At 37.0% G+C, this 72,089-nt stretch overlaps 1 long non-coding RNA gene and 1 pseudogene across 1 annotated transcript; both read left to right on the top strand.

The window, feature by feature from the left end:
- The first annotated feature begins 27,374 nt into the window (after positions 1-27,374).
- On the top strand, positions 27,375-55,684 carry LOC140624699 (uncharacterized). The gene is made up of 5 exons (XR_012024156.1): positions 27,375-27,789; positions 40,752-40,871; positions 48,730-48,801; positions 50,521-54,321; positions 54,431-55,684. It is a non-coding gene; the product is annotated as an uncharacterized lncRNA (long non-coding RNA).
- A 145-nt stretch (positions 55,685-55,829) lies between these two features.
- On the top strand, positions 55,830-57,612 carry LOC140624774 (non-histone chromosomal protein HMG-14 pseudogene; annotated as a pseudogene).
- Positions 57,613-72,089: the final 14,477 nt, after the last annotated feature.

The raw sequence follows: 72,089 nt of genomic DNA, 5'->3' as shown, positions 1-72,089 counted from the left end.
TTCTTTCATGGTAACTTTCAACAAGCTAGCTGTATGGCTATGGGCAGGTCACTTTCTTAAAGCCATAGTGGTAATTAGGGGCCAGCTCCCTCATCTAAACACAAAGATTAAATTAGATGCTTCGAAGATTTGTGCATGCATGAAAAACCTGTAGTTCTAAATTCATAGGAAGTGGTACCCCAGAAAAATTATGAATAAGCACAATTAGATTTTTCCAAGTTTTCAATTAACTTGCTCAGCTGTGAGCATTGTGATAAGATTGCAATGTAATTGTGATTAATGTTGTCATCATTATGATAATTTTTATCATAACAAATCAGGAGGAGATATCCCATAGCCACAAAGGCAACAGTTCAGTACAGGTGGTTGCTAATACTAGCAATGCCTTTCATTGACATTGAGTTTTACAGCTTAAGAAAATATATACATTATCTCATTTGATCTCACACCTACTCTATGGAATGTGTTTTGATAACATATGCTCACAGAAATTTGAAGGTAGAACAATGGAAGCTCACAGAAAGAGGATTTCTAACATGGAGGGGGGGATTGGTATAATATATAATACAGATAAAATTGTGATTTCCAACATTTTAAGTGGATATGTAAGTCAAAGACCAAAAAATGTGCATGCCTACAACTATTGACACTTAAAGTCTATAAATTGAACTCCCATAAGGTCATGGATCTGTTGTGATTTACCTCTAATTCTAAATCTAGAATGCTGGCCATTTTGGGAAATCATCAAAAGGAATAGAAAAAAACTTCTCTGATGTCTATAAATGTAGGTAGAAGGAGGAAAGATATTTAAATGGATAATTCTTATCCCATTTAAGTCTAATAATAACTCTATATAATAAGAATAATCTTCAGTTTATAGTTAAAGTTCAGAGAGGTCCAGTAATTGTCACACAATTAGAAAGCAATAGGGCAATTTAAAGTTAAATGCCTTTGGTCTGAACCAAAGATGAATTAAAGCTTTAAAAGAATTTAACTTTAAAATAATTTAAGATTAAGTGTCTCTGGTCTGTAGGAAGGATTTATTCTTTCTACTACACCATACAAGCTAACATGTTGACATACTTTTCAAGAAAAGAAAGTGACTGCTTTTGTTTAACTGTTCTTGTAATTGTTGAACTTAAGAATTTAGGTGGCCATCTTTTAGAATTTAGATGAATTAGTTCTTTTAGAATTTAGATGGCATAACTACATTATTAAAGTTCTTAACAAAAGGGGAAGAGAGATGGTATATATAGTGTATGAAAGATGATAATGTTGTATTATGTGTGAGAAACTATTCATATTGCAAGGATACATTTGAGGTAGAGAAGACTAGAGACATGGCAAGATTGGTAAGCACATCTCAGGGCAGGCAGAAAAGACGCTTCAGTTGTGGCATCAGAAGCAAGAAGAGATGTAAGCATTCCTACCAGAGTCAAATGTAGGAAATGATAGGGTCATAGCCATCACCTGGTCTTTAGATATATAAGCACTGCTTCAGGCCTAGAGCTCTCCCCAACACATTTGGAAAGATCACTTCTTGGGTATCCTTGGAGATACACCCTTAACATGGTCACACCTTACCAAGGGTGTGATCGTTAGACCACGCTTACCGTGCCTTTATTGGACTGGTCCTGTAATTCCTACCCACCCTCCTTTAATGAACTTCACATTGTCCTTAGCACCTTTCAGGGTCATCAATAATAGTCCATGAGTAAAAACGAAGCTCTTTAGCTCTCTGTCTCTTGTTTCCCTTCAGCTCATCTGTTTGCCAATGGATGGAACCAGCACCCTATAGTAGCTTCTAACAGAACACTCCACCAACGCAATTCTTGTGGGAGCTTCTCCTGGGAATCGGATGCTGCCATTATTGGGCAAAGAGAGGATCATTTCTACAGGGACTAAGCCCCTAGAACCCTCAGTTCTCTGCTTCTTTTTGTTTGCCTGTGATAGGCTTCCTTCACAATCTCCACAACAATGCCACATAATTCTCCAACTTGGCCAAGTATCAAATCACCTGTTGATTTCAGGATTCTATGCCTAGGGCTTCTAATTTGACAAATTTGGGGGAGGGAGTCCAGAAATAAATCTATTCATTCATTCATTCATTCATTCATTTATTCATCTATTTATCTATCCATGCATGCATCCACCTTTTTTTTGTTAACTCCCTACATTACACTTGTAATCAGTTTGGAGTATCTCTGTGCTATAGAACACACAGGAGCAGGTACACAATTGAGATTTTTTTACTTGGAATATCACCCAGAAACAAATACTTCAAAAATAATTTGGAGTCTAGAATATGTTCTAATACATTTTAGGAGGCATGATAATTTTTATTAGGACAGCTCAGAATGAAGACTGCATGCATATTTACTAAGTATACAGTCACGTGTTTTTCATTAGGTTTGGTTCAAGTTGCATCTGCCAAAATGGTCCTGCTGCTTTCCCTTCTAGTGAACAGACCCACCTCCATGCTTGAGACCCACCTCAGACTGAATCTTCTCTCTTGGTGTCACAACATCCAGAGAGATCAAGGCACCCTTCTCCTTGAAACTCGGATTTATCATCTGAGCTTCACGTCCAAAACACCCTCCTCAAAGTCACTTGAGCTTCTACTCAACCAGATCTTCTCAGCTTTAATCTCAATCTTAATGAGCACACCTCACATTTACTTCTATTCTGAATCACCTTTTTCTGTTTATAGCCTTAATATTTGCATCCATTTATAGCCCCTGTTTGCCCAGGAGGTGCTACTGTAATAGGCTCTCATTCCAGCTATCTGCTTCAGGATGGTGATTTCTTCCAGCTTATGAGAGTTAAGTTACATTTTGTTTTTACTAAATGAACCCCGTGCAGTAGGGATACCCTAACTTGATCTGGAAGATGGAGTAGTTTCTATAAGCCTATAGAGTATAAAGAAATCGCTGGGCTTCTTAATTTAAAATCAGCTGTATGGCAAGCATCACCACAGTGTTTTCAAAACTCCAAATGAAAACTAAAGAATGAGGATTCTACAACTTGCTATTTTGAGTTCTCCTTGAAGATACAGGAGAGAAGGCAAAGAAACAAAGGAAGTAAAAAATAAATAAAACTGAGAAAGTAAAAAATTAAGGTCACTTAGAGGATAAAAAACTATAAACAAAAAGAACAAATAATGGAACGCTAAAGATCCAGGCAGTGATTCCAAATCTCAGTTAATTCAGTTTAGTTATCTCAGCAAGTGTTTATAAGGTTTAGCCCATCTGGCTTCATACGGATTACCACATGGAGCTTCTGCTGTTTTCCTCTGTGAGACCTCAAATCTGCTATTTCCTGATCTCACTAACACATTTTCTTTACATTTCTGCAATTCCCAGTGATTTCAACTTCAGTTTAGTGTAGGCAATAATTGACTTCTGGTTAATTCTGAGCTTCATTCACAGGAAAAAGATCGATATTGTGTACTGTAGTTTCTGAGAATCACTCTGATTGTGCTCAGAGGGAGCCAGATCTTGTGTCTTCAAGACAGAAGTCATGGGGTCTGGTGAACATAGGAAAGCAAGAGTCACAAAATACAAGTTGGAAGTAAGTGCAGTTCTTTAGAGTCTGAGGCAAAGTCCACAGGAACAGCATTTTTTTGACCCCTTCTGAAAATCTGTAATAGAATTTTATACATTTTTGTTTATTAAATAGTTATAATTCGTGCACGAGGGCACATTTTGACAGTGATTCAGGACAGTGTGTAGATTATTTTCTCAGATTTTGTGTAAAAAATAACATTTTATATTGAAGCATTAAAATAAACAACGTTCTAAAACATTTTAAATAATTATATATAATTCAATGTGTTTCCAAATATACTCCATTGTTTTATCTTCATGGCAGGAGCAACATAGATCTAATCCACTATATTTTAAAGTGGAGAAGGCAGTATTTAGAATAACAAAAGATCTTGCTACAAATCATTCAGCAAGGCCATGGTGAAGACAGGATCAGAAATTAAACCTCATCATTTTGAGTCCTTGGGTCATGTCATTATCTACTATTATCCCTACTTAATTTATAGCAGGATTTAAGATGTATTCTTAGATAAAAGCACCCCAGGACAAAATATACAGGCAATATAAACTATATAAAATAAGCAATATAAAATATATAAAACAAGTAAAATATATAAAATATGACCTATGACATATGAAAATTTATTAAATTTGAGAGACAATAGAGTCATGTTTAAGAACACAAATGGTAGGGATCCCTGGGTGGCGCAGCGGTTTAGCGCCTGCCTTTGGCCCAGGGCGTGATCCTGGAGACCCGGGATCGAATCCCACATCGGGCTCCCGGTGCATGGAGCCTGCTTCTCCCTCTGCCTATGTCTCTGCCTCTCTCTCTCTCTCTCTCTCTCTCTCTCTCTGTGTGACTGTCATAAATAAATAAAAATTAAAAAAAAAAAGACTCCACTTCTAAAAAAAAAAAAAAAGAACACAAATGGTAGCTCACAATCTGCAATCTTGCACTATGCTTCCATTTCTGTGTCAATAAAATGGATGTAACGATAGTATTTACTTAACAAAGTTACTGTGAGGATCAAGAGTTAATACACAAAAAGCAAAGAACAGCTTGTGCAATGGCATTTTGCTTATAAATGCTATTTGCATAAATGGTATTTGTGTAATTATAAAATATAACAATATGTTAATTAAAATTTAACCTTAAATTTTTAAATGAAACATTTTAAGCACAGAAAACAAGATAACAGATATCTATATGTCAAAAACTCAAATTTATCAAGTGTTAACACTTTGCTGTATTTTTTCCAGATCACTCTTTATTAAAAGTATGAAAATAAAACATTACAGATATAGCTATGACCCCACTCCCCATTCCTTCTTACTCTCATCTCAGAGGTAACAATTATTCTTTTTTTTTTAATTTTTATTTATTTATTTATGATAGTCACACAGAGAGAGAGAGAGAGGCAGAGACACAGGCAGAGGGAGAAGCAGGCTCCATGCACCTGGAGCCCGATGTGGGATTCGATCCCGGGTCTCCAGGATCGTGCCCTGAGCCAAAGGCAGGCGCCAAACCGCTGCGCCACCCAGGGATCCCGGTAACAATTATTCTGCTGTTGATGTCTATCAATTTCAACTATATATCTTTTTAAATTGTTACTATCATTTATAGATTTTTAATTTGCATACACATCATCACCCTGCAAAATGTCCTTTTGTCATTCAACCTGTGACATTTTTAGATAAACATATATTTTGCTGCATGAATCTCTGGTTCATTCACTTTACTTACCATGGAATATTCTATATTATTAATTAAAATTACCCACTGATTAATTTCCCTTTTAAGGGATGATTTAAGTAGGTTGTTTTATTTTCTTCTATTACAGAAACACTGTACATTTGGGAGAGTTTTTCTAGAGTGGATATCTGGATATTTGCTACTATAGATGTCAAGTAGAAGCCATGGACATCTTTGGCTTTGCTGAATACTGACAAGTCGCTTTCCAAAGTTTTGGTAGGAACTCACTCTCCTACCAGCCAGGTGATTTCCCCACACCATATTATCAGATTCTACATTTTACCAATTAAGAATGTGTGAAACGGTATCCTATTACTTTTCATTTGGATTGCTCTGATTACTAGAGGGGTCAAGTATCTTTGTATAGTTTCCTTATTTTTACATTTTCTATCTTTTTGTTAGTTTTTGAGGAGGTATGGGTGTGGGTAAAGGCACTATTCTAAAGTGATCCCTACCTAGTTAGAGCCTGGAGACTCGCAGTAATTGAATTGACCTCAACAACAGCATTTATAAACAGAAAAATAATCTGTAATCGCTAACATTGACTCTGCTGTGTTTGTATTACAGCATCCATCTTCACAATTCTCATGTGTTTCTGCCCTTCTTAAAATAATTGGCAACTACAGAGAAAAACAAAATCATAAAATAAGAATAATTGGAAATAATGTGATCTATTCCTCTCAAAATGGAGATGAATGGGTAAACTCCCACATGCCTAGATGGTATAAAATGACCCTTTGGATATCTAAGTGAGTTATGACTATCTGAAAAATTCGATCAACGAACAAGTGAAAAACAAAGGCCAACATGACCAAAGTCTCTCAGCTATTTCTGAGACAGAAAGACTAACATGACTATGAAATAGATTCTTCTTTTTAATTAAGGTTCTATCAATCATGTCAGATTTTCCTGTGGGGCATCTTTCTAGAACAAATCATCCATTGTATCTCATGGAAAGTTGGAAATGAAAAATCTTCGGTTTTCCATTCACTGGAAATGTATTTGCTATTAATTGTCGTAGATGTGGATACCTTGGGTGGGTTTCAGACAAGCACAATTACTACAACAGCTCTGCATTTTATGATATTTCGTATTTTTCTCTGATTTATATGCTTTTAGGTTGCCATTAACATGCTTTGTTACATTCCATATAAAATGAAATGAGATCAATGCACATCTTAAACTCATTATGCTGATATTACAAATGCAAATTGCCTGCTACCTACACGGTAGTTAAATATCATCTTGCAGTTTCCTGTTACTTATGAACAATTTAGAAATAACATCGGCAATTTTAAATATGTTTTCTTTGTCTCCTCAACCTTGCGTTGCTCCCAAATATATGCCCTATCTTGGAGAAAGACTTGCAAAGTCAAACTGACTATGATGACTTTCCTCCTAGATTAGTGGGTTAAAAATAAAATGCACTGTCACTTGTTTTCAAGGAAATTCTGAACTGCTTTATTGTACATCTGACATTTCCATACGTCTGTTGAAGTATCAACACAAACACCTCGCTGTCCACAGATGGGGCTACACTTTCAGGGAGGCGGTTTTCATTCATTAGAGCCTCTCATGATAACGTAGCAAGCACTGGGCACCCCAAAAGCAATGCATTGTGAAGCTTGTCCCATAAGCAGCATCACAGAATGGTACTAATCAGAAAATGAAGACCCAGTTTGGCCTCAGTGTGTAACAATGTTTTCCAGGACAATGTAGGCTTCAAAAGGACTAACTCTCATTTGAAAATGTCATGAGAGAAGTCTGCACAATTAGTATGAGGAATATATTCAATTTTTTAAAAAATATTTTATTTATTTGCTTGAGATAGAGAGAGAGCGAGAGCACGGGCAAGGGAGGGACAGAGGGAGAAGGAGAAGCAGACTCACCACTGAGCAGGGATCCTGAAGTGGGGCTCGATCCCAAGACTCTGGGATCATGACCTGAGCCGAAGGCAGATGCTTAACCAGCTGGCACTCTCATAGAGATTTAATGTTAAACACCTTGCTGAATTTGTAAAATGTATGCCAGCTGTATTGTCCTCATCCATTTAGAGTAGTAATTAGGAAATGCTATAAATAAACAAACAAACAAACAAACATTTAATTAATAGCTTGGTTTGATTTGTTCTCTGTGAAACCATGCTGATACCTAATAATCCTTCAATGAACTGTTTAGAACCTTTCCTGAACCCCTAAATCGCTTCTCTGTGCTCTTCTTCCCTTTATACCTTGGCCTATTCTATCTTTTCTTCTCGAAAGCCCTGTCTTTACCCCTCCCCAATTTGTTTGTCCTCCCTTCCCCCTACCTCACAAACACTCCTTCACATCTTGATCTCTTAGTGGACTTTCTGCTAAGAGATTAAAATCTTTCACTTCAGGCTCTTTTGAATTTTTTGTTGTTATTTGTATTAATTACATATTTACATTGTACATAATCTCCACTGAATTATAAACTCTTTCAAGTTATGGACAGTTTCCATTCATCTCTCTATCCTCAACACCGAATACCATGTCTGGCACATCAGGTTTCAATAAGTGACTGAGTGAAAGAATTTGTCCCTGTAGTACCCATTGGTGGTCATCAGTCACTAGCAGTCTCAAGTTTATGAAATCTTCCTACTTCCCCTTTGTGCATTCCACAGTAACATTGCTTTTTTGCAAACTTCTAGAATTTTTTCCAACCTCTGGAGAGCACTTCCAATTCCACGCCAAGGCAGTAGCCTTAAATTTATGTAAAGGGTCCTCAGGCTCCTCTATTTTTTTCTGGACTTAAGTTTCCTTTCACTAATATACTTAGTGAATATATTACTTCATATATTTTTATTCTCTATAAAACCCAATTTGGAATTCATATTTAATCAATCAAAATCATGAAAGTCATTGCTATAATTTAAACTCTTACAAAATGAATACTTGATTTAAAATTTTTTAGAGTGAAGTAATTTTTTAGAATTAATAAACACGAAGCCTTTGAGTATTAGCATCTTGCAAACCAAAAGAAATTTGGCAAAGAAATTTATCAACTGATTCCTGATAAATATTGACCAGAAATAATTAAATGATAATAGCAATAATCAGAATCACAAAAGTAACCAAGTCTGGCTTCTCTTCTCACATTTAAATGCTCTCAACTGTAAAATTCATTACAGACTGTGAAATTGCAATTGTTTCCTAGCAGAAGTGATCATTTGTGCTTGTGACCAATCTCTAATTTAAATAGAATTTTAAAGATCTGCCTCTGATTCATGGTATATGGTGAAAAACAGACATACAAAACTGGAATTTTATTACGTGCGTTTTCCTGGCTCACAAATACTAGATTTTTTCCTCAAATAATTTACTTAACATGTCAACGTTGTCTAATAAGTATCAACCATTTTATTGCCCAGAGGTTATAAAGGGGCTTGTCTGACATTAGCTCCATTTGCCCTCACGATTCCAAAGACTTTTTCAAAGGAGATAATCAGCGTAGAGAGATGTTAGAAAGGAGCATGCAATGCAGAGGTGAATATGAGGTCGTGCTAATGACTTTCTGAAAAAAATAGTAAAAGCAAAAGGAAAAAAGATGACAAAAATTTTTTAAATAGTCTTTTAATACAAAACCAAAAAAAAAAAAAAATATATATATATATATCGCTTCCTTTCCAAAGACATGCTGTTTAACACTGCCTCTTTGGGAAGATCAAATGCCTAAATTCTGATCCATAAATCATGGTACATATGTCTTTATAATTTAAATATATAGTCCAGTTAGTTCTGAAACACAAATATGTAAAATTCCCTCAGAAGGTACCTAAAGAGTAAATACTTTCTTTGACCATGAAAAGAGCCCTGAGGGGCTTTTGTGAGCTGTAGAACGATACATCTTACTTTTATTTCCACACTAGGCAAGTCAGTAGAGTCCATAACAAAGAAAAACATTCTCAAAGCAACCAAACAAATATGAGTTTAATAGGATTACAATGTGATCATTTGTTCACTCCTTTGAGGGATTTTGCATAAAAGAATAACCAGTTGGGGTTATGGGTAACTAAATGTCCTATTTTAAACTTTTCTCTATTCTAACTTCTCACAATTTTGATGTGTTATGCTTGCAAATGAAAAACAAGATTTTGGGCAGCCTGGGTGGCTCAGCGGTTTAGCGCTGCCTTCAGCCCAGGGCATGATCCTAGAGACCCCGGATCGAGTCCCATGTTGGGCTCCCTGCATGGAGCCTGCGTCTCCCTCTCTCTCTCTCTCTCTCTCTCTCTCTCTCATGAATAAATAAATAAAATCTTAAAAAAAGAAAGAAAGAAAAACAAGATTTTGCTATGAGTGCTGAGGGTGGGATGGCACAGCTAGGCTGAGGTATAAAAGGATTGGATTAAATTACAAAAACTGAGTCACAGGGAGATTGGAGAAAGAAATATCATCGGTCAGGAAAAAAAAAAAGTACCTGTTTTTTGTTTTTCCAAATGTGGCTTTTAAAAAGTCAATTACTGATAAGAATAATTGATCACTTCTAAGTGTGGCAAAGGTAAAGACTGGGCTTCTTCATGAATAATTCTGGGATCATTTTTATTTTAACATCTTATAAATGATCTCAAGCAGAAACGCAGAGTAAAATCTCACAGAGTACTGGTGGGTACATGAGTCTTTTTTCTTTCTTTCTTTTTTTCTTTTCTTTTTCTTTTTTCTTTTTTCTTTTTTTTTTAGGAACCTCTACAAACCAACATGGGTTTGAACCCAGGACCCTAAATTCAAGAGTCACATGCTCTACTAACTGAGCCAGACAGGAGCCCCAAGGAGCATACAAGTCTTACAGAGAGTGAATGACAAGTGAATGAAGATAAGCAGGACTAGGTTTTTCTGCATCTATGCAAGTGGAGAGAGAGCCCTTTGAAGGAGAGACTACAACCTGACTCATCTGTGTACCTCCAGCCCCAGTCATAAGGTATGAACCCTATATATTTGTGTAACAAGAAGAAAGGTTTGTAAGGTAGACAACTAAGAAGTTAAGAAGTCAAATAGAACAAATCTAACATGCATGTATAAACTGTAAAAGTCAGGTGCTATTCACGACCCCGCAAAGGGATGTGGGAACGGTTGGAAGAAGTTGGCTCAATATGCCCTGGCAACAAAATCAATTCAGTTCAATTCGGCAAACATGGGACACAGAAAACGAGCCAGGCACACACACAGACCTGAAGTAAAAGCAGGCAGAGAGGCCTGGATTAAATCATTCTACTCCCAATTGGAGCATAATTTAATTCGTTACAACTTTAATTTTAGCTAGCCATTGGCTCTTAGTACATAATCTGATAAATCCCTGTATTTGTAGCAAAGCAACTATACCCAAGACAATGACCTAGATATGTGTGGCGACAGAGACATTAGAACAAGAGATAGCGTTGAAAGAATAAAATTTCCAAGAAAGAAGCCCTGGAGGATTTGGGTGCTGCCTGCAGAAGTGACAGCAGGAGCAGACAGCTATTGTGTCTCGGCCAGGAAATGTTTGCTGGTATTTATGAAGTCTCCCTCATGTGCCTAGCTCTGAGGATATGGAGGTGGAAGTAATAAAGGATGACCAAAAAAATTCATCTTGTTCAAAATACACCAGAAGTTTACATACAAATATATTTAATCCAATCCAAATTAGTCCCCTGTGATGGGAATGGGAAGAGAAAAGGGAAAGAGAAGTCCGATGCAGGGGAGGGGCTGTGGCATATTCAGTGTTGCTGTTTCTAATGCAGAGGGTATTTTTACAATTCTCTTTGGAAAATGCCTTCTGAGGTGGTGGGCATTGTATTAAGTATTTTCAATTATGGCAGAAAAAAAGTTTTGGCATGCTCCCTTCATTTGAAGACATATTTATTATTCAAAATTTTCTTTTCTTTTTAAGATTTTTATTTGTTCATGAGAGAGAGAGAGAGGCAGACACATAGGCAGAGGGAGAAGCAGACTCCCTGTGGGGAGCCTGATGCAGGACTCGATTCCAGGACCCCGGGATCACGACCTGAACTGAAGGCAGACGCTCAACCGCTGAGCCACTGAGGCACCCCAACTATTTAAACTTTTCATTGAAAATTTCAAACATATACAAAAATGAGAGAATCACATAATGAACCACCATGTATCCATCAGTCAGCTGCAGCAATGATAAACCCATCGGCAGTCTTGGTAGGTTTGCCCTCGACTTGCGTCTTCAACTTCAGATTACTTTGAATCCAATCCCATGCATCATATCATTTCATTTTTATTTTTTTATTATTTTTTATTTTTTTAACTTTTATTTATTTATGATAGTCATACAGAGAGAGAGAGAGAGAGAGAGAGGCAGAAACATAGGCAGAGGGAGAAGCAGGCTCCATGCACCGGGACCCCAACGTGGGATTCGATCCCGGGTCTCCAGGATCGCGCCCTGGGCCAAAGGCAGGCGCTAAACCGCTGCGCCACCCAGGGATCCCATCATTTCATTTTTAATTTAAACTTTTTCGAATCACTAAGACATATTCTTTATAAAAATATAACCACAATACCATATTAACGGCTTAAACATAATAATCATTTCTTAATATCATTAACTAATCAGTGCTCAAATGCATCTATTATCTTTTTTTTTTTATAGCTTGCTTATTCGAATCAGGAATCCAAAAGGTCTATACTTTCGAAATACTTGGTATGTTTCCTAAGATTTTAAAAAGTTCTTTGATTTATAGGTTCTATCACCATCACCTTTTATTTTTCCCTTGCAAATTATTTTTTGAGGAGTTAAGTTTTTTTTCTTTTGTTGTGAGACTTTCAGGCTGGATTTGGGGGCTTGCATTCCCATGGCAACATTTAACACATTTCTCTATCCCCTTGATTTCCTGTAGGGTGAAAGAGGCTCCAGCAGATTCTGGTTCAATTTTTAGAAAAAATAGTATTTGAGGATATATTTATTTTTAATAAACACTCAAATGTCTTTCAGAGTCCAGTGTGATGAGAAAGATGGGGTATCTGTTTGAATAATATAATTTAAGGGGTTTATCTTAAAAGAAATGACACAAGAACAAAAAGATTTGTTTACTCAGAAACAGACCCATAAATACAAAGAATAAACTACTGATTGAAGAGGGGAGAAGATGGGGTCTGGGCAAAATGGGTAAAGGGGAATAGGAAGTATAAGCTCCCAGTATGGGATGAAGAAGTCATGGGGATGAAAGACACAGCATCGGGAATATAGTCAATAATACTGTAATAGTGCTGTTTAGCTCTATACTTGTGGTGAGCATAGTGTAACCTATAGAGTTGTCAGATCCCTATGTTGTACACCTGAAACTACTGTAATGCTGTGTGTCAACTATACTTCAGTTAAAAAATATTTCTTTATTCATTTTACTCAAAGTATTCTCTCCAAGCAATTCTGAGAATAGTTGCCAAGACTTTTATTTAAGCAATAGCAATATCATTGAAATAAATATAAAATGATCCCAAGATCTTGTTACCTTTTTTGTGAGGTATGAGTTCCGTGTATGTTTGAAAAATATTCTTATCATTGCTTTAATATACTTTATTACCCTGACTCTCAAGAACTTACAACCAAGTTCCCAACACATAGTAGATGTAACAAAATAATCCAGGGGTACAAACTAATGCCTGAGAATTATTATAATATGTCTTTGGAAGAGATATAAACATATTTTCTATCTTTGGGAAACATAAAATACTATAAAGAGCTTGATGGGCAGCCCGGGTGGCTCAGCGGTTTAGCGCCTGCCTTTGGCCCGGGGCATGATCTTGGGGACCCAGAATCAAGTCCCAAGTCGGGCTCCCAGCATGGAGCCTGCTTCTCCCTCTGCCTGTGTCTCTGACTCTCTCTCTCTCTCTTTCTGTCTCTCAAGAATAAATAAATAAAATTAAAAAAAAAAAAGAGCTTGATAAGCCCACTTAGAAGACCTATAGGCAGGGGCAGGAAGAGATAATCTAAGGATAGAGTCATCTGATGACTTTTGATAGAAACAGAATGACAGGGGGAAAAAACTGTTGAAATATTTTGGTTTCCCCAAATTCAAATGTTTAAACAAGTTACGCCTGTGCTTGACTTTAGTTTTCTATAGGACAGAGTTCAAACAGGTATAATCCTGTTCTGTTCTGTCGCATGTAGCAAAATTAACAGCAAATAAGGTTTGCTTATATAGGCTGTGGATACACAAGTTGGTTGTGATTTTAATAACTTAAGAAAATAGGTTAGGAAGTAATGGGTTAGGAAACATCATTGTATGTTCACAGAATGTTCAGAGTGTGTGAAAATGTGTTTATAGAAGTTATCAGTGGACTAAGCCGATCAAAAATAATCAACAGAACTTATCTTCTAAAGACATTTCTCTATTGAGATTTCTATTTAGGAATTCTCACATAACACATTCTGAAAATAACAAAATATGCCTAATCATATCATATCCTGATCAATGGAATTGTAAATGTATCATATGGTAAAGTGTCAGGTGATTCTGCAGTAAGACTCAGCTTGGTGAGTGGAGATATATTAATGAATACAATGTAATCTGAAAATTGCCTGATAAAGGTTTTGCGTGGATAAAACACAAACAATGTTTGTGTTACCTCATTTCCCTCTCCCATCATAGATACTAGGAAAAGCCCCTAGATTTTGTCCACAGGATATCACCTTATATTAGAGCAAAAAGAGTTGAGTATCAACCTATAAGTAATCATGACATAAGAAGAAAACATGTGGATATGTTTATGTGGGTATGTTTGTATACATAATTGAGATGTAACTGTGACTAATAAATCTTATGCCCTCTGGGAATTTACCTAAACTTTGCTTTCTGACATGTCATGTGGCAAAAAGATAGCAGGTGATTAATTTACCCTCCTGATATTTGCTCAAACATATTTTCCAGTGATCAAGGCAATGCATTTCAGCTAATACATCTTATTTGACCAGCAGATTTTGACACAGTTAATTTGAAACTCTATTTATTGAAATTCTTATATCCTGGCTTCCAGGACACGAAACTTCTCACCTCCCTTTTCATTCTCTTTTTCCTGGCTTCTCCTTATCCCTCTGACCTCAAAACATCAAAGTGCCCCAGAGACTGATCAACCCTGTTTTTTTCTTTATCTCCAGTCATGCCCTTGGTGATCTCAATCTAGCAACTTTTTTTTAATGATTTTTTTTTTTTTTTTAATTTTGAGAGAGAGAGAGAGTGAGCACACGGGGTGAGAGAGAGTGGGAGTGGGGGAGGGGCAGAGAATCTTAAGCAGACTCCAAGCCTGAGCTAGGGTTTGTCATGGGGGCTCCTCATCACAGGGGCTCATTGGGAGGGGACTCACCCAAGAGCTCAAGGGGGAGGGGCCTGGTGGTTCCACTTGGGACTCAAGCTCAGGGTCCTGAGCTTATGACCTGAGCTAAAACGAAGAATAGGAGGCTTAACCAACTAAGCCACCCAAGCGTCCTGTCGATCCAGCAACTTTCAATACTATTTATATGCAAAGACTCTCAAGTTTAGACAACCAATCCAGATGCTTCTCACATTGCCTCTTCAGTACCTTGTCTTGGTGCAACTTTATTCCTGGTTTCCAGCCCCCACCTGCTCCCCCTGGAGTCTTCTCCACCTATTAACTGTGGCACCACCTTTCCAATTGCTCAAAGGACCATTAGAGTCAGCCTTGGCTCTTCTGTTCCTCCCAAACCCTAAATCCAGTCTCTCAGTAAATCCTTTTGGTTCTAGTTTCAAAGTATGTCTAGATCTATTTATCTCCACTTCCTGGGCCCTAGTTTGGAAACACTCAGGTCCAAACCATTGTCATCTCTCACCTGAATTGATTCAGGAGCCCTCTAACTGGTATCCCTGGTATACATTTTGGCCACCTCTCCTCCCACCCCATCCCAGTCTGTCCTCAGTTCAGGGGCCAGAGAGACCCTTTTAAGCCTACATCCTGGCATGAAAATTGTTCACTTTTGATCTTACCCAGAGTACCATCATTCTGGAGGAGTGAGGAAAGAGATGAGTCAGTGAAAAATGGAGTTGGGAGCAGATCATGGGGGCTTTGAAGAGGACTCGGTAAGAGGTTGGGATTTTACTGCGGAAGGAGAAGGGAAGCTTCCCAGTGTTTGAATGGACAATACATTGTATGTCAGATGATGATAACAGCTTTAAGAAAATAGAAAGTAGGGAAGTGAGGAGGAGGTAGTGTTGACGAGAGAGACCAGTTGTGATATGATGCTGGCTGTGTCAGGAAAGTCTGAAAACTCATGAGGGAACATGTATGGATATCTGGGGAATTGTTCCAGACAGGAAAAAAATAAGTATAAAGAGCCTGATTTATGAACATGCCTTGCTTATTCAAAGGAATTTTAAGGACAATGTTTCTTCAACCAGAAATCCAATCTTATACCCCTGTGGAATGTAGGTTTTATTAGGTTACAGTTTTTTAAAAAAAATTTCCCATTTCTATATCCTTAGATTCTAGAAAAATACCTCACATGATTCACATTTAATAAAAAATTGTTGACTAAATGGGAAGATAGCTCTAAAGTAAGGTATAATTACATATACTAACTTAAACTTGAAAATCATATCCAGTGGTCTGATTCCATAATTAATGAAGTCCCAGTCCATAGCCCAGAATGCCCTGGCTTTCCAATGGCCATAGCTAAAGAGAACAGAGAACTATCTGAGGACACATAATAAAATCCTTTCCTGCACACTCCAGTCCTCCCAGTCTGGATAGAGTGCCCTTTCTGTGCTATTAGTCTACTCTCTATTACACTTAATCTCAGCACTCATTATCCTGAATGTACTTGTCTCTATTCCTGCTACTGAGATTTCAGGGTTTAATAAAGAAATTCTTCTTCTTTGTCCAAAAAAGATAGATAGACATAGGAATCAAACAGATGGAGATTTTAAAATGTCAAGGTTATTACTGACTTAAAAAAAAAACAACAACACTGGAATGAAGGATATGCCTAAGGTATTTGAGCAAATAGTCATGATATAATTCACCAAGTTAGATATATGGCACTCACTCTACTAGTTGTCACAGCTGGACAATTATTGGTTTCTACCTACATGGAAAATGTCCCTTTTACCACATGACAGAGAGCAAATCTGAGCATTTGCTTCCTGTAAGCCAGAAATACTATAATCTGGTGGTTCCAGAAGGGTAAATCAAGGCATGCCCAGTACCCGAGCCTAAGCTCTCCATCAGATAAATCTCTTACCCTCCTCTGGGGAAGATTGGTAAAAGGGTAGAGAAATTCAAGATCGGTCATTTTTCCTCTACTTGAAAATATGAAAACTAGGAGAAAATTGGCCCATCTAACCTCCAATACCCACTGACCTATAAATCATGGATTTAATCCTCAGTGCTTACGACAGAGTCTAGTATATAGAAAGTGAAAAATCAAATATTAGATAAACTAAATTGTTGAAAGATCATGTTTAAGAAGCTAATATTATATCCCCTTCAAAAATTTTTTTTAAAAATTTTAAAAGTAAAATAAAATAATATAAATAAACCAACCAAAAATCATCCAGAGGAGACCGGTAGCTAGAATATATGCTTAAACTTCTTGCTTGGTTTCTACTGGACTCAGAAAAAATTGCCAGAACTTACTTTTATGTCTAGTTCAAAATTAATCACTAGTATAGAATTTCTTATCAATACAGAATAACCACACACTGAAGACAATATCAGGACATATTCTCCTGGACGAGTAAGAACCAAAAACCGGCCAGAGGATGTGGAATGGGCCACCAGAGTGATCCAATACACCATAGACAAAAGGGATGTACCATCCAACTTAGGAGCCATTCTAAAGAAACCAGGCGGAGAGACAAATACAATTTTATTTTTTTATTTTTATTTTTTTTCTTCACAAATACAATTTTAAAACAACAATTTAAAAGCTAGGAATGCTAGAATACAGCACAAGAGAGGAGGCAAGAAGACTACGAGATGATGCCTGAAGGGGATCCCACTCAGATAATTCAGGAATTTGTCCCCTCAACCTTCTACACCCTTACTATCATAATTATCAAAGATTTAAATCCGTAGGTGCTTGCTCCTCCACAAGGAGAGAAAGATCCAAGAAAAATATCTTTCTTCTAAAGATCCTTCTTTTCTTTCTTCAAGAAAAAGATCCACAAAGAAGGACATGTTGTTTCAATTGAATGATTACCGACACACTGGGAATCATTTTACATGTCTATGCGTGACCTCCTTTCTACCATATGGGATCTTATTTATGACAGGATGGCATGGGTTGAACTCTTAGCTTTCTTGAGTTTTATTTTTAGTTTCCAGCATGTCTGCAACTAAGCGTGTTAAGAAGTAATTAGGTAATCATCTCCTGGCATTCTTATCATTGCTATCCTCTATGAAACATTCATTCTGCTTTCCTATCTCAGCAACTTTAAGTTTTTCTTTTCATATTTTCATGATTTTGACTATGATGCACTTTGGTGTGGTTTTCCTTGCATTTATTCTGCTTGAGGTCTCTAAGCTTGGTGGATAAGTCAGTTGATCTTTTCTGTCAAACATGGAAAAATTTTAGCTGAATGTTCCTTTAAGCTATGTTCACCCCATTGTATTACTCCTCTTCTGAAACTTGAATTACAGAAATGTTTTGAGTCTTAAAACTGTCTCACAAATCACTAAGGTTCTGTTTACTTTTTTCAGTCTTTTTCCCCCCATCTGTGTTTTAGTTTAAATGAATGCTACTTCCTGTTTTCAAACTTATTGATTTTTTTATCTGCTGTGTTCAATCTGCTTTTAATATCGTTCAGTATACTTTAAAAGTTTCAGATGGTGCATTTTTAGATCTTTGATTTCAGTTGATTATTTTTATGTTTTAAAAATATCTCCTGAAATGTCCCCTGAATTCACTCATCCTACAATTCTTCATTTCACATACTTCTGACAGCTGTTTCAAATTCCCTGATTGATCATTTCACCATCTGGGTTATCTCTCAGTCTCTTTCCATTGACATTTTTTGGATTTTTCTTTTTTCTTTTTTTTTAATTTTGGTCCTTAGTAGTGTATCCAGAAGAGCAATAAAGGTCTGGGCTATGGCACACAGGTTTCTAAGGTGACCCCTAATTATGTCAAATATCTGGCATCTTTGCCTTAGTATAATGATCTCCTGTTAAGTATGGGCTTGACTTACTGACTTGCTTCTAATCAATGGAATTTCTGAAGGTAATGGCATAGCAGTTCCATGGAAGGAGTTTGATTTCCATCTTAATAGCTGAATTTTTCTATTGACTTCTTGTCTTGCACACTTTGATGAAGTAAGCTATCATTTAGAAAAGGCTGTTTAAGAAAGGTGCATGTACATGGCAAAGATTATTTTGGTGTTTGGCAATATTCTAGACTCAAAATCAATATTCAGCACAAAGATTCATCAACAGTTTGGGTGGTTTCTTCTTTGAACAATGTCAGATAGTCCTTCTCCCATCTCCTCTGTTCACCCTCTTCCAACATGAAAAACTGGATCCAAACACAAAAGCATCCAATGTTGCTTACCTATTAAGGAAAGGTTTGTTCCTCTTGGAGTTTAACTACTTTAGATTTATTTGTGCACATAATTCTTCAGTGACATTTTTAAATGTTTTTTTTTTTGAGGGGGCTTCTCTTTTGATTTTTACTGTGTCAGCAAGAATGAAGGTCTTTCATGTCCTTCTCCATTATACCCAAAAGCAAAACACTTTGTATTCATTTCTGAAGTTATACGTTTATTAAAGTAAGTTGATTCTCTTTTATCTATGTTAACTACCTATACAATCACTAATTAAAGTAGATATCCAGAACACTATGTTAAAATCTTAAAATTAACATAGTCTCAGTTTACTGGAATATGTATTAGGTATAATGTTCTATTCGGGCTCAGATTTTGTACTATTTTAGGCTAAATAAGGATTGAATGCAATTTATTTTTCCATTCTCTTAAAAAGCTCTAGAGAACCCAGCAGAAGCTTGTGACTGGGCTTTAAACATGGAAAAGGGTCATAAAATATCTTTTGTCTGATTAATTAATCTCACCTTCTATTTGCATAACAGGACTGAATCAAACATAAAATAAATTGCACTACCATAATCTAGTTTCAGAGGTTTTTTTTTTTTTAAGATTTTATTTATTTATTCATGAGAGACACAGAGAGAGAAAAACAGAGACGCAGGCAGAGGGAGAAGCAGGCTCCATGCAGGGAACCCGATGTGGGACTTGATCCCAGGACTCCAGGATCAGGCCTTAGGCTGAAGGCAAGGTCTAAACCGCTGAGCCACCCAGGGATCCCCTAGTTTCAGAGTTTTTAAATATATTACATTCTCAAATCAAATTGAGAAAATCCATTTCTAAAATTTCTCTGTGGAATCCTGAAATTATTGTGAAACCAATTTAAGGTTATATTTTAAATTGTTTTCTCAGTTTCAGATATTTATATTTATAAAGATTTTATTTATTCATGAGATATACACAGAAGGGCTGACACACAGGCAGAGGGAGAAGCAGGCTCTCTGCAGTGAACCTGATGTGGGACTCAATCCCGGGACTCTGGGATGATGCCCTGAGCCAAAGGCAGATGCTCAACCACTGAGCCACCCAGGTGTCACCAGATATTTGTATTTATAAACAAGGAATACGTTTTACATTTATTTAGTGAGAGGCGAAGAAGATTATTATTTTGGATGAAATATATTTTCTTTTTTTAGTACAATATCTTAATACCCTTTAGTTTGATGTAATTATGGTGAACTTTCTTCTAAAATGTAGTTTCATTCCAGCTTTTTTTCTTCAAAGGACATAGTAAAAAGGTAGAGAAAGGTCATGATTATGTAACTTATTTTGGAAACTATTTAAATTTTAAATTAATTATAGTCTAACAGTGGTCAGTGTTCACAAGAAAAAAAATTCTGATAAAATATCACAACATGACATTGCTTTTTTTCCCCTTAGGAATAGTTATTCTGAAGGTCCTAAACAAGAAAGGAGTACACTCCTATGATTATCAGGTAATTTTACTACTTTTTAAATTGCAAATTAGAACTGAATTCCGTATTAAAAACCAGACACTCGGATTTGTCAATTTATAATAAAAAACAGTGATAGAGTTTATAATATATGTTTGCAAAACCTATACCAAAAAAATCCATTCAAAAGATCAGTTAAATGGTATCATAAAACATGACAGACATTTGAGAAATAGCAAAGAATAGAGAAGAAGGACTCTTTGAGAACATGTATTTCAATTTCTTGTGAATTCTGGGAGATTTACTCATAAAATTATTGAGGCCCATTTTATTATGATGTATGTTTGAACTAAGCTAACAGTAATAGGGAATCATGCACAGCATTTCAAAGGTTTTTGACTGCTAAGTAAGTGATCTATTTACTTCTTTTTCATTTTAATTTTTCACCAAGTGAAATAATTTATTAGGACTTTATCAGAAAGCTCATAAATAGAGAATACAAATATTGTTATCTTCTTATATGCGTCATTTCCATGATGAAACTTAAAATGAATGCACCACACTGTTCACTTAGTTATATAAGTATTATGGAGAGGGAAAATCGCTATGGTGGTCCTAAGTTGATTCTCTGAATTGAGCTCAGTTCAGAGTTGGCCCATGTGACAATTTCATAAAATGGTCTATAAGGGCTTTAAACTAGGCAAGAGTGGTTCATTATTTCTGGGCCTCAGGTTGAGAGCAAACTTTTCAGTCTTAGCCTTTTAACCTTCTCCTTATTCTAAAGGACGTAATCACGCTTCAGTTTCTCTATACTCTAAAAGCACTTCTAAACTTACATACCGGGATCCAATGCCTGGATAATTTTAGCCTCCGTCTACTATTATTTGTGGGTCAAAGAGCCTTTCACTCTCATTGTCTTCTTCTCCTTTAATCCTAAAACTTTCCCTCAATCCATTTCCAAATAAAGTCTAGCCCCAGATTGACTTTACAGAAGGCTTCCAATTTTTTTAAAAGGTGAATAAACATCACCTTTGATCACAAAAACATCTGGATCACAAAACATATGGGGAGTTTTAGATGGAGGATTTAATTTCTAATACATCTGAGACACAGGCCTTCCTTAAAAAGTTAATCAGGGAAAAGAAAATGAGAAACTAGAATACACATTTGCATGTCACAATAATAAAAGCAATAAAATGTTTTCAAGCATCTCAGCATACATACCTCCTGTATTTAAAATGAAGCCCTGTAACACAGACAGCAGGAAATGTAAATTTTGCCACTGTGTATTGACAGCCTTGATGTTGGAAGCTACAATTTTTCTTAATAGCCTCAGATTCTGATTTCATGTGTCCCCCACATCAACAGCAACAGAGTGTGCACTGGTGAACTCAGAGGGCGATTTTCTTTCTAAATCAGCGATGCCCTCGGATGCATTGTCTACTACCTACTTCCATCTGTAAAGGCTCTCGAAATCCCGAAAAAAAGAAAGCCTATATGCTTCATTTTCTACCAATAAGTTTTTAAAAGATAAAATCACATTCACTAAAAAGGACAGCCACTAAGGAATCCAAAATTTACAAACTGGTCATCTGAGGGGCTTTCGTACTGATAAGACTTATTTATACATAGCTTTATGCTATGGCATTGGTATGACATTAAGTTTAATGCCTCAATTAGCATGTTTGAAGCTTCCTCTGTCTTTTTCTAGCTGATAAATCCTTCCTCTATCCTACACATTTAAGTCGGTGTGGTGGAATTTCAGCTAAACCCAACAGAAAAATATTGAACATCCAATGTATGCTGCAGCTACAGAAAAGCATGATACTGTTCTTGTCTCAAAAATACATACTATTTAGGAAGACACGAAATATTATGTATAAGGGAGACTTCAAGGCAGATTCAAAAACTGTGGAGATTCATCAACCAAGAGAGAGCCTCGTCTTTGTATTGGTTGACAAAGATCCTACTGGATTAATTCCCTGCTGACAACTACCATAAAATTTGGACATAATGCAAAAAGCAGCTCCTGGAAGGTACTGGAGGCAAACAGAAACAGGTTGTCTTACAAGTGCATAATAACCCGAGGAAGAAGGATAGAAGCTATACTGGTAAGTAAGTCTACAAGGCTTTTAACCTTGAACTAAATTCAATCCACGCTGCCTACACAGTGGCAACCAGGAAACACATGTTAAAACTCACGGTTCTTCTAACCTGAGAAACCAGAATACTGAAGCCAGAAAACCATAAATGTTGAAGGGGTTTGTGGAGGATCCCAAAGGGAGAGGTGATGTGAATTCTTAGTATTCTAAAACTCTTCTCTTTGATACCTGTCACTTGACTTTTCAACATTCCATTTCTATGAACACCTTATGGGTGAAAGTAGGGGTGGAACTGTAAAGCTGGGTTGCTATATCACACTTTACAATTGGGGGCTGACCTCTGATATTCCAAGCAGTAATTTTCTTAAACATGAGGCTTCTGATACCAAGATTTAAGACTGTCTTGGGAAAGATATAATTTTGTTAAGTATTGGGATATAAAGCTCAAGATAAGCATGTTAGATGGGATGACTAAGAGTTTTACAGTGCTACATAAACAGTCACTGGCCATTTATATATATCATACATTTTCCTAATTCCTCCAGAATCTTGACAGAATACAATCTGAGACAAAAAGGAATCATTTTTCAGCTGGTTCCCTGGTGATATCTCGTGTGTCATGAGTTACTTTATTAAAATTAAACCACTCATTGTTACGAGGATTAAGATGACTTGAAATTAAAATTAACCTCCAAGAATCTGCTGTTAGTTATATTTATAGGCACTGGAAATCCTGGGAGCTTGCTAAAACCCACACAATAATACAGAATTTAAACCAACAAACATATCTCTGAAGTTACAACTCACATTTAAAGCTCCGTGGCTGACAGAAAATTTAATAGAATTGATTTTTTGTAATCCATTACAGGCAAGGAGCAAGGGCCCAGAGCCTGCTCTCTGCCCAAAACATACCTGGCTCTGTAGCTCACAAGAGCTATATATCCCCATTTGTACAAGAAAGGATCTGTACAAAAATGCCAGAACTAGAAGGTAGTTTTTTTCTTGTCCAGAGCATGTTGGAAGTTTCATGAGTCAAATATCTACGTTTTAAGATTAAAATTTGGCATCTAGGAACTTCCTAGGATGTGAATGATCTCCCTCAGGTAAGGGAAGGTACACGTATAGATGGGAGCAGACACCCTTGCAAACAGTGCTAAGTGGACACACAGCAGGTATTCAGTAAATTTTTGCTTATTGATGTATTCCATGCACAAAAAGCATTCAAATGAAGATGGAAAAGATACAATTCCATATCTTGAAAATACCTCACTTTACCGTAATATTTGCAAATAGCTATAAGGATGTGTATATAATATGGAAACATTTGCAAATTAGAAACTTTATTAAGTAATGCTTTTCTTAATTCTTTGTATAACTCCTCAGTGGCTTTCTAAAAAACTTGTATTTATAGTTGCTCATGAGGCCATTCCTTGTCACTACAGATTATAGAACATTTTAGAGACAGTTAAGGGGTTTAGTTTTAGAAGGAAAAGAAAAACCCACAGTACTTCAAATACTAATCAATTATATTTTAAAATAATTTGTTTTAAAGGTAAGCTATTGTTTCCCCTGGTGCCCCCAGCAAATGTTAGCAAAATAAATTATTTTTTTAAAAATAAGATACCCTGTCTTCCACTTGACACCATTGCTACCCCAACTATAGTGAAGAATATAATTTTCAGTGCGTTTTGAGTGAATCAATGCACTTAATCCTTCCATGCATAGTACTGAACACCTGCTCTGTGCCAGGCACCTTAATAGGGTGTATGACATTAATTATAAACCATTTTAAATTATGTATTAAAAGATATGCCCACGCGATTTTCTAGGCAACACTTTGTTAACTAATTATTAGAAAGGCAATACACTAATAATAAAGTGGAATTTATTTTGTAATAGTTTAAATTCTTCTAGGTCTTGCTCCTACCAGGGTGAAAACATGAAAGTATCTGACATCTTATGTCTTTCTCAGGGTCAGGGCTCCTTGGCCCACCTTCAATTCAATTCCAGTTTTCCAGGGCATCATCTTTGACAAAGTGTAGCATGATAACCTACTCTCAGCTCTAGCTGAATTTCTCACCTCTGTTCTTGGGCTTCTCTGACTCAGCAGCAAGCGCTCACACAAATGCAAGGGAGTTCATACCCCAAGGAGCAGTTAGGAATCAGAGGTCCCCTCCTCCATCCCTTGGGTGAGCATTTGGTGAGACAGCTCCTCTGACAGCTCCTCCTTCCAGCCTGACCCACCTCTGCTACCTTCTGAGGGACTGCTTGTACTGCACCCTGAATCGCCTTGTCCTTCTTTCCTATTCCCTGTCATCTCACCCCAGCTCTCCCAGTTCCTAGGGTGACTCCTCCACATCAACTACCTCCCTGGAAACCATTATCACAGCTTCTGTTTTCCTAGGGGAACTAGGCTAGGATAGACAGTGAGGGTTCTCTAAAATCACAAAGTGCAAATCCATGCACTGTGGCAACAGTTCACCTCTCCCCCAAAAGCTTTCATGAATACATTTTTCTATTCACAATTTACCCAATAAAAACCTAAACTTCCTGCCTAATGTTAAAGGTGCCTGATAATCTGCACCTTCACCCCAGCCTCCTCCACTCTCAATATCCAAGCTTATTTTCACCTTTTTGCTCAGCTTGAACCTCCTTCTAAATGTATTCCCACCACTAGTCAAGCATATCCTGCCTTCACCTCATCTCTATACTACCAAGTTTAAAACAATGGCATTGTCTCAAAATCTTATTAATTATTTGGAGGCTTTTTTTTTTTACTCTCTCCAATTATATTTTAGCAACTTGAGGGTAGAGACACTAGTTATATTCTGCTTTTACATTTCCCAGCACTGAGCAAAATGTCCTTAATAAATGTGTAGTGTTGATTGATTCACCTTCCAGCATACTTGACAGGATACTAAAAGCTATTCCAATATCAATTGGCCAAGAAAGATAGCCTAGGTTTTCCCCAAGGTAAGACTCATCACTCTGCTTTTGCAAAAGATCAAGGATATGACCAAATCTGATAGAAATTAGCATGCACACAGGCAAAAATAACTACTAAGCTTCTGCTTCAAGTTAAAATGTCCTTATTTTTTTCCACAAGAAGTTTTTAATCAGTATCAGTAACTCAAACTGTTAGGGAGATATAACTTTTTAACTTTCTGGGGGGTTTAGAGTACAAAGAAAACTGTATCTGTAAGGAATCACTACCCATGGGTCATGCCCAGACTCCAGTTATGGTGCTGTTACTGAACCCCCTTGGGCAGTAGCTGGAACTTGGTAGTATCATGTAGTTTGGGGGATGACAATTTCTAAAGTGCTGAAAGTTCCCGACAGGCTCAGGCAACAAGGTCAAGATAAGTTTGCTTGCTGTAGCCTATAGTCATTGCCCTCAGACCAAGCCCTTACTACTCATTTTCTGGATTAGTAATGTTAAACCACTTGGGGAATGTCCACTGAGTAAAATCCAGTCCCCTTATTATGACCTCCACGGTCCTTCCTGGTTTGTTCTCTGTATTCTCTTCTAATCTAATCCTTCATGTGCCTCCACCCATCCACAACCTAAATTCCAATTGTTCAAAATTAATTGCAACTTTCTCTTAACTCTGCCTTATACATTCCTTTCCTCATTCTGAAATGCACCACCTTTTTTCACTTGATTAACTCGTTTTTGGTGTTCAGTGTTCAACTAAGTCACTATTTCCTCCAGGGAGAGACTCCCTGATGATTCTACTCTACAATTTATCGATGTGTGTCTATTGTAATTTTCATATCACACTGAATTGGATTTAGCAGTTTTTCCATAGCTAAGTCCCATTAGCCTACAAGTTTCCTAAGGGTTTGGACTAGTTCATATTTATATTAGTTTCCTCAACATATAATAAGCCTTCAAAAAATTTTGAAAGAGTAAATAAATTTATATTAAAAGATATTGAAAAAAATAAAAAATCAAAGATATTGAAATAATAGTATGTCATTACTGTTTAAAAAGAAAATTATAAAGCAAAGTTCTTAATTATAAAGAGAAATTTGGCAGGGAGGGAAGAGACTAAAATGAAGTGAAAAAAATACAGAGCAACAATGTGGGACTAAGGTAATCACATGAATCCATGGCTGGTGATCCCCAAGATGGGCTGACCATGATGTCCCATGGAGGGACAAAAAGTCTCAGACAGAGATTAAGATAAAGGGCTCCATATATGTGGCTTGCTATATGATTTACAGAACTGAAATTCCTTACCCTGGGAAGCACCTCTTATATACTAGCTGACTCAATGATGACTGAACTTTAACTACATTGACCCGGGCATATTCTGGATCCAACATTCTGGGTATGGAGATCTTGCTGCATATGCCCAACATTTATGAATCTGTTTCTTCGTCTAGAATGTAGGATGACCTGAATGAGTGGGTAGTGAGGGTTAAGAATGATGCATACAAAGAATGTAATGCAGATCCTAACAGAATATTTATTTGATAAATGGCAGCTGTGTTGGTCAGGGTCCTCCAGAGAAGCAGAACCAATAGGAGATACATATATATGTATGTATGTACACACACACACACACACACACACACTACCAGCTGGAGACCCAGAGAAGCTAGTGGTGCAGTCTGAAGGCCTGACAACCAGGAGCACCAAAGGCAGGAGAAGATCAGTTTCCCAGCTCAAACAGTGGGTCAGAGACATCAACCTTTCTTTGCCTTTCTCTTCTCTTCAGGCCCTCTGTAGATTACATCATCTGGGGATGTAATCCATATAGACCTCCCACTGGGGAGTGCCAGTCCATAACTTCAGTTCTAATCTCTTCCAGAAACACTGTCTCTGACACACCCTAAAATAATGTTTAACCAGCTATCTGGGCATCCCCTGTCAAATTGACACATAAAATTAACTACCACTATTAGCAGTAGTCATAGCAGTGGTTATTGTTTTCATTTTAGTAGTAATAATAATACTAACTAAAGAGAAAAATCCTTAATTCTTTGGGTGTCTATAGCAGAACCAGCTGGAGACAAAGAGTGGACCCTTCTACTCTGCATTTTCATCACTGGATCTGGGTCATTTCCTCCTTTTCCAAATGTGCTGCTTTCAATCATCTGGGCTAGCTCAGGCATACCAAATTGTTGTATTACAGATGAAGACAAAGAGGCTCTGGCTTATGACTAAGCCATATGACTTATGACCATATGACTAATGAGATGCTTGAGTAATCCTCCTTCATTATGACCATTCCAGCAATTGAGCATCTTCTCACCCCTCCATTTTGTGACCACTTTAAGACTACTAGAAAAAGAAAGAGAAAGAAGTCACAGTAGACTGGATATACAACTACTTTTCATTTTTCTTCTACCATGTTTTACATTCTCCCTCAGCCAGTCTTCCTGCCAGCAGCTCCGGACACCTCTAAATCCCTGAGGCTGGGTGAGTGTATTTTCTAAATTGCCTGAAGAGCAAATTATTTTTAATAGCACTTCCCATCTCTCCTTCCAAGCAGAGCATCTGACTTAGAAACCACCTTCTCTCCTGCTGACAGCCATCCCTCCCTCATCTCAGGGTAAATAGGCCACTTTAGTGTTGATAACACTCCATTTATCTTGGGACTGCCAAATTAAAGGAGCACTCTTGATGTTTGTGGGGGTCCAATTAGCTATTACTAACAAACATGAGATTCTTTTTGAGTTTGATGTGCTATAAGAGTTTATACACAAGTAATATCATTGCTTTGCCAGGATCCTTCTTGTAACTCTCTTTTAATCCAAGTTTGAAGCAAAATATAATAATGAGACGCAAGGCTACTGAACAACATTCAAGTACCTATCTGATAGCAAAACTCATTAAAAGCCACAGGGCTCTTATGATGAACCAGTACTTTCCGCTTGACACCAAAACAGTATGTGCATGACCTTCTTAAAGAACTAGTTGGAAAGATACCTTATCAAAAACCAGGGTCAGATTATGAATTGGCCTACAAAGTACACACAAAAATCACTAGCATTCTGGGAGAGCCAAGAAACAACAAACCAACTGCCTGCAGTAGCATCCATTTAATGATTTATAATGATTAAAAAGAAAACACTGTGGTAATCCATCCTGACAGCTTTTCCAGCTCCCTAATCCTAAACTAACAGCTAGCGAATTCCAAAAATATAAAAGAAATAAATTTTATCTTTAAATTTATGCTGGATATCCTTTCCATTTTACTATGTTACTCTAGTAAACAGTAGCAATATTTAGAAATAAATATAACAGGGATATCTTCCCAATGATGCATTTGAATGTAGTATGTATATTCACAGAGAGAGGGCACTTTATAGAATTACACTCACTACTGTACAAATTAAAGCCCAAAATAGGACAACATATTATCAAAGACCTATACTTATTACTCTATATAATTCATAACATAGCAGCTTTCAGGAAAATTACATGTTTCTATAAAAAGTCAGCCCACAGTCTTTGCCTGAGAGTATTCCTTTGAAGCTGCCTGTTCTAAACTAAGGAATTTGGAGCTTTAGAATACTATACCTGTAAAATCAGATTCTGTTTTTCTTTTTTTTTTTTTTTTAAGATTTTACTTATTTATTTGACAGAGAGAGCACAAGCAGGTGAGGGACAGAGGGAACCTGACATGGGGCTCGATCCCAGAACCCTGGGATCACCCAAACTGAAGGCAGATGTCCAACTGACTGAGCTACCCATGCGCCCCTCAGATACTGTTTTTTGTTTTGTTTTGTTTTGTTTTTTGATACTGTCCTTGATGCTACTGGCCAACGAGGATCTTGAATAATCTTCTTACCTTAAATTCCATGTATATAGCAGCATATTTTTCCTTTCATTAAGTATAATCATGATTATAACACTGACAAAAAATGTGTATTTTTTTCTCATAAGGACATTGAAACATTTATAGATGCATGTATTGTCCCATTGACTTGGTAAAATAGGCTGAAGCAGATTATTCATACTTTTCACCTGGAGAAATGGAGGTAAAAGGATTTTCCTGAGATTAGCTTTAGTATGACTATGTCATGGGTTTTTATTTATCCACACGTTAAATTCTTATAGTTTCTCTATCTGTTCCTCTCTCTATAATGGTAAACGTCCAATCAGAAAAAAATTTTCATACATGTACCTATACTTCTAATATCTATGGTTCTTATCCATGGTTCCAAAACACCCTCAAATCACAATGAGTTTTTCTAACTTAATATCTACTAGTGTTTTTCCTAACCACTTAATAACACCCACTACTTTCGTCTATCACATTTTTTCAAGCCATAGCATTTCCACTTGAGAGTCTCTCTAAGATGTCTTCAGTATGGAAGAGACACCGAAAGAAGGATGCTTAGAACACCAGGAGGGGCACCTGGATGGCTCAGTGGCTGAGCATCTGCCTTTGGCTCAGATCATGATCCCGGGGTCGTGGGATTGAGTCCTGGCATCAGGCTCCCCACAGAGAGTCCGCTTCTCCCTCTGCCTATGTCTCTGCCTCTCTCTCTGTATCTCTCATGAATAAATAAATAAAACCTTAAAAAGAAGAAAAAAGAAAATAAGGAAATTCTCCTCCTAAATACTAAGTATAGAAATATAGAGTCACATGTTGGTGAAGGTAACACTGGCTATCACAATGAGCTATAGTCTTTGGATTGTATTGAAAGGAAAACATGTCTAATTACGGGGCTAGCTAACAGATGGCAGTTGGAAGTACTCGGTGTGGTTTACAGATAAAAAGTTCACCATGCCTTTACCTAATTTTTTCTCCCCATTCTCTGACAACCTTTTTTAATGGAATGTTGAGAATAACAGCCTTCAGAAGTGAGTGAGCACATAGCAGGCTTAACTTTTCCTAATGACCTTTCAGTGCAAAGCAAAAGGTCAACAGTTAGTGTTACTCACCGTGAGGCTAACAAAGGATGTGACTAAAACCCAAATGACAAAGCCTTACTGTTGGGGGTCACTTCTTAATTGACTTTCCTGACATTAATGCTTGTGATAACCCAGGCAACTAGTTTTAAAGTTGTGGTTCTCTCTTCAGAGCACTTCTTATTATAGGTTTTTGTTAAAGACACAGGTCACTGCTTACTCAGCTACATGGATAGTCTATAGACCTAAACCTCCAAATGTTGCTCATTCTTTCCTATTTTGGTACATTTTCTTTAAACTAAATGGGAGTGTCAAGGGACACTTCTGGAAACTTAGGTCATTGACCTCCCTCGGTGTGTCAGCTGTGTTAATGCCCTGGGTGTGTCCACAGGGCCTTCTGGATTCCCGGGCTTTTTCAGAGGGTACTGCGGTGCCATAGATATGTACTGGGCACTCAGCTGACCAGTGCCCACTCTAACAGTCACCATTTTTAAAATTGGCATTGAGAAGATGCTTTGAAACTTCTGGGCTGCCTAAAAGTTTATATGGGAGTCTAGTAGACATGGGCCCTGTCACTCATTCTGTTGGCATCTCAAATTTTCAAATTTATAAATGTGGGATTTGCATAAATAATCTGTAATTGCAGCTCCACTGGGATTGTCGTGCCAGCATGTTGGTCCTCTGTCTCCTTATAACATCTCAAATATTCAGTAGCTGCTGGATATTCATAGTAGATTGAACACTTTGCTCTCCACCACTCTTTCAAATATGGCACACATGTTTTTAAAGTATTGTGGACAATCCAGGGCATGCTCATCAGGCTTTTCCCATCAGGGTGTCTCTCTTTCCTATGCCCCACAGAAGAAAGAACTATCCCGTAAGTTCAAGTTGAAAGATTAAACAACCTTAGGCTAGAACACAGCGTCACATACCTCCGCTATGTTACTCACTAACCATTCAAACAGTTGTGTCCCTGCCGAGGGAGGGGTCTGCTAGACCTGCGCTGTCCCATAGGGAGTCACTAGCCACATGTGGAGGTTTACATTTAAATTAATGACACTAAAATAAAATAAGTGTCCATTTCTTCAGTTGTGTTAGCCATATTTCAAGTGCTCATAAGCTGCTCCATGTGGCTAGCGGCTCCCATATTGGACAGTAGAAGTATGGAGCATTTATGTCACCATGGAAAATTCTATTAAACAGTGCCAATGTAAACTAAGCTATAATGCTCTCATTACAGCAAACTCACTACCTCCTAAGAGTATCTGTGATAGTTTTGGAATACTAATTCATGAGGAATTTTTTTTCCATATGTGTAACCAAACTTCTACCCATTTCTCCTTGCTCCCCCTAATATGAGCCTACAAATCATATGCTCTTCTACATAGTATTCTTTCAAATATTTCAGGAAAGTTGTCCTGGACCTCCTCTTCCATTTTGTGTCCTCCCACATGGCTATCACCTGTATTTTAGGTGCATGATAAAATGTGATGACTTGGCCCTAAAATTTGATGACCAGAGCCACGAATTTGCAAACCCAGGTGACAAGTATATAAATGAATAAACACTTTACATGAAAAGAAACAATTATGTGTCCTCCAGGTCCTCCTTCTCCACCCTGACTGCCAGGCATAAAATGGGTAATCAACACATATCAGTTAAATTAATAAAAGAACAAATTTAACCAGTGCCTGTTGCTTAATGCTTGCTTTTCACATGTAATCTTCTCCATATAGAACATTAAAAACTCTTCTGCTTATAAAATAAAAATATGCATTAAAGATAACCTTGAATATATCCAAGAAAAAATAACAAAGATGCTACTATTTAGAGTTAACTACTGTTAATCTTTCTCTTGCTTAGGTTTTTTTAAACAAAGTTGGAATCTATATTCATATTTTGTATATTTTCACCTAAATATCATGTGCGTTGTCCCATGTCATTGAGGAAAATTCTAATGTCTATATCTTTATTAGCTGTATTATATTAGATAATCTTATATTATTTCATTATGGATTATTTAACATTTACTTTGTGGACTGAATTGTGTCCCCTCCAAATTCATATGTTGAATGACTAACCTCCAGTACCTTAGAATGTGACTGTATTTGGAGTTAGGGCTTTTAAAGCAGTAATTAAGTTAAAATGAGACCCCTGGTATAGACCCTAATACAATTTGACTTGTGTTCTTATCAGAAGTGGAAATTAGGATACAGAAGACCAGGCACTGGAGGGATAACCATTGAGGATGTAGTGAGAAGGCAACATCTGAAAATCTGCAAGTCATTGAGAAGGACCTCAGAAAAAAACTAAACCTACTGATATCTTGATTTTGAACTAGCTTCCAGAATTTTGAGACAATTTCTCTTTTTTAAGCTACCCAATCTGATAGTTTCTTATGGCAGCCCTGGTGAATATACTTTATTTCCAATTTTTCATTTTATAAATAAATTAGTTTCAAAAAAAGTTATGCAAAAAAGTACATATCTTTGATGAATTTCTCACATAAACTTTTTACAAAAAATTGTTTTTGAAAATCAATGAAAAAATCTTTAATATATATTTTTAAATTGTCTCATTAAAAGTCATAATTTGCGAACATGCAGAATTTTTCTCAATGCAATAAGTGAAGAAAAAATTTATATTGCTTTATGTGTTTAATCGTACATTTTTTAAAAATTCAAGTGAAGTAGAACTGTTTTTTAAGAAGTTATTGGCCATTGTCTTTTGTGGCAGTGTGATATGCAAACTTTATAGACTTTTTTTTGGTGGAGGAGGGGCAGAAGGAGAGGGAGAGAGACAATCTTAAGCAGGCTCCATGCCCAGCATGGGACTTGATCCCACAACTCTGAGATCATGACTTGAGCTGAAATCAAGTGTCGGACGCATACCTAACTGAGCCACCCATGTTTCTCTCAAACTTTATAGTCTTAATGCACATATAAATATATACTGATTAGTTTTGTATGTATTTGAACATATATGTTTTTACATGATGTATGTTCTCTGCCCTTTTATCATTCAACATTACTTTGATATTGATTCGAATGGTACAGTTAAACAGTTTTCACTATTTTATACTATGATTTTGAATGCTTATATCTCAATTATTCATCCATTCTCTTATCAATGGATTTTTGGGTTGTCTTAAATTTTTTTTTATTATCAACATAATTGCTGTAAACATACTCATCTCTTTAGATTATGGGCAAAATTACACTATGGGATATGTCAGTAAGTGAAATTACGGGATTCACTAGTTGGAAGGGTCAGCATGATACAACAGTTAAGATGAACTCTGAAGCTAGACTGCCTGAATTCAGTGTTGGTTGTACCAATTAGCTGTTTTTTATTTGTTTTTTTTTTTTTTTTTATTTTGGCCAAGGTACCCAACTTCTCTGCATCAGTTCCTTCATATATAAAATTAAAATGACAGTACATACCTTAACTTTTAAAGATAAAATGAATTAGTATTTGTATAGTTAGGAAAACAACTGGTACATAGTAAACACACTGCAATGTTTATTATATTTCCAACAGTATCAGATAATAATAAACTATTTTCTAAAATCGTCATATGAATTGATATGTCCACAGAGGTACGTATGAGTTCATACATGAAAAATGTTGGACATATGTCCAAGATAAATGCAAATGGTGATAGTTTTCACTGTCACTGTTGTGTAGTACTCAATTGTATCCATTTGTCTCAGTTTCATCATTCTCCTTTCAAAGGACTTTTAGATTGGTCTCAATCTAATGTTGTTATCATAAACATCACTGCTGTGAACATTCCTGTATGTGACTCCTGGTGTCCATTGACAAGAGTTTCCCCTTGGTATATGCAAAAATCTAAATATCTCAAAGAAAAGAAGGTACCTGAAATTTGAGAGCAAATCAATTACCAAGACCAAGGTGATGTAGCTATAAGGTTTAGACTCTAATACCCAATTCCCTAAGATTTCTAAAATTTCAGGTCCCGCCCCCCAAATCAGCTTTGATACATACAGTATTCCCAAGACAGAAAAAGTGATTCATTTTCTCTCCTTAGAAGGGATTTGATTGTGGCTGAATTGTGGAAAGGAGGAATAAAGGGTTTGAGAGAAGAACTTCAGAAATGGAGGAATAAGTGCCACAGCATATACCCATAAAATATATATGTCATTATAGATAAATATGTTCAATAGCCTCAGGTTTGCAGAGATGGAATTGCCCTCCACCAGCCATAGCCTCTGTTCATTGGACAGCAGCACAAAAGCACCACGGAATAAAGCAAATATTCTAAGCTTATTCCGGGTCAGGTACATGTAGCATTTGAGACTGAGAATAAAAAGATATTGTTGTCTGCCTTCCTTCCCTGCTGGGATGACACCAATCATCCTCAATTTCTTGCCCTTTTATTTAGTCACTTCTTTAGTATTCATCTCTAATAATATGTAACCACAACCTGTCATTATAATCAAAGGACAAAATCAAACATAAAAATGTGAATAGAGGCTACATAAAAAAAGAATCCATTTGCTCATCACAGAACCCCTGGCAGCTGCCTTAGTTCACAGTTGGCTCCATCATCCCATTGGCTCTTCCTCAGCCTGGGGCTCTCATTCTTTCTTCTGCAATGACCAGTCATTGGCTTCTTCCATCTTGTCACCTGCAAAGTGGGGAAAGAACATTCATGGGTACAAATGACCTTTCAATAATCACTAACTCTAACAAAACAAGATAGTAAGAATCTCCACTGGATTAGAGACTAAAGTCTGTCTTGCAAATTAATTCAGACCTAGGCAGAAATAAAGCCAGAATAAAAATGCCAATGTAACGTTCTTACACATATGATGAAAATGTAATGCAAAGTTAGTTCTCGTTTACAAAGTACTTGAACTCACTGCTTTCAAATTTCTCATGGTTATCATTCTGGCAGTTGTTTTAGAGATAAGCCCTCTCAGTTCATGTTAACATGGCTTAAAGCAATATGGAAAAGTGAACTGAGCACAAGAATGGAAATCAGGAGGCATGACTGATCTTTTCCAGGCTGTGTTACTTTGTCACTAAATTCTCTGATTTTATATTCCCACCTTGGTAATAATAAGCGTGCAACTCAATAATTATTTTCATTCAATAATTTGAACAGTTGCCTCCTTGATCCTTGTAGGAGGGCAAATGAGTAGAAGTCTGGAATGCTCCTCTCCGTGTTATCCAGAGCTAGTTTGATGTGTTCCATATATTGGATTAGATGATCTCTAAGGTGCTTTGCATGGTCTGTAAATCACCTTAGGAAACATAGCTATTGTTCTCAACCCTGGGTGCAAATTGGAATCTTCTTGGGAGCTAAGACAATCCCAGGGCCCAAAACACATCCTCAGAGATTGTGACTTAATTGGCCATGGCGGGGCCATGCCAGAAATATTTAAAAGCTCCCCAGGGGATTCTTTGCAACTAGGGTCAAGAACCCTGCTCCCAGCGTTTGTGATTACATGACTGGATTGGGACTCCTTCTGCTTTGTCCCTTTACATTAGTTCACATGCCAAGCACCCAAAATTATTCAGTCGGCAAGAAATGAGGCAGCAGACTTGAAAGAAATTGAATAAATATTTCCTCTATTTTTTAATCTCTCTGGCTAGACTTTTCACAGAGATAGATTGTTATAAAGTGAGTCTAAGCAGCAGAAGCTGGTGTATTCCTAGGCCACTGAGATGGTGAACAAGGGACTGACTGTCTGGGAAAAGCTTGAGTAGGATGAATAGATTCAATGAACTTCAGTGCACTTGCTGGAAATTTGGTAAGCCTTTCAGAAAACCTGCAGACTCCCTAAATCAATACCCCAGGGCAGGTTTCAGCAATAACCATGCCAATTTTTCCCACCATGTGTGGGTGAAACAGCAAGAATCCACGTATTAGTGGCATTTCCATTCTCATTCAATATACACCTAGTCTGCCCCAGTTCAACAGCTGTGGCCACTTAGCTGAGTCCTGTTGGCTCTTTTTAGCTCCAAACTTTGTGACCTGGAAAATCTATCTTCTGTAGATGCACAGCGGCCTGTACATTAGTTCTACTAACATTCTTTCCAAGACATGGGATCAAGCTACATTTCATATTTTACAGAGATACTCCTTGCAAAATTTGTATCAGAGAGCCGAGTTAATTCCATTTATATTGCCAACAATGCAAAAATTTATTAATCTATTTTAGACAAAAATGAGAAAAACTATGAAAATTTCTTTGTAATATTATTAATATTATTAAAACAAGCTTGATTAAATGAAAAGTTGGCTTTTTATTATAATATGACAGCATACTGATAAGTGATGAATGGGAATAATAATTTATTATTATTAATATATCTGGCAATATCTTAATTATCCATAACCTTATGTATATAATATGAAAAATAGCTTAATAAAAGTAGATCAATGATAGCTAGTGATTGATAGGTATTCATAAATGGGGTGAAATGGCAGATAATACTAAAATTGAATAGTTTGGCCATGGAAAAAACAAGAATTATATCAGACAACCAGTGCAAACATCCTTACTTTAAATCATAAGTGGCTTTAGGGTGGTGATTGGGCCTGATTCAGGCTGCTAAATACAGTGTCATTTTTTTTACTTAACACCTAAATGCTCAAATTTTAGGGTATATTGTGGAGGTTGGAAGAAAAAGTGGTTTCTCCTGTTTGAGAACAGAAGTAGGAGAAAGCATTAAAATGTAATAAGTAAATATAACAATAATAATGGCTGTTATTTAACATCACTGGGTGTCAGGCAATAATAGATGCTTCACATGCTTGATCTCATTGAATCATGGAAGATGCATGTTATTATCCTTGTGTTACAGGTGAAGAAACTGCCTCTTAGATGTGAAATAACTAGCCCAAGAGCATAGGACTCCTCTATGACAGAAATAAATTCAGACCCACTCTGTTTTTACTCTCCATAGGTGCCAATGCACACAGCTGTTGGAATGTATTGCAATTGATACACGAAGCTAGGAACTTCATGTATCAATTGGTGCCACGAATGGCACCAATACCCACTTACCTAGATACATGGAAGTCATCCTGGTCTCATACCTATGTCCAATTAGGTCATCAAGTCCAACCATTTGCCCTCCAAATAGCTCTCATATCTATCTCTTAATTTCTATCTCACCTACATGCATAAGTTTAAGTCTTCATCAATTCTCACTTAGATTATTCTCACCACTATTTCATCCATTCTTTTCATTACTATGAGAAAGATCTATCTAAAAGGCTAGTTTGATCAGTTACATTCTTGTGATTCTATGGAATTTCTATGCTACTATGTCTATAGTAATATAATCAATCGCCAGTTGATAATCTGGCAACTCAAGTTCTGTGAATATAACCAACAGAAATGCATTCATATGTTCACCAAATGACATATATTAGAATGCTTATAATAGTTCTGTGCAAAATAGCTAAAAATTAGAGATCACCTAAATGTCTACCTTTTGGATGGATGAAAACATTGTGGCATATTCACACAATGCAATATTATATAGCAATGGGAAAAAACAAACTAAACTTTATATAGCAATAAAATGTTTGTATGTATAAACATTCAAATGAAATTCAAAAACATGTAAAACTAAGCTATGCTCTTGGAAGTCAACTGTGGTTACTCATGGGAATTGGAGATAGTATGAGACAGAGGGTGATGGTAATGTCCCATTTTTCTATCTAGGTCCTGATTGAGTGTACATGTTCATGTGAATTTCTACAAAGAGAATTAACACTTAGAATAGTTTACTTTTTTTTAATGTGTATTATGTGTCAGTAAAAAATAAAAAGAACAAAAGAACAAAAATCCTTTAATCATACTCTCTTGCCTTTCATCTTTTGTTTCTCTCCTATGTGTATCTGTACCAGTCAATCTGTTTCTCCAGAGAAATAGAACCAATAGGATGTTTAGGGAAAAAGAGATTTATGTCAAAAAAACTGACTCATGCAATTATGGAGTCTTGACAAATCCAAAATCTTCAGGGTAGGCTGGCAGGATGGAAACCAGAAAGAGTTGCCATTCAGGTCTAAAGATGGTTTGTGGTAGGATTCCCTCTTCTTCAAGAGAGGTCAGTCTTTTTAAAAATTAGGGCCTTCAACTGATTGGACAAGGCCCACCCACATTGTGGAGAGTAATCTTCTTTGCTCAGAGTCTGCTGATTTAAATGTTGATCACATCTAAAAAGTACCTTCACAGAAGAATAATGTCTGACCAAAAATCTGAGTACTGCGGCCTAGGCAAGCTGACACATCAAATTAGTAGTGTCCCTACTATCTTCTAAGCCATATTGAATTCCTCAGAATTTGTCAAATGTACCCATCTCTGTAATAGCTTTTAATTAGCACATTTTTCCTCCCTAAGAATTTCTCCTAAAGCCTTTGCTTTATGAGTTTCTTATTCCCTTTTTCTGCTTCATTTATTTCCACTCATTCTTCAAGTCATAGTTCAGCCATTACTTCCCCTTTTGCCTTTCTAATGCTCCATCTTTTGTTTAGTCTTACCTCTGCCATAAAACTTACCACCACAGAGCAATATTTCATTGAATGGTCTAGTTCTTTCTTCCTCCCTCTAGATCATGGAGTTTTGTAGAGACTAAGGTAGCACATGCAACCTTAATTAAAATCAGAGTCACCTAGGAGAGAGTTACCTTAGGGTCCAGCATGCTTTGCAGACACTGAAGATGATTAGGTCTGGTTAAATGAAAGTGAAGAAATATATAAATAGAATTTGTATGCTGTAATACAGATTTTGTGCACTCTTATTGCTGTACAGAGTTTGGCTTCACCACCACCCCATGCTTGCCCATGCCATCTGACAATACAGCAAATGTCTAAGGCTACCCTCATATAGTACCAGAACCATCGCTGGATTCAGTCATCAGTAAAATCAAATGCAAACATCCGGATCACTTGTTTGTAAGATGATTGTATTAATTGTTACTTAAAATAACTGATTACTCCATTGAAGTTTTAACTTAAATTTCCAGTTACTCCAGCACATGTCCAGTTAAACTGGGAAGTAATTGGCATAAATTCATATCATTGGAGTTTTTATGTCCAAGATGGAATTACATCACACGTTAAGAATAGATGGAACAACCACTCTCTCCAGGATATTTTTTCCCCAAATAGGAGTAACTACTGGTTTGTACCCCATTCATTCCTCACAATTTCTGAACAAGTTAAGTTGCCTTAGGTCTTCCTGTCCCTCTACGAGCACCTCATTAATGATATCTTTGTTTTTGTGTTTAATATAAAATGTAGTCCATAGGCATTAATGAGGAATTTGTTCGAAAAGTCAAAAGGTCATATTTAATAGCGATATTGCTTTTGTAAATTGCTGCTTCATGCAAATTATGCTCTGCTCTGAAAATGCTCAAATTGAAGAAAATATTCATTTGCTTGCTGAATAAAATCTAATATTTCACTGCTTAAAAATACAGCTTGTTAACAGTTTTTAAATCCATTTACTTTTATAAATTAATTTAAACTTTTCAAAGTCCAAGAAAGTGCTTACCAAAAAGGAATTCTGTGCTCAAATACCCTTAATGAGTGCTACATGCCACAGCTATCAACTCGATGAGATACACAGCACATGTTTCTTCTTAAAATCTTTGAAAAGTCATGCTGTAAGGAAATCTGTTTAACCTAGTATTTTCTAAACCTAGCCTGACCACAGCATTCCCCAGTTTTAGCCCAAATTGGCCATGGTTTTCATTTATTCACTTTTAAAATTCTATCATATTAATTAGCATTACTTTTCACTAATTTTTATTAGCTATTATAATGGGGTTACTCTATGCAGAGCACTCACCTAAACACAGACAATACGAAGAGGGAGAAGGCATGAAGCCTAAACTCAGTTGCAATAAATAGTAGAAGGGAGAGAGAAGATGCATGATAACACTGCAAACTGCAGAGTCAGACTAGAGTTTAAACTTCAGCTCTGCCACTTAATTTTGCAACCTTGGACTCAATACTTAAATGATTTTTATATTAATGTCTTCATCTATAAAATAAGGGTAGTAATGTGTACTTCATATCGCTGTTGTAAGGATTATGTATTGTGTATCACATATTTTTTTGTATCACATATTTAATACAGTATATACTATATAGTAGTGTTCAATAAATGGCACTGATAATGACAATAAAATGGAGAAAGAGGACAAAAGAAAGAGGGCAATTGGATGGAGACAAAGGGATAACATAACAGATTTTGTTAAAGGCCAAATTAATTATGTAGTTATTCTGATCACCTGTGGGAAAGATCAACTAAGATGGATGAAATAAATTAACCAAAAAAACCAACTTAGAAGTTATGCAGAAATTTGTGGTTGTATTAACAGTCTGCCATCTATATCTTTTCCTGTTTGAATGCAAAGCTAATGCTAATAATATTCAATTGCTACAATGTTTACATTTATTATCATATAATTTGTGATATGATGTGACCCTTGAAATAATCAGGCACTGAAATTTAATTTCTATTACATAGATGAAGAAGCTCCAGAGAAGAAAATAGCCAGTCAAAAACACAGAATCTCCTAGTCCCTGACATGGATTTACCCATTAGACTTCACTAATTCCAGGATCTAGTACTAGCCCCAGAACACAGGTACAGTACTATACTTGATTCTCTTATCTATAGACAAAATGGCATGACTTTCAATCCATTAGGTAATAGAATTTGCTTTAAAGCATTACAACTAATTAGCTTTGTAAATAGTAAGAATATCTACAGGGGTCAGAAAATGTTTTCTATAAAGAGCTAGATAGTAAATATTTTAAGCTTTGCAGGCCATATGGTCTCTGTCACAAATACTGAACTCTGCCATTTTAGCAAAAGAGCACACACGCACATGCACATACACTCACACATACACACACCACAAGCTGTTGTTACCATCTTAAGCTTTTAAAAAATGATTTAACTGCCCAATGCCTTTATTTCTTTCAAGGAATATGTTGTTGATATATTGTTGCGTTTTTGAAGTTAATGAATATTCACTGCCCCTATGACTACATGAATGATCTTCCTTGTTTTAATTTCAGTTGTTTTATTATAATACATCTAAGAAGGCTTTATATATATATATATATATATATATATATATATATATATATATATATATTATTATATTATTATAATATATATATATATATATTAGTCCTTCCTGGATTTACTAAACTTCTTACACTGTGGATTGATGTCTTTCATTAGTTTTGGAAAATTCTTGGCTATTCTTTCCTCAAAAATTGCTTCTTTCCATTTTCTTTTTATCTCTTCTTCACCTAGGATTCTACTTACACATATGTTGGACCTTTTCACATATCCTATAGTCTCTTACCTTTTCTTTTGTGTTTTCTACCTTTCAATCCCTCTTTAAGTTTGATACTTTTTCTGGTCCTGTATTTCTGTTTTCTAAAACTCTCTTCTTTTATACCAAATGTACAGTTATATCACTTTTTAAATATCAGTGCCCAATAATAATAATAAACTGATAATCTATGGATCTATTTATGTTGTTTTTCTCTATTGGTTTTCAGTCTATTCATTCTTCCTTCCCAAACTGCATGACTATTTTGAATAAATAATAGAAGAAGAGAGAAAATGGAATAATGTAGGGACTTTGGGGTTTTTATCTTTTTTCAAAGGGAATTTAATCGTTTTAATTTAATCGTTTTCTGAAAGGCATATTATTTTTTTTTGAAAGGCATATTATGATCTAAAACTATGGACAATATAGATTAAGACTCAGAGATATGTTAGCCAAACAAAACACAAGCCAAGTTAATTATATACTAACTCCCTAGCCATCACTAGATGAGGTTGCTTTGGGAGATTTGAATATTCAGAGCTCACAGTTTCCCCACACATGAGACATATGCATTCCCTCAGGAAGACAAAGACTCTTAGGCAGAAAGCCATATATATATATATATATCTTCAACATGTAGAAGTGAGTGCACTGGATAATTGGTGTCACAACAAAGGTGTATGCTATGACTTCTTTCTAAGATCTTGGGTCCTCAAGTTCTTTTTGTTTAGAACCTACTTCCTTCCTGGACTTTCAAAAGTGTATTGTTTTCTTATGTCTTATGTTATCTATTCATGTATTTATTCCTACTTTAATAATTTTCTTGGTAGGAAAGAAAAAATGCAGCCATAATAACCAGAAGTAGAAGCCAGGTATTCCTTTTGTGCTTAATTTAAAATAGAAACAGTGAAACAGAAACTTTAGGACACCACGAGATGTGTCTATGATGCCTTCTATAAAGTAATCCTCAAAACACTATGTTTGAGGTTCAAAGAAATGAAAAATTGGAGAAAATTCCAAATACTTTGAAATCAGCTAGCACACTCCTAGGTAACACATGGGCTAGGGAAGGAATCAAGAAGGAAATTGGAAAGCAGTTTGAGTCAAATAAGAATGAAGATGAATTAAAATTTGTAGAATGCAGGGATGGCTGGGTGGCTCAGCAGTTGAGTGTCTGCCTTTAGCTCAGGTCATGAACCCAGGGTCCTAAGATCAAGTCCCACATTGGGCTTCCCACAAGGAGAAGCCTGCTTCTCCCTCTGCCCGTGTCTCTGCCTCATTCTCTGTGTCTCTCATGAATAAATAAATAAAATCTAAAAAAAAAAATTAGAATGCAGTTAAAGCATTGCTTAGAAGGAAAATTATAGCGCCTAATGATTATATAAGAGAAGAGGAAACATTTCAAATCAATCCTTAAGATTAGAAAATTAAAACTTAAAGCAAAAGAAACATCGGAGGATAAGTAAATGATTAGAAAGCAGAAAAACAATAGAGAGTACCAAAAATATAAACAAACAAAAAACTGCTTTTTTGGAAAGATCAGTAAAACTGATAAATACCAGACTGACTAAATAGAAAAAAATTTAAAAATATATATTACTAATATCAGGAATAAGAGAGGTAACATCATTACAGATTCTATATATGCTGAAAATAAAATCATGAGATTTCACATACAACTTTATGCTCATAAATTTAACTTACAAGAAATGGAAAAATTCTTTGAAATAAACATATAAAAAATTAAGCCAAATAGCTGCCTGTCTACTAAATAGATTTTTTTTACAGAAAAAAAAAAACTTGTCTACAAAGAAAACTGCACTCAGATGACCTTATTAATTAATTCTCTAAATAATTAAGAAGGAAACAATAGAAATTCTACAATAAGAACAGAATCCTCTGATATCCAACCAGACAAAGACAGTAAGGGGAAGGAAAATATAAGACCAATATTTTTCATGTGTATAAGTATTTAAATTATTTTTAAAATTTAGTAAATCAAACCCTGCAATATATAAATCATATGCAACTGGGGTTTATCCTGAGAATGCAAAATTGGTTTAACATTTAAAAATTAGTCAATAAAATTAATCAGATTTACAAGCTAATCAAAGAAAAAACATTTGATCCTTTAATGAAATGCAGAATAACTATTTGACAACCTCAAACATCCATTCCTAACAAAAACTCCCAGCACAAAAAGAATACAAGGAATCCTCCCTAATTTAGTATGGATATCTACGAAAAACATGTAACTAGGGATACCTGGGTGGCTCAGTTGGTTAAGTGTCTGCCTTTGGCTCAGGCCCAGCTCTCATGGTCCTCAGGTCTAGCTGGGTCAGGCTCCATGCTCAGCAGGGAGCTTTCTTCTCCCTCTCCCTCTTCCCATCTCCCCCCAGCCCCACTCATGTTCTTTCTCTCTCTCTCAAATAGCTAGAAAATAAATAAATAAATAAAATCTTTAAAAACAAAAACCATGGAGCTAATACCATACTTAATCTTGAAACACTGAATACTTTTCCCCTATGATGAGGAAAAATAGAAGAATGTTTTTTCTTACCAGTCCTATTCAACACTGTCCTAGCCAGTACAATAAGGCAGAAACAAAGGCAAACAGACAGATAGATAACACATATAGATAAATGGCATCCAGGTTGGAAAGCAGAATAAGATTGTCTTTATTCACAGACAACATGATTGTCTATGCAGAAAATTCTATGGAATGTACAAAAGCACTACGAGAAATAATAAGTGAGTTTATCAAGTTTGCAGAATAAAATGTTATAAAAAAATCAATTATTTTCCTACGTACTAGTAAAAAATTAGAAATTTCAATTTTAAAATACCATTTACAGTAGTATCAAAAATATATGAAATACTTAAGGATAGATCAAACAAAATATATTTAAGACCTGTTCATTGCAAACTATAATATACTGTTGAGAGAAATTAAAGAAATAAAGGGAACTATACCATGTTCCTGTGTCAAAAAACTGAATGTTTTTATTACCAATATTTGAAAAATTGAACTATAGATGCAACACAATCCCATCCTAAACCCCAACAGCATTTTCTAAGAAACTGACAAGCTAGTTTTAAAATTCATGTGGCAATGAAAAAAGGAGAGACTAATTAAAATAACTTTAAAAGGACTTTCTGGTATTAAGACTTCTTCAAGTTATATAATCAAGACAGTGCAGAATTGCCATGAAAATAGATCAGTGGAACAAAATAGAGTCCAGAAATAGTCACACTCCTATAAAGAAAACTGATTTTTGACAAACGCAAGATCAATTGAATGGAGAATGAATAGCCTTTCAACAAACAGTGCTTGGATAATTAGATATGCTTATGCCAAAATGAAAACAAACAAGCAAAATAGGACGAAACCAAAAGCAACAGAAAAAAACTTTATACCTATACGTAAAAAATAAACTAAAAAATAAACCTAAGTGCAAAACTTAAAATATAAAACTCCTGAAAGAAGACACAGAAGAAAATGTCTATGAATTTGGATTAGGCTCAGACTTTTTCAAAATGACATTGAAAGTATCATTGACAGAACACAATAATACATAAATTAGATTTTATCACAATAAAAACTTCTGTTTTCTGGAAGGTGCAGTTAACAGAATGAGAATGTAAGCCACAGACTGGGAGAAAGTATTTGCAAATCATACATTTGCTAAAGGACTTGTATCCAGAATATATTTATAAAAGCTCCAAACTTAATAATAAGAAAACAAATGGCTCAATAAAAAATGAACCAAAGATTTGAACAGACACTTCACCAAAGCAAAAAACACATGAAAAGATGCTCATTTTTTCTCACCTTAACTTGTCATTAAGGAAATACAAATTAAAACCAGAGTAATATACCACTGTTCACTTACTAGATTGGCTAAATTAAAACAGTGACCCTATCAAGTATTGGCAAGCATGTAGAGGAACTGGAGCTATTATATATTACAGTATAAAATTGTTTAATCACTTTGGAAAATAGTTTTGACATTTCTTAAAACGTTGGGCATACACTTAGCATATCATCGTGGCGTTCCAAGCCTAGATATGTAACCAAGAGAAATAAAGGACTTTCCATACAGACTTAAGAGTGAATGCTCATGCATTCATGTATCTGTAATTGTAGTTGTAATACTCACGTGTGTATAATTTACAAAAACTAGAAATCGCTCAAATATCTGTCACAGGTGAATAGATGAACAAGGTATTGTATATTGGTACTATGAAATACTAATCAGTGATAAAAAGAGTGAACTGTTTATATATGCAATAACATGGATGAATCTCAATATAATTATACTGAATGACAGAAACAATTCTAAAATAGGCAAATGGAAGATCAGTTGTTGCCTGAAGACTGAGAGATGGTAAGAACGGAAGTAATGACAAAAGGGCATGAGGGAACTTTTGCAGGTGATGGGTAGGTTGGCTATCCTGATCGTACTGGTGGTTTCATGGGCGTATTCATATGTCTAAACTTATAAAATTGAATGTTTTAAATGTGTGTAGTTCACTTTGTACCTATTATCCTTCAATAAAACTGCTTCATGAATGGAATAACAAATGTAATTAACAAATTGCATATCATACATATACATATATATATTATACATACACACACACACGCACCCTAGAATATTATTCAGCTTTGAAATAGATGGACGTTCTGACACATGCTACAATATGGATGAATCTTGAGGACTTTATGCAAAGAAAAAAAAAGCCAGTCACAAAAAGATAAATACTGTTTAAATGTACTTATATTAGGTATCTAGAGTAGTCAAATTCATAGAAATAGGAAGTAGAATGGCGGTTGCCATGGCTGAGGGGAGAGGGAAATGGGGAGTCATTGTTTAATGGGTAGAATTTCAGTTTTGTGAAATGAAGGAGTTCTAGAGACCAGTTGTACAACAATGTGAATATATTTAACACTACTGAGCCATATACACTTAGAAATGGTTAAGATAATAAATTTTGTTATGTGGTATTTTGTACCAAAATTTTTAAAAACTGCCTTAAGAAAAGTTGAGGGAGTTCAAGGCATCCATTCACGCATCCTTGGGGACAGATGTGAGGCTCTACCTGCCACACTCACCATGGGTCTGTAATGAATACCCATGGAGGCATAATGGGAAGTAATCTCATTTAAGGCAGTTGCAGTGGGCTAGACTTTTTCTAGACTTTAATATAAGCATTAACAAATGAAGGAAGAATAATTTCTGTGCAAAGAAAACCTTTACAAAAATGTTGCTTGGACGACTTACTATATTTTGTACACAGCCCCATGCAATCCATTTCATTGTCATATTTATTTGTTGTCTTTCCCAAGATAGAAAAAAAGTAGTTGCATAGTGAAAGTTAAGAGAGGGATCTTTAGACTCAAAATGGGGGCCTTTACTTTTTACCCAAGATCATACCAAGAACCAAGGTGTATTATGAACTGGACTTTAAATGCTAAAATTTGACAAGGGACAGGATATTGTAGGTGTAGGAAGCAATGGTCAAATAATGGCTTTAAAATAAGAATAGCAAAAAATACAATATTTTTTTCAAATATTTACATTATTAGTTTTCCAACTTTTCAGATCTCTGCTGAAATGTCATCTCGTCGGGCAGGACTCCTGATGTCACCCTGCATGATGTTTATCCCTAACCCTCTTGCTCTATCACCTTACCCAACTTTGCTTTTTCCTTGGAGCTTTGTCAGCACCTGACTTACATTATGCAATAATGGAGTGTTTGTTTGTTTACCATGTTGCCCGTAGTAAAACGATATCCATGAGTGCAGAGACATTGTCCAGATGTCTTATTCACACAATGTCTTCCTAGGCTAAAACAATGCTTGGCATATAGAACCGACTGAAAAAGTATATATTCGTTGAATGACTAGAGTAACAAAAAGACATTGGATTTGTACATCTCTCTTGTTACCACTGTGCTATGAGGGGGCTTAGGAGCCAATCAATGAGCTCAATCCTATCCTGCCATTTCTCACCCCAAACCCAGAGCATCTTATGGGTAACAGACACGATCTAACATGATCATTCGGAGTCAAGCCCATACTTCATTTTTGTTCTTTTTATGTGTTCTCTATCCCAGGCAGATGAAAATGTCCCTTAAAATTCACATCCTAGAAAGATTCCCCATTATAGGCACTCTGGATATTCTTGTAACTAAAAAAAGACATCAGTGGAAAATAATTAAATTTGCATCACTGGACCAATAGACTTGTTTTAACTTCTATCATAAAAGTAGCTCCTGGAAAAAAAAAATCCACTAGGACTTATGCAAGTCACTACAAGGAAACTTCACACTGAATAAAATTCTTAGATAAAATAAAGTCTTCATTAGGATGGCCAGGGAGCTGACAAAGCTCTATAATGCTTAGTGTATAGACAGAGATATGGTATCTGCTAGGTGGATTTCCTGAATTATGGCACAAACAGGCACCAAGCACCCTCCCCTTGCCTTTCCTCTGGCCCATTCCTGGGATCTCTCCTCCACTCTGGACAAGCAGGGTGATTGTTCCAGCCTCCAGACTTCCAGGTAGCTCGGAGTTGAAGAACTTATGCGGGCCCCATAAGCATGAGTCTGATAGTGATATCTTGGTCTCATAAAATTTTGATAAAATCTGTGATCACCTCTATAAACCATAGAAGAAGGTAGTCTTGGAGCCACTTCTCATAACTTAGTTGAGTATAAAGCAATTAGAAGGAACGTGTGCTTATACCACTTCACAGCCACACCTCAAAATGTTGCTAACCTGGAATTAACCACAGCTCACCATGCTCAGTCATCCCCTAATATTATAGGTGCCAGAGATTTAAAATTCCTTAAGAGACAACAACAAATAGGAGGACAGATAAGAATCAATTTGTCGGGGCAAAATGCACCTTCGAATGCAGATATCACAGTGCACAGGAGCCGAAAGGACTAAAATTAATGAGGTGCTTATATCCTGGTCCAACTGACAAGGAGAAAGGGAAGTTCTAGAGGTTACATGATTCTCCCATTTTCTGGAAGGAGACAGAGCTAGAATAAACTTGTGTCCCCAAACCCCTATTTCAGTGCTTTTTCTACAGCTACAAAGAACATTCTGGATTTGTGGTGTTTAAATGTTTTTATCTTTTGCAGAAGAACCCCTTCCTCAAGCAAATTCCAATTCAAGGCTTGATGTCAGCAACAGAGGGGAGAGCTGATGACCCAGTAAGAGAACTGAGGAGCTGTACTCCCAGGGCCCCAGCTCTGATTTTCCTATGCACAGTTGAAGATCGGAGGGAACATCTAGGAAAGAATTGTGAAGTTGTTGACATCTGTCTTTAGTGCCTACAGCTCTATTGTTCAATTTTTCCTTTTCTCTCCTCAGAGTCTAGCCTGTCCCTGTTGTAATGACCTGAGCCCCTCTGCATATTCATATTCTCTCTCTCATTTGCAGCTGAAAGCAGTCCTTGGTACATTGTTTTAAAACTTTTCACACCAATATTTACCCAATCACAGTTCAATTTGCTTTCTGTTGGCTTCATTTTCTCTGAAATTGAAGATAGAAGCTCCCCTCCCATTGAACATTTCCAACAATTGGGAACGGGTTGGGGTAATCATTTAGGCGATGAGGTCTGAGTTCCTGGGTGAAGGCGAGCTGTCTAACGAGCTTCTGTTATTGGAGGCTTCCTGGGTAGCAATCAAGACATACTCTATAATATTTTTTCAGCTCTCCCTGCCTGGGTTGTAAAGCTCACTCTACTACTTACTTACTATGCGATGTTAAGTAGATTGCTGAACTGCTCTTAATATCAATTTTCTAATCTGCCACTTAAGCTTAAGAGTTCTACCTCAGAGGTGCCCGGCAGGCTCAGTGGGTTGAGCGTGAGACTCTTGGTCTCAGGGTCACAAGTTTAAGTCTCCCATGTTGGGGCTAGAATTAACTAAAAATAAAGTAAAACTACATGCAAAAAAGAAAAAAAAGACTTCTACCTCGGACGCCTGTTAAGAAACATGAAAGGTGATAAAGATTACAGTATATCTTGCAATTGTTAGGGCAGCAAACATTGATTCCATTCTCCACTCCCTTCTCCCCTTTGGGAGAAGTTGATGGAGGTGAAATTGGCCGTGACTTCTGATGATTTATTCCTAGCAGCTGATGGAAGGGAAGGTGCTGCCAGCTTTTGGAAGTGAAAACTATTCTTCCCAAAGACTCTAGGCCCTTCCCAGGTCTTCCCAATATTTGCTCTGCTCCTGCTTTACCTTCTAGTGCAGAGTGGTTTATTCATTCAACAAATGCATAGTACTGGTTACACACACACACACACACACACACACACACACTGAATAATCTATAGTTCAGTTACGATTCTGAATAGAAAAAAGCTACACACTTTTCCCTTAACCACACCTATGTAAGGGTTTCACAAATACTTACAGGGTCAGGGGTCAGGGAGCTGTTGATTAGTAGAAGGTCACAGTATGACAGTAGAATTATATCAATAATCACAGATTTGTCTGTAAAAGAGGTAGGTGCATATCATGTTCATCTTAGTTTAATGAACAGCAGCATACAGTTCATCCTGTAAAAAGGACATTTATTCTTATCCTTTTTGTGTTCTAAAATAACTTTTCAGAAATTGAAAAGAAAAAACTATGATAGATGGAAGCCTGGGACCAATGCAGGGATTTCAGTGTCCAGAATAGACAAATAAAGCTACAAATTTTCCTATATCGGTCGTACATCACCTGAAAAGAGGGTGCCTATTAGTCTCCTACCTAATACCTTTTCCCCTTCCCTGACTCTGCTTTGTTCTGTGAGAAATATTTTCGAGGTTCTTCTGCCCCCAAGCTTCTGGGTAAACTCAGCCAATTGGAAGGCATTGGCCAAGGACTGAAGGACAGTACAAGCAGGTAAGCTGTCGTGTTTCTCTTCCTTCTCCATAGCATGTGGCGCCTTTGGCAGTGGCTACGTCTCCTCTGTGACAGCATCACCAACTGCATTCCAGTTGCTGTAGGACCACAGTCCACCTCCTTGTCTGGCTAGCAGGTGACGGGAGCTCCCTGCTGCCACTAAACCTCTCCGTTGTCTTGCCATCTGCCTTTTGGCTTCCTAGAGATTCTATCATCTGTGTAACCAATTCCTGATATTAAATTTCTTGTTTGAAATGTTTACAGTGATAGCTGTGTTCCTGTTTTGAGGAACATAATACAGAGGGCTTATACAGAGGGCTCGTCCTAATGTAAATAGGCCATACATTCAGATGTGCATTGTGTGTGTTTATATATTGTAGAAACAAAAATTAACTTATGTATGATACCCAACATTAACTGGTATACAGTAGCTATTAATGTGAATTGCTTGCAAATTAACTGGTCATGCTATTAGGGGAAATAACATAAAAGGTAATTCAAATATGGAAAATTCATAGTAACTATACATATTTTATGACTTAAAAACCATTTATGCCCTTCGCTGTTTTTGACAGTAATACACATTATACATGTGTCAGAAAAACAATGTTCAAAGTTTCGTTTGACAAAGTATATAAGCTAAACATAGATATTTCCCTTCATTCTTCATGAATGAAGATAGTAATCTTCTCACTACTTAAATATCTATATATCACTTGTCATGCAGGAGCTCCCTTCCCACAAAATCCTGGCCCTAACCCTAATCCTAGATCTAAGAAGTGGCTTCTGGAACACTCAATAAGAGAAGTTGAGAAGCAGCCTAATTATCCTGGAGAAGACCCCAAACATTTATGAATGGATAGTATTTCTGAAAATTAGTGTGAAGGTAGAGACAGACAAAGAAGGACCAATTGAAATAATAAATACATGAATAAGTAGATAGATAATAAAATGTTATTCATATTTTGTTTAGCAATAGTTAATATTTTCATGGCATTATATCAGCACTCCTAAGAGTTTATAAAGCAAGTGAGAAAAAAAATTTGTCAAAAAGACATCATGATATTTAATAAAATGCACAGTGACTAGAGGGAGTTCATAGCAGTAGAAGCTGGAGAGATCTGGGAAGCTTCAGGAAGGAAGTGATCCTTCAGCTGGGTCTTGGTGAATGGCTGGCAGGTTGACCTCTCCCACATGCTATTCTCCCCTTCCCACTGAACTACCGTGTTTCTGCTTTTATCGGCCTGATATGCTGAGCTTTTACCTAAGATTTATTATGTATCTAAGAGCAGGTGGATTCTTTGATATGCAACATCCCTGTGAAATACAAGCACTCTGATTCATGGAAACAATTAGAAAATAAAACTTTAAAATACCTTACAATGGAAGAGAGTAGGAAAAGAAGTTAGAGAAACAGTTTTAGCAAAGTGCTTAGAATAAAAAACCCATATTTTGGGGAGGATTAATCAGTGATACGGTAAGGTAAATGAAGAACATAAATTAGGAGGCTGTTACAAGAATTAACATGTGAGATAAAAACACACATGACAGTGGTCACCATGCAAAGAAGCAATGATGGGCACTTGACACCTAGTAAAGAACACATTTTTACAAAGCAATGGAGTCTTGATTAAGAACACGAATAATGCTGGGGCCCCTGGGTGGGGCAGTAGGTTAAATATCCAACTCTTTATTTTGGTTCAGGTCACGATTTCAGGGTTTGTGATATCGAGTCCCGCATCGAGTTCTGCATTCAGTGCAGAGTCAGCTTGTCCCTCTCCCTGCTCCTCCCGCCACTCACTCTCTCTCTCTAAAATAAATTAAAACAAATCTTTCAAGTTTCTCCCTCTGTCTCTGCTCCTCCCCATGCTCACTTTCTGTCTCTAATATATATAAATAAATCTTTAAAAAAAGAATATAAATAATACTAACATACATTAATGTTTTAAAAGAAAATAAGGCTACCACAATCACTCCAAAGTTTCCAGTCAGGACACCTAGAGAGATAGTCACAGCACTTACAGAAACAGTTAAGGTAGAACAAGGAAGGAAGTTAGAGAAACGATTGACTTGGTAGGTACATAGACTCTGAGATAACAGCAAATACCTCAATCAAATGCCCAGCAAGATGGGAAATTTCAAGCCTATAAAACCTTCAGACTGGATTGAGTATTTGCCAAAGGTACATTAAACCTAATTAGAGGTATATCACATTCTTGTCCAGCTAATTAGTTTGTCAAATAACTTAGATGGAAGAAAAAATAATTCACATAAAAATGTCCATTTAAAATTGTTTCTAATACACCAATGAGGAGGAAGCTCAAAATTTTGATTTATTCATATAATTGAAGGTAATGAAATGATTTTGTTCAGATAAGGTGAAGAAATTTAGGATTTCCAGAGCAGTAGCCAAGTAAGATTTGTTGGCTTCATCCATAATCTTCTACATGGGAGTCTCTTTTGGAGAAAACTTATGCTTCTTCCTCCTAATGCTTTTATAAAAGACTGGAGTTCATTTCACTACTTCCCCTTTGGCAGATTTAATTTTATTTTGTAGTTAACAATAACTAGTTTGGGAATTATACTGTGATGTCTCTTGGTTTTGAATTTTCATTGAGTCTTTTTATGAAAAATTACAAACTCCTCAGAGGGACCGCTGTGGTTTGTTGCCATGGATAATTGTCTCTAAATAAACTCAGGGTAGTTAAGTGGATATGAACAGATGGAAATAAATTGATGGAAGTTGACTATTGTGCCTCTTGGCTCCTGTTGATTTGTCACCAGCAGCACATCTTTTTGTCTTGTCATGCCTGACATTTTACGCATTTGAACTTTAACAAAGTCATCCAGATTCCTCCTCATAGCCTGCATAAAAGTGAGCTCAAGGGTAGAGCCCTCTACCAACCTGACCAGAGCCATGGTAGAGACCAGTGGCCTAATCACAGTTCTTGAAGCCCTACAGAAAGGAAGTTAACCCACATTGGTATAGCTGCCTATCCTTGGCTGTGTTCAACTAACTTCAGTTGGAAATGCAAGCAAACTCTGTTTAGCATCACCATTTCTCCACGTTGACTTTACACACGGGGAGCATAAAGCCAAGGCAAAGGAGATGATTCCGCTTAGTGTCTAGTCATTCACTGAACTAATTCCACAACTAGTTATTAAGTGCCAACCATAAGCTAACGAGTGTTCTGGACACTGGGAAGATCATAGTGACAAGGCACAGGCTCTGCCCCAGTGAATCTCACAACTTAGTAGGGGAGAGAGACAAGTCATCAGGAAATTAAAATGCAACATGATAAGCATAAGGTCAGAGTAATAATATGGGAGCTCATAGGAGGGGCACTTAAAGCAGTCTTGGTGAGTGGCAAAATAGTTTCCTAAAGAAGAAACATCTCCATTGTGATTTGAAAGATGAGTAGATGATTGGTCAGGAAAACAACTCTCTGTCAAACTTACTGGCTATCCAATCAAGCTTGGTCCTTGGGTAGTTTCAGTATAAACCAATAAATGTTTCTAACACCATGATAGAAGTTTCAGGAGGATACCAGAGAAATAAAAATACCAAGATGCCTGCCCTCAAAAGATGGCAGTTTTGTTGGAGAATATGGAATCAAAGCAATCAGAACCAATAAGGAAATAATTTAGAAGAATATTTGATTACAAACAAGACACCTGATATAATAATATTGTTATAGGAGAAATCCTCAGAGTTGTTCAACAGCCTTCGGTAAGAAGGTGGAATTAAGCTGAGGCTTGAAAGATGGACAGGCGATACAGCTGAGGCTTTGCATCTTCTCTTTCGGATATCACAAATCTCATCTCAAGTTACAGGTAGGTTCTACTGTAATGTTAATTCTGAATTTTTTTTTTTCAGATTGGTTCTTTGCGAAGCCATTTTTTTCCCTCCAATCAATGCTTCTGCATTTATTGTGTTTTTCAGAAAGATAAGCTGAAGCCCTAATCCTTGGTACTTGTGAATGTGACCTTATTTATAATAGGGTCCGTGCAGATCAGGTTAAAATGGGATCGCACTGAATTAGAGTGCATCCTAATTCAATATGACCAGTGTCCTCGTAAGAAGAGAAGGGACACAGAGACATGCACAGAGGGAAGGTGATGTGAAGACACACAGGGAGAATGTCATGTGCCAACAGAGGCAGATGTTAGAATGGTGTGTCTGCAAACCGAGGAACGCCAAGGAGTGCCTGCAGGACCAGAAGCTAAGAAAGAGGCTTAGAACAGACTCTCCTCTAGAGCTGTTGGAAAAAGCATGATCTTACTGACATCTTGATTTCAGACTTCCAGCTTCCAGAACTGTGAGAGAATACATTTCTGTTGTTTTAAGCCAGTTTGTGGTACTTGTTTATGGCAGCCTGCGGAAACTAATATAGACACTAAACAGGGCGCTTGAAAGGAATTTGGTATTTGTGAACCCTGTACATGAAAAATAGCTTTAAGATTGCTTGAAATATAGGGGCACCTGTGTGGCTCAGCGGTTGAGCTTCTGCCTTTGGCTCAGTTCATGATCCCGGGGTCCTGAGATCGAGTCCTGCAAGGGTGCCTGCTTCTCCCTCTGCCGGTGTCTCTGCCTCTCTCTGTGTGTCTCTCATGGCTAAATAAATAAAATCTTTTAAAAAAAAAAAAAAGATTGCTTGAAATATCAAATGATGTGGGAAGACCAAGAATTCAGCAGCAAGATTCAGTTGAAAATCACCCAGAGTGGCTGCTACAGATGGTGAGCTTCCCACATGAAGGGTTGAGCTCTCTGCCGCACGGGCTCACCCATGATGACTCATGGAGCCAGAGGACACCAGCCACGGCAGCTCCGGCTTGGTTCCTTGGGGTTCTGACCCTCTCTACCTGGGAATATCATTTTAGAATTAAAAAACCATAATATTTAAGTGTTAATATTTTGCTCAATGCATACCAAAACTGAAATAGTATTTCGTGTACTGTTGATCAGTTGATCAGTTTTACAGTAGTACCACATGGTTATTTTACAGCTTATTTTGAAAATGAGAAACAAAGAGCTGGCGTGGACAGGTATTATATAATCCACAATGTTTGCAAGTACTATAAGTAAAATATGTTTTGTTATTTTAATATAAAAAGATCTTGGGGATCCCTGGGTGGCTCAGTGGTTTAGCACCTGCCTTGGGCCCAGGGAGTAATCCTGGAGTCCCGGGATCGAGTCCCGCATCGGGCTCCCCACATGGAGCCTGCTTCTCCTTCTGCCTGTGTCTCTGCCTCTCTCTCTCTCTCTCTCTCTCTCTCTCTCTCTCTGTGTGTCTGTCTCTCATGAATAAACAAATAAAATCTTTTAGAAAAAAAATATATAAAGATCTTCCGGGGCTGGAAGGACAGCAGAGGCCAGGCACCTGCATGCACCCACTGCCAGGCGGCCCAGGAGGAAGGTCTACTCCTTTGAGGAGGCCACAGAGGAGGAGGCCAAGAGGGAATCCATGAGGTTGTCAGTACCTGCTTCTGCAAAAGTGGAAATGAGACCCAAAAAGGGAGCAGGAAAGGACGAATCTTCAGACAAAAAAGTGCAAAAGGGTAAGGGGGAGCAGAGAGCAAACAGGAGGAAGTGACTAACCAAAAAATGAAAAGAGACTTCTCTGCAGAAAACGGAGAAGCTCAAAAGGAGAGTCAGCTTCTGATGAAGCAGAAGAGAAAGAAGCCAAGTCTGACTAACGTCATATTTCATGTCTTATCGGTGCTCCCTGTTTCAGGAATATTTTTATCAACTGGTTTGTAAATGCAGGTTTTAGTAGCTCAAGATACTTTTTTAAGAAGCAGAGAATCCAACCTCATCCCATTGTTTAAGTGTAAATGCTTTTTTTTTTTAAAGAGGTAAATCATTTGCTGGCTGTTTATTTTGTTTGTACAACCAGAAAATTGTAGGATATGGAATACCAGAGGTTTTTGATTGTCTTGGGTGTCAGCTTAACATTCCATAGATGGGGGTAGTTTTTTATCCTGTAACACAAAGCATACTAACTGGCGATTCAGAGCCAGTCGTGCATTTAATATGTCTTGAATATTTTAAATTACTTTTATTCCTGTGTTATTTTTGGTAGATCGTTTCCTAAAGAAAACCACTCCTTGATCTTGGCTCTCCCTGTGAGAATTTCGTGCACTCTGTAACATCTTTGATCGGTGGCCCGCTTTTCCCAGTGACTTTGTTCATGTGCTGGAAAAGGTTGAAAATTTGAACATGTAGTATATGTGATAATAAATAGTGAATTAGTGGGGCTTATAATGTACCAGCGTATCAACACTTGGCAGTATTGATGCTCGATGTCCTGTTAGGGAAGATTTGCCTCCAAATTTTAAGTTAGAAAGTCACTGGACTAACTGTTAAGAAAAGAATCACAGCCACATGGTTCTTTTGATGTAAGCACGGATGTTAAACATTGTGCACAAATTGAAATCTCTGCGTTCCGATCCTCAGAATGACCAATAACACCTCAATTATGAAAGAAAAAAACAACAAAAAAGATCTGAAGTTTACTGCGATGCCTGTGAAATTAGCTAAATGAGCCAAGTAAGATGGAAGAGACCATCTATACAAGAGGTAATATTACTAAATATGTGGGAGAATAATCGGATTTGTTCACGAAAGTAAAAGTAAACTTTGGAATCATTTTAAAAGTATTAGTATTTTTTTTTTGGAAAAAACACATCGCACTACATATTTAGGAAGTATACATTTGTATTGATGGTGGCACTGTAAACATCCCCTTCCAGCTCTACTTTCAAATATCCATGTGGAATCCGACCACTTGCCATAAACCTCTCAGCTACCACCATGGTCCAAGCCACTGCCACCTCTTTCCTGTGATATTACAACCCTTCCTAACTGGTCCTTCTGCCTTAATTCTTACCCCATCACAGCCAACGCAGTAGCAAGACTAATTCTGTTAACAAGTCAATCCATATCGTTTCTCTGTTTAAGACTCTCCAGTAGGGGCGCCTGGTGGCTCAGTGGGCTAAGGAGTGGCCTTGGGTTCAGGTCATGATCTCAGGGTCCTGGGACGGAGTCTCTGCATCACATAGGGCCCCTGCCCAGCGGGGAGGCTGCTTCTCCCTCTCCCTCTGCCCCTCCCCTGCTGGTGAGCTGTCTCCCTCTCTCTCTCAAATAAGTAAATAAATAAATAAAACCTTTAAAAAATAAAAATCAAAATAAATCTCTCCAAGGGCTCCCTATTTCATCTAGAGTTAAAAAATTCAGAGGCCTTACCAAATTTGTCAAAGCTGTAGAAGACCTGGACTCTGTTACCTGTCTAATCTCTCTGCTGTTCCACCCACACGGACTGCTTGCTCTTCCCAGGACCAGAACTGTGCTGGGCATGTCTCTACCCAAGGCCAGCTATTCCCTCACCTTTCCAAGTCTTTGTTCAAATGTCACCTTCTCATAGGACCTCTTAGACCATCCCTATCATGACATCTGCCACCCTCTACATTCTCCAGGCTCTTCCCTGCTTTACTTTTCTTCAATGCCCTCATCACTTTCAAGATCCAACATAATTTGTTCATTTAATTTATTTTCTGTGTTCTTTCCCTGTGGATATAAGCTGGTGAGGGCAGGAATTTCCATCTGTTGATGCCTATATTTTATTGCCTAGAATAGTGCCTGAGATATAGTAGGCACTCCATAAATATTTATTCAGTAATGGGATAAGCTATTTATCTTAGCATTATTTGAAAGAGTGAAAGATTGAAAACCACTTACAGGTTCAACAAAGGATTAGCTAAATGAATAATGACACTTTGCAATAGAATATCAAATGCCCATTACAATAATTATATTAACTGCTTCCTTTGTATAAATGTTTACAGTACAGGAGGGGGGAGCCCCTGGGGGGCTCAATCAGTTACGCCTCTGACTCTTGATTTAGGCTCAGGTCATGATCTCAGAGTCTGCACTGTGTGTGGGGCCTGCTTAAGATCCTCTCTCTCCCTCTCTCTCTGCCCCTCTCCATATGTTTGCATACAGGTGCCCCCCCAAAATAAGATAAATGTTTATAATAAAATCATTTTAAAAGTAGAAGACAAAACAATCAGAACAACCACATCAAATTGCCTCTGAATATGTTAATATAATGGGTACATTTTGGGTTTTTAAATAATAATGTCTTGATGACCATGAAATGTTTTAAAATAAAATTGAGCTGTATTGAAATACTGAAAACAGTACTAGAGTTATATTTTTATCTAGTTGGATTCATTGTCACTTCTTGGAATTTAAAATAATAAAAAATCCAATTATATTCCGTTGATTAAAACTAACAGCTTCATTTCTGAGAGATGAAAATTAATTGATTTATTCAAAATACATTGATGAAATAAAATTTCTCTGTCCTGGGATACTGAGTTCAACTACTATGAAGTTTAATTTTACTCTGTAAATTATGAACATAGAGTTTTCCTATTGATACAAAAGTAGGAAGGTGCCATTATGTTGATAGTACATTTACATTCTTTGAATTTAAAGTAGCTTAGGGAAATTCAGGATTTTCAAATATCTTGATGTAAAACCTTATGTAACAAAGCCTGAACATCAACAAGGGAGTTCAGGGCTTTAGAAGAAACACTGCTCATGAGAAAAAAGTTCCCAGGATGGAGAAAGGCTGATATATTGCCAGGTAAATTTATGTTTAACACATAGGTGAAGATATTTTTTGGCTTTGTTACAATTACTGCCATATCCTCAATCTTCTCTAAAAGACTGCAACACCTGCAGTCTTGTATTAACACCATTGCAGAACCAGGTGCATCCTTGGAGCAACACAGGGCAGAAAGCAGAAAACAATCATGGGAGGCACACTGGACCTGTGGCTGTACATACTCCCGCACACCTCAGGAAGGTGACCTTTGGACAGGAAAGACCTGAGGGACCCTGGACCCTCCTCCCATGTGGGCAGAGACGATGCAGGTATGGACACTTCAGTCATACATAGTTCCTTTCTGATCCTCAAGGTTAGATCTTATTATGGTTAATACAAATTCATGAGACATCACACATGGCAGTTAGTTGTTTTTTTTTTAATTTTTATTTACTTATGATAGGCACACAGTGAGAGAGAGAGAGGCAGAGACACAGGCAGAGGGAGAAGCAGGCTCCATGCACTGGGAGCCCGACGTGGGATTCGATCCCGGGTCTCCAGGATCGCACCCTGGGCCAAAGGCAGGCGCTAAACCGCTGCGCCACCCAGGGATCCCAGCAGTTAGTTTTTTATACACACAAAAAAAGTACAAATAAGTAATTGCATCACCTGGGTGGCTCGGTTGGTTGAGTGTCAGTCAGACTGATTTTTGGCTCAGTCATGATCTCAGGGTTGTGAGATGTGGCCCTGCATCAGACTCTGCATAGGATGTGGAACCTGCTTGAGATTCTTTCTCTCTCTCTCCCTCTGACCCTTTCCCAACTCTCCTTAATTAGAAAAAAAAATTTTTTAAGTGAGTAATTAATATAATTAAATGAGTGAAAAAATAAATGAGAAAATGAGAAAGCAAACAGGAGGGAACAAAAAGCAAAGAAAAGAAGTAATACTATCCCTATATTTGAAAATAAAGAAAAAGAAAATAAATGACTGTAAAATATTGGAATGAAATAGGTAGATAAAAAGGATTTTGGAAAAGGGAAAAATTGAACGAAGCTGGGTGTCTGGGAATGGAAACCAAAGGGGACAAAAGAAAAAGCCCAGGGGTACCTGGTTGGCTCAGTAGGTAAAGCATGCAGCTCTTGATCTCAGAGGTGGGAGTTCAAGCCCCACATTGGGCATAGAGCTTACTTATAAAAAAAAAAAAAAAGTCTAGTTGTTGGAAGATATCTAGTTCCCCCAACAACAGCATGTCTAGGTTTTCTCAAAATTATGGAGGAATCACACATGCAGAGGGAAGGATGTCTTCAGCCTAGAGGGGATAAGAGAGCTGTCAGTGGGAAGAAAAACATAAAATATTGCTTTTAAAGGTATCCAGTGATACTTGTTCTCTTAACACTTTGTATATTTAGGGTCAATCTTGCTGAAAGAATACTTCACTAATATTATATGCTGTACAACAAAACATGACTTCATATTTTAAAAATTACATATTACATCTTGAGGCAGATATCAAAGAATTCAACTCTTTTATGAAGGGCATTATTATTTTTCCATTTAAAGGCTAATATTTAAACTGACTAGTTTTAGGGGCACCTGGGTGGCTCAGTCAGTTGAGTGCTCAGATCATGATCTCAGAGTCCTGAGATTCAGTCCTGTGTTGGGCTCCATGCCCAGCAAGGGATCTGCTGGAGATTCTCTTTCTCCCTCTGCCCATCCCCTCCCTACTCTAAAATAAATAAGTAAAACTAAAAAATAAAAAACAAAAACAAACAGACTCATTTTAAAGAGGTTACATCCTTTGAATGGAGGTTAAAAGTCTTGTTCTAAAAAAAATTCTTGAGATTAGTTGCATAACATTGTGATCATACCTAACCCTGATGAACTATATACTTCAAAATGTCTAAAATGGGGGCACCTGGGTGGCTCAGTGGTTGAGTGTCTGTCTTGGCTCAGGTCGTGATCTCGGAGTCCTGGGATCAAGTCCTGCATCAGGTTCCCCATGGGGAGCCTGCTTCTCCCTCTGCCTCTCTCTCTATGTCTCTCATGAATAAATAAATAAAATCTTTAAAAAGTAAGTGTATAAAATAAAACGTTTAAAATGGTACATTCTGTTATATATATTTTATAATTTTTTAAATAAAAAAAAATCTTAGATCATAGACCAAGATGGTAATGGTTCAGAGAGCAAGCACTTGCTTATACAAATTTGTTATAAATTTAAGTTGCAAAATCTAAACACCTCTCCTAAAGCAATGCTTTTACATTTGTAAATACCTTAAAATTAGGCAATATAGGGAATTGTGAATGTAATAAGATAGTTGCCTAGGAGATCAAATTCTGTAAGCCAAAACAGAGCCTGCATCTAGAAGGCACTAACTACCGGTAGCTTGATAAATAAATGTCCACAAGACTTCAAACCTTAAAAATTCTTGATTTTTGTGGTTTATCTCTAAGACCCAAATGCTAGAAATTCTGTGCATGCATATTTTGTATTCTACTCTCTATCCCCAGCGCTTTTTATTCCCTTTTTGTTAACCTATAACATCCAGGCATCTCCTACTTCTCTTCTCAAGGGCCTAGGCAAGTAAGTACCTACAGCTCTTTGCTTCTTTTTGCCTTCATCAATCATTGGGTCTCAGTTTAACTTCTCTGTTGTTTAAAAACATGTCACCAGTCAAATACTTAATTGGCAAAATGCAGCAGAAACTTAATTGTGGAGAAAAAAAAAATGATACGCTGAACTTCAGAGTAAATCAGTACGTTATATGGACTGAACATAGGAAAATTCTCCTTTATAGAGCCCCCCTAGGACAATTGAGGTCTTGATGCTACCTATACACCAGGGCATGAAAAGGTTCAGCACCAATGAGGGAGAATTTCACATCATGAGATAGGACGTTTGGCAGATTTATACAGAAAATAGGCAACTGTCAGTCCTGTCTCGCTCCCTTTCAGGGAGCCCTGCCCTGACTAGCCCAGGGAGTAGTAATAGATGCACCCATCGGGGAGAGAGCAGAGGCCTCTAATCTGTATCACGTAGATTATAAAGGGCAGGCACTTGCACTTTGTGTTGGTTTATATGTGATGGAAACATTTAAATTATAAGGACTTATATTTGCCCTATCTCAGCCTTTTAAGAAATACAGGCTCACGAGTATCTCATTTATATATCATTGAGTGTGGTGGTTTGCAAGTGAAAGAAGCAAAATCCAGCCTGGCCCTCTTTATTACAAAAGCTGCCAATTCCAATGTCTAAGAAGGGGCTAAGTGGGGACCACTAACTCTTTTAAAGCATAGAGTGGGAAGTGCCATATGGGGAGAAAGTCTAGGGTCGGCAGATCTTCTGGCTTGCCAGGGGAAGCAGAGATATCTGGTTGTAACATGACATATTCTGACTTTCAAAGGTTGGCAACTAATTCAAATTTTTCAACACTCTATGAAGGCCAAACTCCAAATAGCCACGGGCTATATTCAGCTTGCGGGTCCTCAAGTGGTGACCTCAGCTTTACATACCAAAGATTGAACAGCCAAGGAGGGGCTGGGAGGGCAAGATAAGAAAGGAGCTTTGGATATCTGTCCTATGGAATGGAAATTTGGAAAGAGATGCTTAAGGGAAAATTTTAGGAACGCTTCCAGGGTGATGAGTGGTATGACCGCATTGTAAACTGAAACACCTTCAGTGCTTTAAAAATCGGATTTGTACTTCTTTTTCTTTGGGATGTGGTAACATGCTAGTATTGTCTGTAAAGTAAAAGGGAACCAGCCTGGCTATATATGCTTATATTTATAAATGATAAATATTGTATAGCCAAGTTTTTTGTGAAAAGATCATATTGGATTTCATGTCAGAGTTTATGATAAAATCACAGCTCTCAGGATTTAGTGAGGCCTTCAAAGCCATTTAAATGCAGCAGAAAGGTGTAATGCATCGCCAGGTTATTACCATTTCCAGCCAGCACCTTAACCCCAATGCAGAGGATAAGTGCAAAAAGATGGACTGAAACAATTCCAAAACACCTGCCGGTTTTCTGATGTCCGCCAGACACACATGTGCATACGTGTGTCACAGAAAAGGTATGTGCAACCAGAGTCTTCAATTTACCTCCAAACAGGGGCAGAAATCTTTATCATCTAATCAAACCACTAGAATAGATTTTTTTAATAATAAATTTATTTTTTATTGGTGTTCAACTTGCCAACATACAGAATAACACCCAGTGCTCATCCCGTCAAGTGCCCCCCTAGAATAGATTTTAAAATCGGTCCTTAAATAGAGTGTCATCAGAGAAGGCCACAACTGACACTGTCAGCTAGTTTACTCATTTAAATGCAGTTTTTAAATTTAGTTCTAGCAGTCTCCATAACACTATAAATATTGCTTGTAAAATCTGCAATCTACATCATGTTAAGTGAGAGAATGTAGTTTACAGAGGACAGGCTTTGAAGTTAGCCAGACCAAGGTTAGATGGTGACCCTACCACCTACTTACTCACTGTGTGGCATCAGGTACCTAATTTAACCTACCTAGGAAAGGCATTTCCAGCTCTCTGAAACGGGGATACTACTCCCTACCTGATTAAGTTGTTAAAAATATTAAAGTACATCTTAAAGTATCCAGCAGAGTGGAAACAATGAAATGTCTTCTGCCATTTTCTCTTAAAAATTAAGCTATTGCTTAAATCCAGCTTCACTGATTTCTAGAATCAGCCTTGGGTAGCTAGCTGTGAGGGGCTGAGTGTTCCCTAGGGGCAACAGCTAATTCAGGAAGAGAGAGTTAAACGCTAATAAGCTGATCAGAACTAACGGGACCAAGGGGACAAAAATAAAAAGATTGGACTCCAGGGCCTGCACAAGTGAAGATCTCTTAAAAGCTCCAAGCTTCAGGTTAGAACAATGAAGGACCACCCATTAAGTAGGAATGAACCAGAAGTAGATCAATTCTTGATGTAACTAAAGCCTATCACTAAATTAACTCAATTCCTGAGAATAGGTTAAGGGAATCTTAGCTTTCTATTATCCCAAACAGATTTTTGTGTGTGTGGATAGATAGATGATAGATAGATAGATAGATAGATAGATAGATAGATAGATAATAGATAGATAATCTCCTCTATGGATGTGGATATCATTACTCTAGTTTGCAAATTTCTAGTTTTTCACGTGTACTATCTAGCACTCAATCAAAAATAATCATGGGTATGAAGAATCAGAATCCTATGAAAGAAAAAAGGCAAAGGGTAGCAATGATCTACAAGGGCTTAAGAGAGAAAGTTAAGTAACTTGGGAACAGTTTGATCCTTTCTGGTCTTGTTTTTAAAGCAGGGCTGCCTCATGGGCATGTGACCTGATCAATGACTCGAGGCCCCGGGCTTATAGAGGCCCTAGGCTTGGCGTAGCCCTCGACTCTCACCAATTTGAACGTCTTCATGACTTTGAACATGGGACCTGGCATTTCCATTTTGCACTGTGTTATGCAAATTATATAATTGCTATTTAGCTGTGTTAGGGTGGCACCAAAGAAGTGTACTCCACCCCAGTGCCCTGTGAATAATCAAATTTTCCAGTCAAATTTTCCAATCAGGACTTCGCCCATCCCTGTGTGAGTAACAGGCTTTGCTCCCTCTAATATACTCAGATGATTATCTCTCCAGCTTTAGGTAGTTTACTTGCATGCATGTACTACTATTCTTCTGTGTACTCAAAGGGAACCTTCAAGATTCCCAGGGTTCGGGGGTTCCCTGGGTGGCTCAGCGGTTTAACACCTGCCTTTGGCCCTAGGCATGATCTTGGGATCCCGGGATCGAATCCCACATCAGGCTTCCTGCGTGGAACCTGCTTCTCCCTCTGCCTGTGTCTCTGCCTCTGTGTGTGTGTGTGTGTGTGTGTGTGTGTATGTGTCTCATGGATTAATAAATAAAATCTTAAAAAAAAATAAAAGATTCCCAGAGTTCTCTCCCTGTGCAACTCTCTCCTGTTCCATGCCCACCTTACAAACTCAGGGAGTCTATCTGGGCTCCCCATCCTGTGTCATGGCCTGGAAACTCTCAAGGAATCCGGGGTAATCATAGGGTCACCTTTCGTGTTTCACATCTTATAGGAAGCATCTTCCCTGTCCTTCATTGCCTGATGCCCAGGGTCTTAAAAACAATTACATATCTTGTCTAGTTTTGTTGTTATTTCAAGTGGAATGATTTATCCCATCCTGTTAGTCCATTTTGGTTCCAGGCAGGAGTTCATAGTATTTTTTATAATAGCCCCCAGATTGACACATCCCCAGTGTTCATCAGCAATAAATCCATAAATAAACTGTGATATGCTTATGAAATTAAATGCTATTACTGAAATAAAAATAAATGAAATATAATCACATTCAGCAATAAGGATACTGAATTTCACAGTGTTGAACAAAAGAAATCAGACATAAAATAATGTATGCTGTGTGACTCCAAAAACAAGCAAAACTAAGCCATTCTATCAGAAGTCAGGATAGTGGTTAATCTGCAAAAAGAAGGCTGGGCGGGTTGTGATCTGGAGGGGACTCACAGGAAGCTCTGTGCCCTGCTATGTTCTCTACTTGGGTGATGATTATGAGGTGATTCTTTGTATTAATTACTGCTGTGCAATGTTTAGTGCACTTTTCTGTATTCATGATAAAGCATAGCACAGATGATATGAAAGTTACAGTAAAAGGAAACACATAACAAACAACAATAGTATGTATTACTTTCACAAAATTCCGAATCCCAATGAGCACATTTGGAAAACATTTTTGTCAAGAGGTGTGTAACATCTTTGCCAGGAATATTCTAAAATTCCTGAGACGAAAGCTGTAAAATGACTTATTGAAGCAGAGTGGTTTTTGACATTGATATACATTGTTATGAAGTATGTTATATGTCAAGAAATCTCTCTGCTAAAACAAGCGACATTTCACCAAATTGTTTCCTTGTTTATGGAGATTTTAAAGTGTATTTATTTGCAATCATTTCCATTAGAATATTTTATGATGTATGGGTCCATTAAAATATTTAGTAAATGAACTAATACCTTACTTCTGGATTATTGATAGGTAGTTTGACATTCCCTTTGAAGTTCACAGGTACTGCTAAGAATAATTCTGTAGCCAGTTCAGCTCTGATGCCCAGATCCATCCACATCTGCAGCTTATGTGGCAGGGCTGGCGGCTAATAGAAAACATCGGCTCCGGCTTTATTCTACTATCAAATCATATGTGATAATGTCATGACCAGTAAGTTTTTGTTTTCAGATATGTGTTTGTACTGACAGTGCACCTAAAAAGTGAAATAGATATGAAGAACAAGAGAAATTCTAAATTCTCACCCTTCAGGAGTTTTGATATTATCAATTTGCCTTTGTCGCGCCTATAAAAAAAAATCATACAAAAATAAATCTCTTTTTTTATTACCATTATCCTTTGCATATAGAAGATGAAAACAGATCCTACACAAGCAAATTAGTGACGATACTAACTCAAATTATTTTGGTCTTGATAAGATGAGATATTTGGATTTGTATTATTTTGGGTTTTCAAAAAGATAATGTGTAATCCCCACTGTCTTTCCACTACAGATAATGAAACAGTTTGAGATGAGAGTAAAGGGAGGATATTTGAAACTAGAAACTCAGAATTGGACCATTCACCCCACCTCTTCTAGCTGTCACCTTAATTAAATCGCTAAATTTATTTAATAGGGCTATCATTATTTCCATCTATGAAATGATGAGAATTTTGACAACTATCTCACTGGGCAGTTAGGACTATAAGATGAGATGTTCTGTGGCTGAAAATGTGTGAATAGCACCTGTCCACAAGCCCCTTATGTTACGAAGTGTAAACTGAGACTCAGAGAAGTTAAGCGACCCACCCAAGGTCATGATTGATCAAATCCCTGGCATTTGTGTTCCCTTTTACTAAGTAAATTAAATCCCTCCTTCACATTCCATCATTGTACTGTCCCTGCCCCATGCCCTGCAGACTCCGGCTCCTGAGCTCAGAGAATAAGGTATTCTGAGTGGTGTGAGTGGAGGAGGCTTTCTGATGGGAAGGCAAGAGTCATTAACAGCACGGTTTGAATTTTCACTAAATAATGGGGCTGGATCGATGCCGGCAAACATCATATTCATTCTGAGTCTTCACAGACTTTAATCATAACTGACTTATCATGAGCAAAATCTCTTCAACCACATTCTGTCACACAATTTACTCATATTTACTTGATGTGATTCTCAGCAATAAGAGGCAAACAACCTATTTTTTAACATAGATGGTGGAATTTTATTTATGTATTTATTTATTTATTTATTTATTCATTTATTTATATTTCAGTATGGTTGACACATAATGTTACATTAGTTTCAGGTGTACAACATAGTGATTCAACAGCTCTATACGTTATACTATGCTTGCCACAGGTATAGCGATTGTAGAATTTGAATTGTCAGTTTCCAAATGCCCATTGGGGTTTAGATCTACTGGAAGCTCCATCCCAGCTTTTCATCCCAAGAGTCTTTACTTATTCACAATAAACAATAAACTTACTTCACAACACACTCTCCCAACCCCCAAACACACACACTTCACATGTGGAAATATTTTTGGGTAATGAAGTAAGGCCACCAGGTGGAATGAAAAGGAGATCAGCGTTGATTAAAAATATATATGAGAGCTCTTTACAAGTTATGAGGTGTTGTATAAATTTAAGCATCTATTGAAATGGGGAAAGAAATCTATTGATTTGGATTATAAAACATTGTGTTGACTGTCTACTTCTATACTGTAGGCTATGGGAGGTGAAAAAAACTAAAGTTCCATAAGAGAGAGGCTCTAACTTCATAGAACTCATAATCTCATTATGGAGAAATATGTATATCCATAAAATATCAGCAATTCTAGGCATTTTATGATCAAAGATGGACTTACTTACTATAGGAACTTAAGGAATTATGGGCTGGAGGAAATGTGACTTGAACTGGAATTATGCTTATGGCTCTGTTCTCTGACTCATGGAGGAAATCTGACTTGCAAGAAGAGAATATAAGACCAACAACCAGAGAAAAGCAGAGAGGCAAAATGGCAGCAAAGAGAGAACCCTGACAGCAGTCAAGTCCCCATTTCTAATCCCCAGATTAGATTTGTCTCACCCTTTGTCTCACCCTTTTGTCCTCACCCAACATTTTTTTCTCATTACTTATGTTCCCATAAGACTTTTTTGTTGGATTTTAATAACCAAGAGCGCTGAGTTGGGTTTTGGTAGCCAGGAGTGCTGTTCTTCATATACTTTCTCACTCCAAATTTTCTAACATGATATCCACCATTTTTTCCTCTTGAAGCCTAACTAAAAATAGCAAAATCTTTTTTTTCTTTTTAAAATTTTATTTATTTATTCATGAGAGACACACAGAGATAGGCAGAGACACAGGCAGAGGAAGAAGCAGGCTCCTTGCAGAGAGCCCAATGTGGGACTTGATTCTGGAACTCCAGGATCACGACGTGGGCCAAAGGCTGATGCTCAGCCACTTGAGCCACCCAGGTGTCCCAAAAAGGCAGAACCTTTGCTGTTATAACATATTCTTTTGACTTATCAAGTAAGAGAAGAGTAGAAACAATAGTCAATTCTTAAATAAAATGAAAGAAAATGGACACAGAGGCATGTGTTCAATAAAGCTTTCTTTCTTGTTCACTCCCCACAGTCAGAGTCTTGTCAGGAAAACTATTGCTCTTTTGAGTACGAATTTCAAATTTCTCAAATTTATGATGTCATGACCCCAAAATAAAAATACCATTCCCTCTGGGCTGCCTGTTGGGAATGAAGTCATACAGACAAAGGGTGACCAAGGTACTGAATCAATATAGACAGCTTCCAATGAAAAAACTATAAAATAATTTCAGAAATATGTGCTGAGTCCTTATTAAACCTGCACTTGAGGATTCTGTGACACTGTGGAGTTTGATACTTCTGTGGTTAGCTAACTCATCCCAGGACACACTTACCTATAACCATAGCCCTAAATCCTCCTTGGTAATAATAAGGCCATGATCTTCAGATTGTGATGGTCTCAATATGGTCCTATAAAGTCCCAGACCTATTAAAACAGAAGTGTTCTCTCTGCAAGAGCAAGGCAAATAGAGCTAAGAGGCACACCTTTTATTTTAGACCAGCTGCTAACTTTGATTCTCATCTCAGTGTTGTAGTTACTAGATGTCAAAAACATTTGCTCCATGTTTGCTTCCTTCCCACCACTAAAATTTGAAAAGGAAATTCATGTTTTTCTTATCCAGACTTGGAAAAAAGGGTATAGAAATAAAGAAATATGACTGCCTTTCCCTATTAAGAGTAAAGTAAGGGAGTGAAACAGTGATTACATCTTCTAATCCTTGTGCAGGGCCCATCTGAGAGTGTATCATCCTGAACTCGGTTGCTGATCCCCAGGGAAATGATCAGCAGTGGCACCCAGTAAAGATTTGCTCTATTTAAGTGGCAAAAATGCTGATGAGAAGAAAATTTTTATGACTAAATACAATAATTTGATTTAATAATTATTTTTGAAGGAAAATTATTAACTGAGTGGTGTGAGGAAATGGAAAAGTCTGAAACATGGTCTCTACCCTCGAACATAATATAACTGGGAGAAAGGAAAAAGCCAAAACATCTAAGGAATAATAAGAGATAGTGTATAATCAGCCTCATGGAAAAGCTGAATACATAATCATGAATAAACACTGGCAATATACATTTTATAATTTTTAACTTCTCTGGGTTTCAGTGATTTCACTGATAAGATGCCAGCAATAACCTGCCCAAAGTCAGGATTAAATGGGCTAAGGTATAAACTGCTGATGACATTTCAATATACAACAGATCCTCAATATGTGTACTATTATTGCTCATTGACTTTGTAACACACTATGCTATCACCCCTAAGCAACTGAATGTGAAAACTCTAAATCTGTTAAAGTAAGATTATTGTTCAATAGAGTAAAGATTATTGCACTGGACAATCTATGTTAAAAGAAATAAGACATAGACTCAGAATCTTAAATGTAGTCGAATAAATTTCTGACTGTAGAGAAAAGAACAGAGAGTGAGTTGATCCATATTTCAGGGTTTAAAGAACCTGAAAGAAGTCAATTAACTGATCAGAAACAGATTAACTAGGATATGCTTAAAATGAACACAGCTGGTGTTCAATAAATATTTGTTGTGGGAATAAAACAAAGAATGGGACAAGAGACCTTCCTGAATGTGGAACCAATGATTTGAGGGGCTACTTGAATTTCAGTCCAGGCAAATAACAAACCAGTAGCTGCAGCCCCTCACATCTGATGGCTGAGGTTGCCCCTGAGAAATACACGAAGTAAGGAAGAGAATGCACTAGCTTAGGCAACATCGCTTCAGAAGACATAACCTGGTTCATCTTCAAAACAGGTGACAAATCTAAGACACTTCTCTAAAAATTCTGGCATCATCACTGTCTGTGTGTGGGGTACAGAGCCCAGCCAGGAGGTATAGGGCTTGTCTCAGTCACTAAACAGAGAGAGTAGGCCTTAGATTTGTATGTAGAAAGATCTTATGAGAGGAGATATTGGAAATGGAATGAGAAGTCTAATCATTATTTTAAGCTCAGTGAAGCAGAAAGGGATAACAAGACTGGAATTTGTCATTTTAGAGGTTTGTCTTTGCAAGATTTTTTTAGATTCACAACGTTATTTATGACAATGTAAGCAATTCTTACCAGTCAAGCCTTAATCTGAACTACGGATCAACGGTACAGACGTAACCATGAATTTTCCTCTCAGTATCTTTTTTAAATGAAATTAGAAAACTTGATTGAAGCTGCTTGGAAAAATAGACGAAGTAGTATTTTTAGATGGTAAATTTGGGTGAGATGAGATTTTAAAAATATGAATCTGGCATTGTTATGTAATCATTTAATTCAGGAGAGTTCAACCTTCCTTGTTTACTTCCTTTTTATTTTGCCTGTAAGTCAGTAAGTAAAAAAAAAAAAAAAAAAAAAGTAAAAAGATAAGGAAGTGAGAGAAAAAACATTTAAATAGTAAGATAATTCCATTCTCCATTACACCCTTGTAATCTGTGCTAGTTAAATACAGTGAAAACAAAAACTATGAAATGTGTGGCTTGCTAATCTCCGTTATCTAACGTATAGTCCAAGATCTCCCAGTTAGTCGGAAGGCAAGGGCAGAGAGATGGAAGGACAAGCAATGGGATCAAACTAAAATCAAGTCAAGAAGGGCAGTGCTGTGGGTAGCTCTGCAAACTGGAGGCAGACCTTTCACACCCACCTGACCCTTTGTGGGAGATATGGTCACAGACATGTCTCAACTAAAGATTCAGGCCTTCTAAGCAAACTCCAACCTGCCAACTAGCAGCAATTTATCCTCATAGAGAAGAGGTACAAAGTCTTGTAAAATGAGCACCTTTTCTTTTTTCTTTAAAAAAATATTTTCGATTCAATAATGGACAAATGCCAAGGAAGTCACTAAATTCCTTTCATCTAGTTAAAGTGTTTAGAACCTCAATTACCCTATGACGTGGAAGTCTCAAATATTAGAATCAAACCAATACAGATTATGTGAGACTTTTGCAATTTTGTGTCAAGTCCGTGAGCTTCAGTTGCTTCATCTCTACATGGAGGATAAAAACTAGCCAGCTTGAAGATATGCTGAGAGTTTGAAATGAGATAACACGTGTACCTTCTAAGAATACCGTCTGCCAAAAAGTAAGGACTCAGTAGAGGTAACTGTAATTATTATTTATACTTCTCTTAAAATATGTATTTTTAAGCTTTGTTTCTAGATCTCATCTGAAGCTAGTACAGGTTGTAGCAGAGACACAGACTTTCACATCCACAGCTTCAATTATCAAGGAACTAATTACATATTTCTAGACCTACATGGCACATCGCCTTTACTTACTACCACCTTGAATTTTAAAGGTATTACATTAACAT

Source organism: Canis lupus, chromosome 35 (assembly GCF_048164855.1).
Source record: "Canis lupus baileyi chromosome 35, mCanLup2.hap1, whole genome shotgun sequence".
In the NCBI taxonomy this organism is placed as follows: Eukaryota; Metazoa; Chordata; class Mammalia; order Carnivora; family Canidae; genus Canis; species Canis lupus.
This window is presented reverse-complemented; position numbering and strand designations above follow the sequence as displayed.